The sequence below is a fragment of the Bufo bufo genome, chromosome 3 (genome assembly GCF_905171765.1).
Source record: "Bufo bufo chromosome 3, aBufBuf1.1, whole genome shotgun sequence".
Taxonomy (NCBI): Eukaryota; Metazoa; Chordata; class Amphibia; order Anura; family Bufonidae; genus Bufo; species Bufo bufo.
Window position 1 is genome coordinate 42,803,972 of NC_053391.1, and position 72,089 is coordinate 42,876,060.

Consider the following 72,089-nt stretch of genomic DNA (forward strand, 5'->3'; position numbering starts at 1 on the left):
GTCTGACCAATGCCCCTGCTGTCTTCCAACATTTCGTTAATGATATTTTTAGTCATCTCATCGGCAGGTTTGTAGTCATATACCTAGATGATATCTTAATTTATTCGGCTGATCTGAAAACACATGAGGTGCATGTCAGGCAAGTACTGCAGGTCCTACGGACGAATAAATTATATGCGAAAATTGAAAAATGTGTCTTCGCTGTTCAGGAATTACAGTTCCTGGGATATCTATTATCTGCTTCAGGTTTCCGCATGGATCCTGGGAAGGTCCAGGCAATTTTAGATTGGGATCTTCCTGAGAACCTTAAATCCCTACAACGGTTTTTGGGTTTCGCTAATTTCTATAGAAAGTTCATTAAAAATTATTCAGTGATCGTTAAACCCCATACCGACATGACTAGGAAGGGGACGGATTTTTCCAAATGGTCTGACGCCGCTAAAGATGTTCTAATCCAACCTGATGTCTCCCAGCCTTTTATTGTCGAGGTAGATGCGTCAGAGGTGGGAGTGGGAGCTGTATTGTCTCAGGGTCCGTCTCCTGGCAAATGGCGTCCTTGCGCTTTCTTTTCCAAAAAATTATCTTCTGCAGAGAAGAATTATGATATTGGAAATAGGGAACTGTTGGCGATTAAACTGGCGCTTGAAGAGTGGCGTCACTTCTTAGAGGGAGCAATCCACCCCGTCACGGTGATTACGGATCACAAGAACCTTCTGTACCTAGAATCGGCTAAACGTCTCACCCCTAGACAAGCTAGGTGGTCGCTATTCTTTACCAGATTTAACTTTGTAATCACCTATCGTCCTGGGGCAAAAAATACCAAGGCAGACGCATTATCTCGTAGTTTCCCTGGAGGGGGTAATGTTTGTGATCCGGTACCTATTTTACAAAGAGGAGTGGTTGTCTCTGCTGTACACTCTGTTCTAGAGGGAAAGGTGTTAGAGGCTCAGGGGGACGCCCCGGCCTCTTGCCCCTCAGAGAAATTGTTTGTACCGTTAAACCTGCGTCTTGAATTATTAAAAGAACATCATAATTCGGCACTTGCTAAACACCCGGGTAGTAAAGCAACCTTGGAGCTTTTATCTCGTCGTTTTTGGTGGCCAAGGTTGCGTCAGGATGTAATGGATTTCGTGTCTACTTGTTCTACTTGTGCACGCGCGAAAGTCTCTCATACACGTCCAGCAGGGTCTTTATTGCCACTTTTCATTCCCAATAGGCCATGGACACATCTGTCTATGGATTTCATCACTGACTTACCGTTGTCGGCGGGTAAAACAGTTATCTTGGTAGTAGTAGACAGGTTTAGCAAAATGGTACACTTTATTGCGCTACCCGCACTTCCTAATGCTAAAACTCTCGCTCAGGTGTTTATCAGTGAAATCGTGAAGCTTAACGGGGTCCCTTCCGATGTGGTTTCGGATCGGGGAACCCAGTTTATTTCTAAGTTTTGGAAAGCTTTTTGTTCCCGTCTGGGTGTTCACTTGTCCTTTTCCTCAGCTTTCCATCCTCAGTCGAATGGACAGACTGAGCGTACCAACCAAAACCTAGAAACATATTTAAGGTGTTTTGTGTCTGAAAACCAAGAGTTGTGGTCATCATACTTACCGTTAGCTGAGTTTGCCATAAATAATCATTATCAGGAGTCCACTGGCAAGTCACCATTCCTTGGTGCATACGGTTTTCATCCCCAATTTTGTACTTTCAAAGAGGAGGGGTCTTCTGGGGTTCCCGAAGAGGAAAGATTTTCTTCATCTCTTTCATCGGTATGGCAGAAGGTGCAAGTTAACTTGAAAAAGATGAGTGGTAAATATAAATGCATGGCCGATAAGAAACGGTCGCCAGGTCCGGACCTAGGAGTGAATGACTATGTGTGGTTGTCTACTAGGAATATTAAGTTGAAGGTTCCTTCTTGGAAACTGGGTCCTAGGTTCATTGGTCCCTATAAAATAGTAGCCGTCATTAACCCTGTGGCTTTTCACCTGGAGCTACCTCAGACTTTTAAGATCCATAACGTCTTCCATAAATCGTTACTCAAGAAGTATGTTCCACCTCTAGAACCATCGCCGCTGCCACCTCCTCCTGTTATTGTGGATGGTAATCTGGAGTTTCAAATAGCCAGAATTGTTGATTCTCGTCGGGTCCGCCGCTCTCTTCAGTATCTTGTGCATTGGAGGGGTTACGGTCCCGAGGAAAGAATGTGGGTTCCAGCGTCAGAGGTAAACGCCAACAGGTTAATTCAGACTTTCCATGCCTCTCATCCGGAGAGACCTGGTCCTGAGTGTCCGGAGGCCCCTCGTGAAAGGGGGGGTACTGTCACGAGGGTATCAAGAGCCACGTCTGACTCTGTTATACCCGGGGTCAGGAAGTCGCAGCGGGTGGCTGCGCGCTCTATATCTAAAGATCATGGTGTTTCTTAGTTATTGTTTTCTGTGTTTGCCTTGCTATCCTTTTTGTCTCTCTCAGGGATCCGTAGCTTCTCCTCCTCAGCTGTTTCGTGTCTGCCACTCCCTACCTCCTTATATTCTCCCCTCACACTTCTCTAGTTGCCAGTTATAGAGCTTCCTGCCTGGACATCTATACTGACCCACTGGAGTGGTTAATCCTGGTTGTTGTTCCTGTGTGCTACCCTCCGGATCCCTGTTTGGCTTATTGTTGTCTCCTGTTGTCGCCCACCTGGGAATATATGTTGAGTCTGTGTTGTCTGTCCTCCCCTTGGTGTTTTCCCTTAGAGTTAGTGGTGCGGACTAGTGTTCCCATCGCTCTGTTCACTACCTAGGGCACAGCTCAGGGAAAGCCAGGGCTTTAGGCACGTGATCGGCGTACGGGTGAGGAACCCGTCTAGGGACGTCAGGGCAGCCAGGTGCCAGCCGCCAGGTGAGTCAGGGGTCACCATCTTCCCTCTCACTTGGGCAGGGCCTTCCTCGTTCCCTTCCTCTGTGTCACGTAGAGAACCGCGGATAATGCGAGAATCCACAATCCTAGAGACCGGAAATTCAAGATTACCATCAACAACAATCGGAGGAGGAGGCAAAGAGGAGGGTACAGTGGGTTGGACATAAGGTTTTAATAGGGACCTGTGAAAAACATTATGGATCTTCCAAGTCTGAGGAAGATCAAGACGGAAGGCAACGGGATTGATGACGGACAAGATCTTGTAAGGCCTAATAAAGTTAGGACCCAACTTCCAGGAGGGAACCTTCAGTTTGATATTCTTTGTAGACAACCATACCAGATCACCCACATTCAGGTCCGGACCAGGCACACGTCTCTTATCCACCACACGCTTATATCTCTCACTCATCCTCTTCAGATTACCTTGAATCTTTTGCCAAATAAATGACAAAGACGAGGAAAATCTCTCCTCATCAGGTAAACCAGAAGACCCCTCTCCAGAGAATGTTCCAAACGGCGGATGAAACCCATATGCACCAAAAAATGGTGACTTATCAGAGGACTCCTGGCGATGGTTATTTAAAGCAAACTCAGCAAGGGACAAAAAAGAACACCAATCCTCCTGATTCTCTGCCACAAAACAGCGCAGATATGTCTCCAGATTCTGATTGACGCGTTCGGTCTGACCATTCGACTGCGGGTGAAAAGCAGAAGAGAACGACAACCGAACCCCCAAGCGAGAACAGAAGGCCTTCCAGAATCTGGAAACAAATTGCGTGCCCCTATCAGAAACGATGTCTGAAGGAATGCCATGCAATTTGACAATGTGATCAACAAATGCTTGCGCCAGCGTCTTAGCATTGGGTAACCCAGGAAAGAGAATGAAATGCGCCATTTTGCTAAAACGGTCCACTACTACCAGAATCACAGTCTTCCCCGAGGAAAGAGGCAGGTCCGTAATGAAGTCCATGGACAGATGCGTCCAAGGACGGGAAGGAATGGGTAACGGGAGGAGAGAACCCGATGGCCGTGAATGAGGGACCTTGGCACGAGCGCAGGTCTCGCAGGCTGCCACAAAACCCTCAACCGTCTTATGAAGAGCCAGCCACCAGAATCTCTGAGCAATGAGATCCACTGTGGCTCTACTCCCCGGGTGCCCAGCAAGGACAGTATCGTGGTGCTCCTTAAAAACCTTGTGTCGTAAAGCGAGAGGCACGAACAACCTCCCAGGAGGACAAAGATCAGGAGCCTCTGCCTGGGCTGCCTGAACCTCTGCCTCCAAATCAGGATAAAGAGCAGAGACGACCACCCCTTCAGCCAAAATGGGACCCGGGTCTTCAAAGTTTCCCCCTCCCGGAAAAACAACGTGACAGGGCAGCCTTCACATTTTTAACCCCAGGGTGGAACGTGACAACAAAATTAAACCTAGAAAAGAATAAAGACCATCTGGCCTATCTCGGTTTCAGACGCTTGGCTGATTCCAAGTAGGCCAGATTCTTATGGTCGGTAAACACGGTAATAGGGTGTCTGGCTCCCTCTAGCCAATGGCGCCATTCCTCAAAAGCTAATTTGATGGCCAACAACTCTCTATCTCCCACATCGTAATTTCTCTCTGCGGAGGAGAGTTTCCTTGAGAAAAAGGCACACGGTCACCATTTGGCAGGAGAGGGACCCTGAAATAAGACCGCACCCACACCCACCTCAGAAGCGTCCACCTCAACAATAAAAGGTAGAGAGACATCAGGTTGTACCAAAATGGGAGCGGAAGCAAAACTCTCTTTGATACTAGAAAAGGCCTTAAGCGCATCTACCGACCAGGAGGAAAAATCTACCCCCTTTTTAGTCACATCAGTGAGTGGCTTAACAACAGAGGAATAATTCAAAATTAACTTTCTGTAATAATTGGCAAAACCCAAAAACCGCATCAGCGCCTTCTGATTCTCAGGAAGCTCCCAATCAAGCACAGCGCGGACCTTCTCAGGGTCCATGCGAAAACCAGAAGCGGAGAGAAGAAAACCAAGAAATTGAATCTCCGGAACCGCAAACACACATTTTTCCAGTTTAGCGTACAATTTATTCTCCCGCAGAATGAGCAAGACCTGACGTAGGAGGTCCCTATGAGTTTTGAAATCAGGAGAAAAAATCTAAATGTCATCTAGATACACCAGTACAAATTTCCCCATTAAATGATAAAAAATGCTGTTCACAAAATGTTGGAAGACGGCCGGAGCATTCATCAAACCAAAGGGCATAACCAAATTCTCAAAATGACCCTCAGGGGTATTGAAGGCCGTCTTCCATTCGTCCCCTTCCCTGACCCTGACTAGGTTGTATGCCCCTCTTAAACTTAGAAAAAACTTTAGCCCCAACAATCTGGTTAAACAGGTCCGGGATCAGAGGAAGCGGATATGGGTCATGAATTGTGATACAGTTCAGCTCCCTGAAATCCAGACATGGTCTTAAAGAACCATCTTTTTTCTTAACAAAAAAAAAAAAACTGCGGCAACAGGTGACTTTGAGGGTCGGATGTGTCCCTTTCTCAGGCTCTCAGAGATATAAGTACGCATAGCGACTCTTTCAGGTTGGGAGAGATTGTATAAACGTGATTTTGGCAGCTTGGCGCCTGGGATGAGATTAATAGGGCAATCGTACTCCCGGTGAGGGGGCAGCTCCTGGACACCACTCTCGGAAAACACATCCGAAAATTCAGAGAGAAAAGATGGTACAGTCTTGGTAGAAACCTCTGAAAGAGACGCCGTGAGGCAATTCTCTCTGCAAAAGTCACTCCAACTATTTATTTGCCTTGCTTGCCAATCAATGGTGGGGTTATGTTTAGTGAGCCAGGGTAGCTCCAACACTAGAGGAGTAGGTAATCCGCTTAAAACGAAACATGACATATCCTCAACATGAGCATCACCCACAGTCAAACGGATATTGTGAACTATGCCCTTTAACGATTTTTGAGAAAGTGGAGCTGAATCGATAGCAAAAACAGGTATATCCTTTTCCAAAGTGCATACCTGGAAACCATGCGTTATAGCAAATTGATTATCAATGAGATTGACAGCTGCTCCACTATCTACAAAAATCTCACAATGTTCTTGCTATCTAGCGCCACCCTGGCAGGTAGGACAAAACGGGAACTACAAGCAAATGGCAAACCTTCAATTTCCGCATCCACCTTGCCAATAGTAGCAAATGGAAAGTTTTTAGAGGTTTTTTTTCTTTTTGTTTCTTTATTACCCTCAGAAAACTCCCTGAATCTCCTAGAGGGGCAAACATTAGCCAATGATTTATACCCCCACAACAGAAACAAACCCTCCTCTGAGAGCTGAATCCTCTACTATCAGAGGCAAGCAAACCCAGCTGCATGGCCTCCTCCTCAGAGGGGATTGAGAGAGACTGAGGCCCCGCCAGACTGAATGAGACTGCCCCACTGTCCTTGGACTGAATATGACAGGAAGGAGTAGTCTCTCCTCTCTCTCTAAGACGCCTGTCAATACGAACAGCTAGAGACATGGCAGACTCCAACTAGGCAGGTCTCTCATGAAAAGCAAATGCATCTTTCAATCCCTCTGAAAGACCATGGCAAAATTGACTTCGGAGTGCAGCATCGTTCCAACCAGTATCAGCTGCCCATCTCCGAAATTCAGAACAATATATCTCTGCGGACTGTTTACACTGGCATAAAATACGCAGTTTAGATTCAGCCAGAGCAATACGATCCGGGTCATCATATATCTGCGCCAGGGCTACAAAAAATTCATACACCGATCGGAGGAGCCGTGCCCCCACCGGCAGCGAAAAGGCCTAAGACTGAGCGCTATCCCTGAGCAGCGAGATGATGATCCCCACCCTCTGCTCCTCATCACCAGAGGAATGGGGAAGTAGGCGAAAATGGAGTTGCAAGCCTTTCTAAAGCGAACAAAATTCTCACTACCCCCGGAGAACGTATCCGGAAGCGAGATCTTAGGTTCGGAACAAACTCCATAAACGCAAGCAGAACCGGTCACCTGAAACTGAGACACAGTTTTACAGAGATCTGCTACCTCCAGTGAAAGACCTTCCATGCGGTCAATCAAGGCTGAAACCGGATCCATGCTTAAGACGGTAATGGCGGTTTATAATGTCACGGATGATGTTGCAGATAGCTGGAAGTTATGAATAAACATCCGACTGGCTTGATCCCAAACTGAGGAGCATAAAAGGTGACCCCTATAAAACCCTAAGAGCTCACCCTGACTGCTAAGCACATACAAGGGTCTCAGAGGTAGACGATTGCATGCCCTCGTACCTAGACTGTGTGACACCTGAAAACCCTATAATAGTGAGGGGAAACGACCACCGGCTCCCTGCACTTAATACGGAGGGAGTTAGGGTCACCTAGAATCAAGCCAGCAAGGAAACACAATACATGAAAGGACTTATCTGAACAAGCAGTAACAGAAGTCTCCAGCAGTGAACACTTCAATCCAGGAAGTAGTATAAACTGCAAAGTGAGGCAGTATGGGAGGGAATATAAAGGGAGGCAATTAGTGTAAATAGGTAACAGCTGGGAGAAGGAAAGGAGATGACAAAGTGAAACCAAAACAAAGAACATCATGCAAGAGGTATAGAAGAACGTCTGCCAGACCTTCTCAGAGAGCTGGCGGTGACAATAGTTAAGTATGTGGTGTTGGCTGCAGTTGCAGAAGACCATGTGACCTTCTCCTGTTTTTTGGTTGGGGGGACATTGCTTTATATGGACCGGCATTCCAGTGTATAGTTGTCATGAGTAAGGACCATTACGTTTTTTTTAGGTCCGAAACGCGTAGAACCTGTACGTTTTTTTTCCCCCTGTATGTGGAGATTTTAACGTTGGAATAAAGTGACACTTTTTTCAGAAGCTGGATTTCTTTATTTTCTGTCTACAATTCTTGAATGGCCGAACGCAGGTGAGCGCTGCTTCAATTATTCAACTTGTATGCACTACTTTTTTGTGAGAGAGAAATCTTGTGGAAGCACTCCGTAGTGCTTCTGTGGGTTTTATTAATTTATCTTATTTTTATTTATTTTATGCACCTATATAGCGCCACTATATTCTGCAGCGCTTTACAGACATTAGCATCCAACTGTCCCCAATGGGGCTCACAATGTAAGTTCCCTATCAGTATGTCTTTGGAGTGTGGGAGGAAACCCACGCAAACACAGGGAGAACATACAGACTCCAGGCAGATGTTGTCCTTGGTCGCATTTGAACCTAGGACCCCAGCGCTGCAAGGCACCAGTGCTAACCACTGAGCCACCGTGCTGCCCATATATTAATATGTTTATACGTGGTGAGATGCTGTCTGTTCCTACTATGTATATGGGTGGATTTGGACTTGGTTTGACCACCAGTAAGGTTTAACTAGTCCTATCCTCAAATCTGGTGAATATCATGCCAGGTGGCGTGACAGGAAGACAAATAAGAAGCCCTTTCAGGATCGGAATCTCAGAATTTGCATTTCTAAGCAGGAAAGAAATGACGCAGTGTTTTTATCATGTTATGAATGTTTTATTATCTCCAGAGAAAGGAAGTCTTAAGCAGAAATTCCACTATTGCATCTGATCCCGCCAGCTATGTGCACTAAAGACAGATTAGTTTGTTCTTAAACTTCGGACTCTAAATGGAATTTTTTTGATATGCACAAAGTGAGAGCTCTGTTACAAAAAAAATCTATGTCTGATATAAAAAAACATTGTCATAGAGCGTAAAACCATGAAGAATGTGACTGTGAATGACTGGAGAGTGTTTTTTTGGGACACAGATTATTTTTTTCTTCCATTTTTGGGGGCGTTGAGGTAGCCTAAAACAGCAATTCTGATATTGAGAATGTTTTTGTTGTGATAGAGGTGTGATAATGGACACAGTGCTGCCAATAATTTTTAAATTGCTTAGAATTTTTTTACACTTGCAGTTACCACTATATCAGCCGTAGAGGCTGCTATGGGGCCCACGATGTTAGGGGAGCCCTGCCTAGCACACGATCAATCAAGAGCAGCAGATGTGCAGCATTACATACAGTGCAGGCAGCACATCCTCTACAGTCCTCCTCTTCCTAAGCTGCCTGGAACTACCAGGTCAGTAAAAATTTTTGGTCTGTAATGGCAATGCTCAATGGTAGGGATAAGTGAACTTCTGTTTTAGAAGTTCGCGTTACCGCAGAACTGCGTTATGGATCCCATGACCACAGACCATAAGTTATGGTCCATGGTCACTGGATCCATAATGCAATTCCGCGGAAACCCAAACGTGAACTTCTAAAACAGAAGTTTGCCTACTCAATGGATGGGGCTGATTCAAAAGTTTGCTATGGGGCCCAGCCTTTCCTAGTTATGCCCCTGCTTAGCCAATTCCATACTTTCCTATCTGACATTCGCCATATATTTGACACTGATGATGGTCAGAGATGTTCATGCGATGACCATATGTCTTAGACTCTTCCTGTTGGGCTGGCGGGTTTTGGTATTTGGTGGTTGCACCGCCATGATCTGTCACAGTAGCTGACAGTAAAAATAGTTACGGTAATTTCTCTGCTGTTAGTTGGTTGGCGGTGCCAGCTTCAATGTAGACCAAGGAAGAACATTGGCATAAGCTTTGTGACACCAGAGCATTGTACCACAACAAAAGCAGAGAAAAACTTAAAAAAATGCGTTTGGTGCCAAGGGATGAAATCGGGATGGTTCACATGTGAAGTCAGGTTTATCTTCAATTGGTCTGAGAGATTACCCAGACCTGGGGCCTGTCCATGGGTGGAGCACTGGTGAACTGGAGGCCAGAGTGATCTTGTCACTGGGAAAGTGTGGGTGGACTAAGGGGCCTGAAACGACTTGTCCACTGTAGCAAAAGCGGTGGGCTGATGGCAGGATTGTGTGAACCAGGACCTGTGGAACCCTGCACAGTAGTTTGGCACTTATTTTGGAAACCAACAGTTGAGAGTTGTTAACCTGTCATTTGAGGCCTTGAGAGTTCCGGAGCAGACGGTGAGATGACTTGGAGAAATCGTTAGTGCCTTGTAGTAATGGGCTGAGATAGTCTTAGTATGAGAAGTTAGCAGCTTGTAGAACTGTGGACTGTCGCTGGGGAGCCAGACTGAGCAAATTTATCAGTGTGGCAATGGTAGTCTTCGTGGGAAGTGTGCTAGGATTGTGGGGACCCAGATAAGACTACAGCTGTCTGGTGGAGGGGAGGTGTGAGGGTGGACAGTAGGAGGTTGTCAGATCTGAGGCCTATAGTGTGGCCTGATCGGGAGCATAGTAGACTACAGGGAGTGCAGAATTATTAGGCAAGTTGTATTTTTGAGGATTAATTTTATTATTGAACAACAACCATGTTCTCAATGAACCCAAAAAACTCATTAATATCAAAGCTGAATATTTTTGGAAGTAGTTTTTAGTTTGTTTTTAGTTTTAGCTATTTTAGGGGGATATCTGTGTGTGCAGGTGACTATTACTGTGCATAATTATTAGGCAACTTAACAAAAAACAAATATATACCCATTTCAATTATTTATTTTTACCAGTGAAACCAATATAACATCTCAACATTCACAAATATACATTTCTGACATTAAAAAACAAAACAAAAACAAATCAGTGACCAATACAGCCACCTTTCTTTGCAAGGACATTCAAAAGCCTGCCATCCATGGATTCTGTCAGTGTTTTGATCTGTTCACCATCAACATTGCGTGCAGCAGCAACCACAGCCTCCCAGACACTGTTCAGAGAGGTGTACTGTTTTCCCTCCTTGTAAATCTCACATTTGATGATGGACCACAGGTTCTCAATGGGGTTCAGATCAGGTGAACAAGGAGGCCATGTCATTAGATTTTCTTCTTTTATACCCTTTCTTGCCAGCCACGCTGTGGAGTACTTGGACGCGTGTGATGGAGCATTGTCCTGCATGAAAATCATGTTTTTCTTGAAGGATGCAGACTTCTTCCTGTACCACTGCTTGAAGAAGGTGTCTTCCAGAGACTGGCAGTAGGACTGGGAGTTAAGCTTGACTCCATCCTCAACCCGAAAAGGCCCCACAAGCTCATCTTTGATGATACCAGCCCAAACCAGTACTCCACCTCCACATTGCTGGCGTCTAAGTCGGACTGGAGCTCTCTGCCCTTTACCAATCCAGCCACGGACCCATCCATCTGGCCCATCAAGACTCACTCTCATTTCATCAGTCCATAAAACCTTAGAAAAATCAGTCTTGAGATATTTCTTGGCCCAGTTTTGACGTTTCAGCTTGTGTGTCTTGTTCAGTGGTGGTCGTCTTTCAGCCTTTCTTACCTTGGCCATGTCTCTGAGTATTGCACACCTTGTGCTTTTGGGCACTCCAGTGATGTTGCAGCTCTGAAATATGGCCAAACTGGTGGCAAGTGGCATCTTGGCAGCTGCACGCTTGACTTTTCTCAGTTCATGGGCAGTTATTTTGCGCCTTGGTTTTTCCACACGCTTCTTGCGACCCTGTTGACTATTTTGAATGAAACGCTTGATTGTTCGATGATCACGCTTCAGAAGCTTTGCAATTTTAAGAGTGCTGCATCCCTCTGCAAGATATCTCACTATTTTTGACTTTTCTGAGCCTGTCAAGTCCTTCTTTTGACCCATTTTGCCAAAGGAAAGGAAGTTGCCTAATAATTATGCACACCTAATATAGGGTGTTGATGTCATTAGACCACACCCCTTCTCATTACAGAGATACACATCACCTAATATGCTTAATTGGTAGTAGGCTTTCGAGCCTATACAGCTTGGAGTAAGACAACATGCATAAAGAGGATGATGTGGTCAAAATACTCATTTGCCTAATAATTCTGCACGCAGTGTAAATAGTTGTGTGATAGTTGTTTGATCTGCAAGGGCTCCCAGATTTAGGGCCAGAATGGCCTGTCTCCTATATTCTCTGCAAATTTTGTTATACAGTTAAAGCTGAGATATTGATTCGTTGCATCAATTGCTGAGTAGCAGTGTCAACTCCATACTGTTTGTAAGTTGGTGTGAAGACAATACTAGCCTGAAGGTGTAGTGTCCCCTTCCAGGTGGATGGGAACACTCCAAAATTGTTTGTGCCCTCTTATGTCATTTTGCACTATTTATTGCATTTTCCTTTGTCACAGCTGCTAAATTCCCATTTCAGGCTGGTTCAATGCACTACACATATCCACCTCTAGGTGTCACTGTAACACCATTTATATAGGTCAGCACACAGGAAGTTAGAGGTGAGATTAGGAGTGGGAAGTTATGAGGAAGGAGAGGAGACAGGCTTTGCTCTGTTCTCCTGGGCCTTGCCCAGGAGGTAAGCTACTTGAACTTTTGGAATCCAGAAGCAGGATTTAGTAATCCTACATTGTAGAGTCAGGGCCAGGCACTACTTGGACTATAGTTCAGACAACTTTGTCAAAGAATGGAGCAGAGAGTTTGTCTGCCATGGGGAGACCGCCCTTGGGTTGTATACTGTTAGTTCCAGAGGATCCATATTAATTGCAAGACTACATAGCCAGAGCAAGATCAGGAACCAAGTACAAGTAAGATCATCACTTCTATACAGTTGAGCTGGAACCTACATACACCACCTCACTGAGCCTGTTATTGGGATTTACAGCTTTACCATATGTATTTATAACAAAGTGCTGCTATTGGATAATACTAATTGCAAGACTACAATTTACAAGTAAAGTTCCTGTTTCGTTCAACTACTTCCTCTCTCATCATTCTACTCCATCTCCTAATTGCACCTTACGGTGCTGGCATCACGAACACAGGGGCCCAGCCACCAAAGCACCCTAAGCGTACCATTACCATCAAGGGCACCTCAACTTCCATCTGGCTGGTGTTCCCTGCAATAGAGATTTCCCCGGAGGATTTAGTGCTGCCTTCCCCTCCACTGCAATCCAGCCCAGGGGACAACTGAACTGTGAGTACTACTACCTTCACTCGGCACATCATCACCACTCTCACTCACTCACTACACCCCTGTGGCCTGGTACGCTGCAAAGACTCCTGTTAACAGCCTTCATGCTAGTGTTTTCAAGAGTTACGTAAGAGAGAAAGCGTGTCATAGCAGTTAAAATCTAAGAACTGTTCGGGTATGTCCTGGAACGTTCAGGCAATAGCGCCAACTAGAATGTACTGCAGCCGCCAAGCTTTAGTGCCCTACATGAGAGCAGTAACCACCAAGCGCATTGTGCCTGTGTACTGTGAAAAAAGAAAATGTGAAGTTATGGGGCTGCTTTATAAAAACTTTTTGGAAAAAAACAAAACAATCAGTGCTCAGCTGAAAGCTGTGGTGTGATTAGTTGCTATGGGCTTCAAAAATAGATTTTCTTTTAGACAATTTTCATAATTCTCCCCTATTGTTAAAACCTATTTTTGTATGCGATTTAAAGGGGCATTCCAGAATTTTGGTTTTGATGGCCTATCCTCCGGATAGATCATTAATATCTGTTTGGCAGAGGTCCAAAACCCAGAGATCCCCTCCAATTCAGTGAAGCTTGTCAATGGGAGCAATGCTGCTGTAACCCGCTCCATCCTGACTTCTGGCACTTGAGCTACTGCAAAACAGCTGATCGGCAGGAATTTGGGGTGTCAGAATCCCGCTGTTCAGATATTGATGGCCTTTCCTAAAGATAGGCCATAAGTGACCAAATCCTAGAATACTTCTTTAAGGGAAACCACTCAACTACCACGGTACCGTCTTCAAGAACTGGCTGTTGACATGCGGCCTACTATATCCCACCCCTGGTGGGTGCCATAGTCATGAGATGTTCCATTTTATTCACTTCACCTGTTTCTTCTGTATGGTTGATCAGTGTAAGACCTTGTTCACATACTGTGACCTCATCATGGCTGTTGTGCGTTTTTGTTGCTGTTTTCTGAAACCGCACTATGGGAACCCTGCCTCAATATCAGCAAATGCTACAGTACCAGGTCTGGACCAATATATAGTTAACCTATAAATCCATGATCAGATTTCTTTGTATTGTGCATGGCGTGGGCAAGAATATCTAGAGAATCATTAGGCAACAGTTCTGCTGAAGTGTTCATTGTAAAGATAGAGGTGAAATCTATTTCAGATTTGGTAGACAAGAAATCAAATCTACTTTGAAGAGATTAACTTATGTAGAGTAAATCTGAGAGTGGAAATGTACTGAGGATAAAGCCGACTATTTCTGAGAGACCCCGGGGGAGAGTGACTAAGGGAACTTGTTCTTCAACATATGCCACAGTCATTTGGAATTCAGCTCAGAAGCCTCACCATTTGTCTGGACGGAGACAAGCAAAAGATTTGCTCATCACTTTTTTCTGACTTGGACGTGATGTCTTCAAGGACAATGAAGGCACTCGGCTTTCCAAAATTTCTGACTGTCAAATCTGCTTAGTGATTCAATGGCTCCGTAATGTGGGTTGTAGCACTGTGGAGGTAGCAAAAGAATAAGTCTCTTCATTGACTATTGTAGGCAACTTACTGATTATTAGGCAGGGGCAGAATGGCCATAGGCCCTTTAGGGAAATTTCCCAGTGGACCAATGCCCAGAGGGCCAGCCCGAGGCCCTGCTCACAGCCACCAGCCAGGTACATAGCGATCTAATGTTCTCAGCATTAATTAATATTAGGAGCATCAGGTACTTAAGATCAGGGCCATTTCTAGGGGCGGGCGGGACGGGCGGCCGCCCGGGGCGCTGTCAGAAGGGGGGCACCGGCAGGGGCGCCCTGTGTGGTGTAAAAAAATAAAAAATAAAAATTGGTTATATATAATTGCCGGCCGGCGGCGCCCGTCATGCTGCGCCTCCTGAGCGGCTAAGCGCTTGCCGCTCCTCTAAAGAATCTCCTGCCTGCTGTCTCTGCTCTGTGCTCATGTTAATGTAGCGTGGCCGAGCTCTGGTCGGTCCGCGGTACTGGAGCTTCTGTTTCCTGTACCCGGCCGGACTGACAGGAAGTGCTCACTTAGTGTGCACTTCCTTTCAGTCCGGCCGGGTACAGGAAACAAATGCTCCTGTACCGCGGACCGACCAGAGCTCGGCCACGCTACACTAGAGGTGACAATAGAATGGAAATTAGTGACAGGGGGGAGAATGGAAATTAGTGACGGGGGGGGGAGAATGGAAATTAGTTACAGGGGGGGGGGGGAGAATGGAAATTAGTGACAGGGGGGGGGGGGAGAATGGAAATTAGTGACGGGGGGGGGGGGGGAGAATGGAGATTAGTGACAGGGGGGGGGAGAATGAAAATTAGTGACAGGGGGGGGGGAATGGAAATTAGTGACGGGGGGGGAGAGAATGGAAATTAGTGACGGGGGGGGAATGGAAATGAGTGACAAGGGGGGGGGGAATGGAAATTAATGACAAGGGGGGGGAATGGAAATGAATGACAAGGGGGGGGGGTGGAAATGAGTGACAAGGGGGGGGATGGAAATGAGTGACAAGGGGGGGGATGGAAATGAATGACAAGGGGGGGGAATGGAAATGAATGACAAGGGGGGGGGATGGAAATGAGTGACAAGGGGGGGGGATGGAAATGAATGACAAGGGGGGGGATGGAAATGAATGACAAGGGGGGGGATGGAAATGAGTGACAAGGGGGGGGAATGGAAATGAGTGACAAGGGGGGGATGGAAATGAGTGACAAGGGGGGGGAATGGAAATGAGTGACAAGGGGGGGAAAATGTTAATGAGTGACAAGGGGGGGGGTAGAAGAGAGTGACAAGGGGGGGGATGGAAATGAGTGACAAGGGGGGGGGGAATGTTAATGAGTGACAAGGGGGGGGGTAGAAGAGAGTGACAAGGGGGGGAAAATGTTAATGAGTGACAAGGGGGGGGGGTAGAAGAGAGTGACAAGGGAGTCCCCAGAGCCAGACTGCAGCCAGAGACCAGATCATCTTATTGTCCTGGTGGTAAGTAGACAATGCAATATGTTTATTATGTAATTGTTTAGTTATTAAATTAAATTTACCTCACATTTAGGGTCCATTCACACGTCCGTATGTGTTTTGCGGATCCACAAAACACGGACAGCGGCAATGTGCGTTCCGCATTTTGCGGACCGCACATTGCCGGCACTAAGAGAATATGCCTATTCTTGTCCGCTATTGTGGACAAGAATAGGACATGTTCTATTTTTTTCAGGATCGGAATTGCGGCCCCATAGAAATGTATGGGTCCGCAATTCCATTCCGCAAAAAGACAGCTACAAGAAGCTGGATTAACCGTAAGGGAAGCATAGCAGTTATTTTAATTTAAAAGCTGAGAAAGGGGTGGAACATATGTGATGTCTGATAAGGGGGGGGGGCGGCAATTTTTATCTTGCCTAGGGCGGCAAAAATCCTCGCACCGGCCCTGCCTCCCTCTGACATCTCGCCTGACCTGTGCCCGAGTGCCGAGTCCTCTCACTCTTCAGACAGTGCGGGCGGCACTTACTGACGTCACGCGCCTGCTCCTCCCACTAGGCGGCGCAGGCGTGTGACATACAGTGAGTGAGTGAGCGCCGCACTGCCTGCCTGTTACCGCCCGCCCTGAGCCCCTGAGCAGTGCTGATGCCTGCTGTGAGGCGAGTGATGGTCTGGGGGGGCATTAATTACAATGGGGGGGGGGGCATTAATTGCAATGGGGGGGCATTAATTACAATGGGGGGGGACATTAATTACAATGGGGGGGGAGCACTGTGGGAGACATGAAAATGGGGGCCACTGTCACTGTGGGAGACATGAAAATGGGGGCCACTGTCACTGTGGGGGACATTAAGTTTAATAAGGATCACTATGGACATTATTTAGAATGGAGGCTGCTGTTGGTGTCATTACTCATTATAACTGTATAATGTCAGGCCTAGTCCTGAGCTGAGTTATATCACCCTGCCCATGCCCTGTATAATAATGTACCCATCCCTGATACCCCTTAGTTATATTACCCGGCTGGGGTAATATAACTAAGGGGTATCAGGGTACATTATTATACAGGGCAGGGTAATATAACTCAGGACTAGGCCTATCAGACATTATACAGTTATAATGACACCCACAGCAGCCTCCATTCTAAATAATGTCCATAGTGATCCTTATTAAAAATAATGTCCCCCCACAGGCAGGCAGTGCGGGCGGCGGCGCTCACTCACTGTACGTCACGCACCGCGTGACATACAGTAAGTGCGGTGAGCACCGCCGCCCGCACCGCCTGCCTGTTACCGCCCGCCCAGAGCAGTGCTGAGAAAGAAGCCTGCTGTGAGTGAGAGCCTGAGTCTGTGGGACAGTGGGTCACTGGGTGCTTCACTTTGACCGTCCGTGCAATGTGGTGACACATTTTTTACAATGGGGAGACACTTATTTCATCGAGCAGTTTTGAGGGGGGGGGGAGTTTTTTTGACACTCGCCCTGAGAGAAATTTTACCTAGAAACTGCACTGCTTAAGATACCTGGCCAGCAGCCGCAGGTGCCCTCCTGAACTCAGGACCATGATACAGTTGAATAATGTGGTGAGGGTGGCAATATTTTGTGCTGTACTGTGGTATTTGGTTCTGCTGTGAAAGTATTTTGTGCTGCACTGTGGTATTGGGTTCTGCTGGGGCAGTATTTTGTGCTGCACTGTGGTATTGGGTTCTCCTGAGGAAGCATTTTGTGGTGCACTGTGGTATTTGGTTCTGCTGGGGCAGTATTTTGTGGTGCATTGTGGTATTGGGTTCTCCTGAGGAAGCATTTTGTGGTGCACTGTGGTATTTGGTTCTGCTGGGGCAGTATTTTGTGGTGCATTGTGGTATTGGGTTCTGCTGGGGCAGTATTTCTTGCTGCACTGTGGTATTTGGTTCTCCTGAGGAAGTATTTTGTGCTGCACTGTGGTATTTGGTTCTGCTGAGGAAGTATTTTGTGCTGCACTGTGGTATTTGGTTCTGCTGAGGAAGTATTTGGTGCTCCACTGTGGTATTTGGTTCTGCTAGGGCAGTATTTTGTGCTGCACTGTGGTATTTGGTTCTGCTGGGGCAGTATTTTGTGCTGCACTGTGGTATTTGGTTCTGCTGGGGCAGTATTTTGTGCTGCTCTGTGGTATTTGGTTCATCTGGGGCGGTATTATGTGCTGCACTACGGTACTGCTGATCTCGCCTACTTCTGGTGTCCCTGCCTACTTGTGTTGCCCTGACCTTTGTTAATTTAGACCCACCTATAACATAGGGACACTTTTAGATTTTTTCCACGGCCACTTTAAGCTCACCGTCTGTCCCTGATTATAGACAACCTATTTTAACTTATAATACAATGCAGGGACTGGGGATCTTCATGCTGGTCATCAGACCAAACTCTGGACGTGGCATGAAGAAGTAATAATGACTTAACCACCACCTGCCATGTTCCCCAAGCGCTTCGATAAAAAGATAGCTGTGTTTGCATGCGGCCATGTCTCCACTGACATATGTAGTGATAGTGGTGGGCGAGAAGTGGTGGACTCTCATACACCTGATAGTTGAAGATCCCAGAAAACAGGAGTGGGAACTTAAAGTGGCCCTGAAAAAAATCTAAAAGTGACCTCATGTTGTAGGCGAGTCCAAATTGACAGAAGTCAGGGCAACACAAGTAGACAGCGACAACAGAAGTAGGCAGGATCAGCAATACCTTAGTGCAGCACGAAATACCGCCCTAGCAGAACCAAATACCACAGTGTAGCATAAAATACTTCCAACATCACCACAGTATTCAACTGAGGATGATGATACAGTTGAGTTCAGGAGAGCACCAGGAGCTGCATGTGCCTGTGCAGTTTGAGGTTTCCTGTAAGGATTCTCCATCTCTTTATGCTGAGGACACGTACCAAACATGTGCATACATTCCTATTATATCCAGTGACAGCTCCTCTAAAGATGTTCTCCTTCCTTACCTTCTCCATCCAAAGCAGACCACCATGATGACATCTTTAAGCCAAATCTTGTCTCTGCAGGGTTTTCCACAAAGACAAGTCTCACTTTTTCACCATAACCCCCCTCCTGCTGCTACCCCCAATATTGTGTCCGCTAGGAATCTGAATTAATTTAGTGGCCTGGTCTGGGGTCTAAACTATTTAGAGACCTGATCTGAGGTCTAAACTAATTTTGAGGTCTGGTCTGTGCCCTTTAAAGGGGTTAGGGTTGTCTCATCCGATACATTGGTGGCATATCACTAGGATAGGTGCTAGCATGGGTGGATAGGCCATAGACCCTACAGGGAAATTTCCTGGTGGGCCGATGCCCAGGGGGTCACTTGATCCCTCATCTTGGCCATCAGCAAAATACATAAGTAGTATAACCTCTCCAGCTCTCGTCAAACTCAAAGTGACAGGTGACCACGCCCCTTTTCCGCACATAACCCCTCCCGCTCCACCCATAATCTCGCCCCAAACCACGCCTAAAATACCACCCATTCAAATCCCCTTTTATTCTTTTAGATCCGATAAAGCGTCAGTAATTCAATTAAGTTTAATATGTTTTTTAAAAAAAATATTAAGCTTATATTAAACTCTTATTAAGCTATTATAAATATTGGCAATAGTTATTTGATCCGTCTATCTATCTATCTATCTATTGGACCTTTGATGATGTCACCGAAGGTCCTGCAAGGTATACGATGCCGTCCAACACGTCAGTCATTTAATTAAGCTTAATGTGTTTAAAAATAAAATTATATTAAGCTTGTATTAAGCTAATATTAACCTCTTACTAAGCTATTATTAATATTGGCAGCGGCTAATTGATCCTTCTATCTTCTTAAAAGCTAAAAGACCTTTGATGATGTCACCGAAACCCCCTTATTTTCCGCCTATAGCCCCAGCCCACTCCGAACACAACCCGCCCATCGTGATGTCATCAAAGGTCCCTCAAGGCAGCAGTCCCTTTGTTAGTGGACCTGCGATCTTTGAAATTTGCTTTTAATTATATACCATCGTGTTTAATAAATAGAAGGCTGCCGTGATTTAAGCAAAATATTTGATCACCACATCTAGCACAGATATGTGTCATTTACAAATATTAACAATAGCTAATTGCGGCACACAACATTTCCCGGGGCCGATTCTGTCTGCCCATTTTGTCCTATTTCATAGCCGCATCTATTACAGATATTCAACATATCTATATGAACAGCTGTTCACAGACATGTCAGGACCTGCTCTAATATATTTATATAACTATCTATCTGTTATCTATCTATAATCCAGCTTAACAAAATAATAATTCACGGAGAAGAGAGAAGGTGTGTGAAAGTATATAAAACTGCAACTTTTATTAATATACACTAAAAACTGGGGAAACAGGAGTGAAAACCTATTAAAAAATTCCCCATATGGAACAGTGCGACTAATTGACGCTCATGAGACTTGAACACACAGGTCGTGAGCGACAAGGGTTGGCTAGAGATAGGTATTGGACACATACCTTCGCCCCCCACTACTGCCAACAGGGAAATGTATTTGTGCTCAACTAGTGAACAATAACCTCCGCAGCGCTCCGGTGGGTGTGATATTGTTAGCCCACCACTGACGTTCACTGAGCTCAGGGGATGACAGCACTAGTGATGAACGTGTATATAATAACACTGCGGCCAAAACCACTCCCTCTGTGAAGGGGGGAGAGAAATGAAACTGGATCGGCACAGTGAAATATCGAATATCGAAGCTCAACGCGTTTCATCTACATTAGATTCATCAGGAGCAGGACTGACTGGCTGTGAGTATTGCTGTACATAAGCGCCGGAGGCTGTCACCACGCCGGTGTTACAGCTGATGCACAGCAATACTCAAATGTTTTACATCCGGTCAGTCCTGCTCCTGATGAATCTAATGTAGATGAAACGCGTTGAGCTTACCAACTGACATGACATGATGAGCTGTAATGTGCTGACAAGCGCTGCTTTAGATGAAGCTGAGCCTGATTAGCTCTCGAGTCCCTTAGATTGGGGGTTCGTATCCCTTCATCTGTGCTTAATATCAGCTACCAGGCAGTTGTTTATCCACATGTTAAGCTCCTAAAAACCAATAATTTGTGTGGGATACTTATGTGGATTTCATTAGTGGACTCGATATTTCACTTTGCCAATCCAGTTTAATTTCTCTCCACCTTCACAGAGGGAGTGGTTTTGGCCGCAGTGTTATTATGTACACGTTCATCACTAGAGCTATTTTGTCCAACAATTTGTCCACTCGGGGCATGGGGTAGGCGTCTGTCACAGTACAGTCATTCAGTCGCCCATAGTCCACACAAAATCGGGTCGTGCCATCCCGTTTTGGAACTATTACTAAGGGGAAAGCCCAGGGGCTTGCTGATGGTTCGATCACCCCTAACTCAAGCATCTCCCTAATCTCTGCTCTCATCCCTTCTTGCACAGCTCCGGGAATCCTATTGGCTGATTGTCTCAGGGGCTTCTGCCCGAGGGTCTCCACCTTGTGCACTGCCAAGTGAGTGTATCCAGGGAGTGTTGAGTGCTCGTTACATTCTGCTCTCACGACACTCCCTGATGTGACCACAATATCTGCTGGTTCCGCTATTGATGATCCGGCCTCAAACGACCGCTTGTGTCGTTTTAATTCTCACAGAACTAACACCCGTCAGGCTGTATGTGAGTTCAAACTGACAAAATTCTTTATTGAATGCCCCACATATATTTATATTGACAGTTGGAACACCTCTTTCAATTGGTAAATTGTAAAAAACCCTCTGATTGGCTATGCAAATGAGGTAAGCAGGGATTAGTTCAAGAGCTTGGCTGGGAGGCAGATGGGTGTGGCCATTGTCACAGAGAGATTCAAACCATGACATTACCTGTGTTGAGAACATCTCTTTCCGGTCCTGGAGTAATTCCCTGACCTGTTCTTGTTCCTGGTGTCCTAACCCATCTCCTAACTGAACATCTTCCACCCCCCCCAGAACGGTTACTGATTGCAGGAAGCTCTAGCATCGGCAGGTATTCAGAGTCCCCGGTGGCAGGAGCGCATATGGCGGCTACTGCCTCAGCCCTCTCGTGATAGGCCTTCATCATATTGATGTGGAATGTCCTCTTAATTCTTGTGTCTGCACAGCTGGCGATCATGTAGGTGGTGTCACACAGCTATTTTACCACCTGATAGGGCCCCTGCCAGGAGGCCTGTAATTTATTTTGCTTCAAGGGTTTTAGTACTAGGACCTTCTGTCCAACACAAAAAGTGCGATTCCGAGCAGATCGATCATACCAAACCTTCTGCTGACTCTGGGCTGATTGCATATTCTCATGGACTAGCTCGGTAAGTTCCCACAGTCGATCCCTGAGTTTCAAGACGTAACTAAGGATGGGGAGGCCTTCCGGATCCTCTCCCCCTTCTCACTGGAACCTCACTAAGTCTAAGGGTCCCCTAACCCTTCGCACATACAACAGCTCAAATGGTGAAAATCCTGTGGACTCTTGAGGTACATCCCTGTAGGCGAACAGAAGGTGGGGAAGATATTTCTCCCAATCCTTCCTACTCTCCACGAAGGCCGGAAGTAGCTGTTTTAGGGTCCCGTTAAATCTCTCGAGTCAGCTCGGCGGTGAACTGATTTCCTTGATCAGACAATATCTCCTGGGGAAATCCTACCCTAGTAAACACCCGCAGTAAGGCATCAGCTACCGTGTCAGCCTGAATATTGGATAGGGGAATAGCTTCCGGGTAGCGGGTGGCGTAATCCACCACTGTAAGAATATACTTCTTCCCAGTGGCACTGGGGCGGGCCAGTGGGCCAATAATGTCTACTGCTATCCAGCTAAAGGGTTCTTTAATTATCGGCATGGGGTGCAGAGAGGCTATTGGATGATCCCCCGCCTTTCCTACCCTCTGGCAAGTCTCACAGGTCCGGCAGTATTCTCGTACCTCTGCATGTAACCTAGGCCAGAAGAAAGCACGAGACAACCGACTCCGGGTCTCAGCTATCCCTAAATGTCCAGCCAAGGGGATATCGTGAGCCAGCCTCAATAGCTCCTGTCTGTACTTCTGGGCTACGACTAGCTGTTTGTGGGGGCCCTCACGCTTCCCGTTGCCCACCCCTTCAGTGTAACGATACAGAAGCCCTCCCTCCCACTCTATTCTGTCTTCCCCTAACCCCCCTGGATCCTTGCCCGCCCTGTCCCGATAGCACGCTAAAGTAGGGTCTCTCCAGGTTTCTTGCCTAACGTCGGAAGGAGAATCCCAGGACATGCGGTTGTCAAGTTGAGGTAACGTGAGAGGATTTGGTCTTACCTGGGTCCCCATAGGAGTGGAGTTGCCTTGTAGGTGGCTTTGTTGTCGGGTGGTCACGGCCATGGCGGTCTCTGGTGCAAATGAAGAAGTCAAATGCCCCAAGTCATTCCCCAAAAGTACTTCCGCGGGTAACTCACGGAGTATAAAAAGAATTGAGAGATCCGCTCACCTCTATTCCCCCAGGGTAGGTGCACCAACCAAAACTTGAGAACACCCCTCAAAAATGGTTTAAAATGTAAAGAAAATATGGATGGGCACTCATGGAGTATCCCTACTCGCACTTGTCGCTTCCCTGAGCCCCAATCCAGGTGAACTCTGGCGGAGGATAAACGCAGCACCTTGCCCCCTGCTACCCTGACTGCCACAGTCTGGCCGGTTCGGGCCGACTGTGGAACCATGTGAGGCTGAATAAGGGTAATCGTAGCCCCGGAATCACGAAGTCCCTGGGCCGGCTGCCCATTAACCCATACCGCCTGACAATGGTGCTGCCGATTATCTTCAGCTGCGGCCTGGACGGGATCAGCCTCGAACATCTCACCAAACTCTTCCTGAACATCTAGAGGGTTGGCCTCGTTCTGGAGGCAATAAGTCGCCGACCTGGATAACTGGGCAGTCTCTTGGTACCTCGGGGATAGGTTAGGGCAATAACGCTGCAGATGACCCGTCTGATTACATGTATAGCACTTAGGCCCGGTAGAAGGTTTTGATCGGGCTAAGGGTCTAGAGGCAGCCCACTGAGATACTGGAGTTGGGCTCGAGGTCGGTACACTGGGCCGCGGTAGTGGATAGCGCTGGCCTCGAATGGATCTCCGAGAGTCCAGATATTCATCGGCCAAAGTCGCTGCTTGCTGTACCGTCTGTGGCCGCTTATCTCGCACCCAATCCCGTACTATCGGAGGGGTGTGGTCAAAGAACTGCTCTAAGAGAACTAGCTGGGTGATGTCCTCTATGGTATGAGCATGGCTTTCCTGGAACCAGCCCTTGAGGTTCCGCTGCAGACGATGTGCCCACTCCACGTAGGTTAGGTTGCCTTGTTTCCGGGATTCTCGAAACTTAATCCGGCTGGCTTCAGGGGTAATGGCAAATCGGGCTAGCAGTGCTTCTTTTACCCAGTCACAATGCATGGCGTCCTCATCATTCATGGCTCGATATGCATCTGCAGCTTTGCCAGTTAGGTTACTCGCCAGTAAGGCGACCCGATCTTGGGATGGAACTTTATGTATCTGGCACAGTCTCTCAAAGTCCTGGAGGAACTCTTCTATTTCCTCCTCTCCTTCCTTGAATAATTTGAATGCGCGAAAGGGCAACTTACGGACAAGTGCTGTATCTCTAGGTGCTGTCTCTGATCGCCGTATTTCCGCCATTCTCCACTCATGTTGTCACTCCAATTCTCTCTCTTGTCGCTCTAGTTCTCTCTCTTGCCGCTCATCCTGCAGCTAGATGTCTCTGATGGCATTCTGTATGGCGGTCTCGGATGGGTTTGCACCATATAATGCCAACCGCTCTCTAACTCGTTGCTGAAACAAGTCTTCCACGGACCGAGGTCCAGCATCACCATCCCTCTGATCCATCTCAGCTAACTCACTGATCAAGGTGGCTTTGTTCTTTGTCCCAGCGATCCCTCCTCGGCTCTCAAGTAAATCTTTCAGCGTGTCTCTCCTGCAGGATACGTAGCTGGTCATTCCTAGTTGTGATTTGGAGTGTCCCAGTAACTGGAGAGCCAATCCCACCGCTGCCACCAATGTAACGAGCCCCTGCTCGCTCTATTCTGCTCTCACGGCACTCCCTAATGTGACCACAATATCTGCTGGTTCCGCTATTGATGATATGGCCTCAAACGACCGCTTGTGTCGTTTTAATTCTCACAGAACTAACACCCGTCAGGCTGTATGTGAGTTCAAACTGACAAAATTCTTTATTGAATGCCCCACATATATTTATATTGATAGTTGGAACACCTCTTTCAATTGGTAAATTGCAAAACCCCCTCTGATTGGCTATGCAAATTAGGTAAGCAGGGATTAGTTCAAGAGCTTGGCTGGGAGGCAGATGGGTGTGGCCATTGTCACAGAGAGATTCCAACCATGACACTGTTCAACAATGAATTACCTCCTTGGAAGCTACAAGACAGCAGGACCATACTGGTGGTCATGGATATGTGAAAAATTTTAATTTTTTTTTGTGTACACTGATGCATGCATGTAATCACATTGGGACATATGACGACACAGACAAGATCCGACCTTGCAACATTTTTTCTAATATTGCGGGACCTGTGGCACAGTGCAGATGGCCACCGGTTTCAGGCCATGTATCTATTTATATTGGATCCCTAGGGCACTATACAGTCTGCGTGTGATTGGATGGTTTTTCAGCATGGGGACAGGGATGCAGGATTCAATTTTACCACAGCGCTTGCGCTTGCCCAGAGGTCTGTTGCTCCTGATCTTGCGGTAAGCGGGAATGGTAGATACTCCCTCATCCTCTCGCGAGGAGCTAGCTTGTACCTAGATAATACCATGGCAACCTGTGTAAACAACTCCATACCCGCCACAAAATTCATGCGGGTCTACGTTAAAGGTAATAAAACCTCCAACTGGGGATCATATGACATACTATGGAGAGGATCCGTCAAACAGACGTTCATATTTCATCATGGAACTAAAGTCGAACCGCACAGAATACACACACTGTGTCAGGAGTTTAATAAGCTAGAGCGGGGCACAGTGAACCCATGGTCCCCCATGGAACCCACCGTCCCTCATTACGGGAGGGTCCATCACTCACACTGTCATGGAGGTGGAAGACCCCCCTTTTTCTGGGGGAGGAGGAATTGTCCAGGGGGCACGATGTCATCCCAGGGGACCTCCCACAGAAGGCACCGCGCCCTGTTAGGAAGGAGAATCAAGAATCACATTGTGTGACCAAGAGCCCCCAGCCAAGTCAAGGACATCTGAACTCCCGTGTGTGTAACCAATATGAAACCACAGTGTATGATAAGTAAAATTACCAATAGTCTCACTCCATAGTATGATGAGACAACCCCCCCAATTGTATTTGTAAAGAAACATTGAAGCCTAGGCCACTGATTATCTGTGGTAACCTAATACAAAAAGGAAAAGTTGTAAATAGGATGAAAAATATATTTAAAAAAATGGACTCGTCGGCATCCTGCTGTCCAAAGATTTGGCAGCCAATGTGACTGTTCATCCATATCATAGCTTGAATTTCTTCCGAAAAATAGGAAAAACTGAAAATGTCAATATCCAACACAAGTCAAAACCTACACATAGATAGGTAATCCAAACTTCCCAACCTAACATAGGAGGGGTACATCCCATCTAAACCACCTTAAACTCCACATTCACACCTCTAGGTTGTAAGGTTTGTAGTGTGAAAATCCAGTATAATTCCCTCTTCTTAAAGAGGACCTTTCACCAGGATACATGTATTGAAATAGTTATATTACTTTACAGTGCGGCCCCCAGTGATGTCTTTCCGCTTTTTTTATTTTTATTTTTCAAAGGAGCCCCCCCCCCCCCCCTTTCGTCCGCTGTGGTCCCAAGTAGTTTTGGCACCTCACATGCTAATGAGGCGATTCGGTTCAACTAGGCGGTGACTAGAATTTGTCCTGGGCGCGGTTATCTTCTCCCTGGCTGCGAGATCATCCAATCAGAGCGCCCCGCTCTTAGCCAGGGAGAAGGGGCTCAAGTTCTCGCAAGAATCGCAGCTCCTTCTCCCTGGCTAAGAGCGGGGCGCTCTGATTGGATGATCTCGCAGCCAGGGAGAAGATAACCGCGCCCAGGACAAATTCTAGTCACCGCCTAGTTGAACCGAATCTGAATGTGTGAACAGGGTCAAATGCATGACTACCATACTTACTATTAAGCGTAGTCATGTATCTGACCCTGTTCACACATTCACCTGTTTACCCACCCTCAGTGCATTTAGTGGTGTGCTGCTACTTATTTGTTTTTCTACATAGTTGCCATGGTAGCTTTTATCTGCAATTATCTCTGGAGGTGCTGTTCCTTTTTTCTGATTATGTATCAATTTATCTATTTATCTATCTATTTATCTATACATCACATATCTATTTATCAAGCTTCTAATATCTATCTATCTATCTACAGGGAGTGCAGAATTATTAGGCAAGTTGTATTTTTGAGGATTAATTTTATTATTGAACAACAACCATGTTCTCAATGAACCCAAAAAACTCATTAATATCAAAGCTGAATATTTTTGGAAGTAGTTTTTAGTTTGTTTTTAGTTTTAGCTATTTTAGGGGGATATCTGTGTGTGCAGGTGACTATTACTGTGCATAATTATTAGGCAACTTAACAAAAAACAAATATATACCCATTTCAATTATTTATCTTTACTAGTGAAACCAATATAACATCTCAACATTCACAAATATACATTTCTGACATTCAAAAACAAAACAAAAACAAATCAGTGACCAATATAGCCACCTTTCTTTGCAAGGACACTCAAAAGCCTGCCATCCATGGATTCTGTCAGTGTTTTGATCTGTTCACCATCAACATTGCGTGCAGCAGCAACCACAGCCTCCCAGACACTGTTCAGAGAGGTGTACTGTTTTCCCTCCTTGTAAATCTCACATTTGATGATGGACCACAGGTTCTCAATGGGGTTCAGATCAGATCAACAAGGAGGCCATGTCATTAGATTTTCTTCTTTTTTACCCTTTCTTGCCAGCCACGCTGTGGAGTACTTGGACGCGTGTGATGGAGCATTGTCCTGCATGAAAATCATATTTTTCTTGAAGGATGCAGAGTTCTTCCTGTACCACTGCTTGAAGAAGGTGTCTTCCAGAAACTGGCAGTAGGACTGGGAGTTGAGCTTGACTCCATCCTCAACCCGAAAAGGCCCCACAAGCTCATCTTTGATGATACCAGCCCAAACCAGTACTCCACCTCCACCTTGCTGGCGTCTGAGTCGGACTGGAGCTCTCTGCCCTTTACCAATCCAGCCACGGGCCCATCCATCTGGCCCATCAAGACTCACTCTCATTTCATCAGTCCATAAAACCTTAGAAAAATCAGTCTTGAGATATTTCTTGGCCCAGTCTTGACGTTTCAGCTTGTGTGTCTTGTTCAGTGGTGGTCGTCTTTCAGCCTTTCTTACCTTGGCCATGTCTCTGAGTATTGCACACCTTGTGCTTTTGGGCACTCCAGTGATGTTGCAGCTCTGAAATATGGCCAAACTGGTGGCAAGTGGCATCTTGGCAGCTGCACGCTTGACTTTTCTCAGTTCATGGGCAGTTATTTTGCGCCTTGGTTTTTCCACACGCTTCTTGCGACCCTGTTGACTATTTTGAATGAAAAGCTTGATTGTTCGATGATCACGCTTCAGAAGCTTTGCAATTTTAAGAGTGCTGCATCCCTCTGCAAGATATCTCACTATTTTTGACTTTTCTGAGCCTGTCAAGTCCTTCTCTTGACCCATTTTGCCAAAGGAAAGGAAGTTGCCTAATAATTATGCACACCTAATATAGGGTGTTGATGTCATTAGACCACACCCCTTCTCATTACAGAGATGCACATCACCTAATATGCTTAATTGGTAGTAGGCTTTCGAGCCTATACAGCTTGGAGTAAGACAACATGCATAAAGAGGATGATGTGGTCAAAATACTCATTTGCCTAATAATTCTGCACTCCCTGTATCTATCACATGGCTATCAAATATCTATCTATTTATCTTTCTATCTATCAAACATATATTTATCTTTCTATCTGTCTATATTTCTACTATCTTTCTATCTATCCATCTATCTAACAACCTATCTATCTATCACATATCTATTTATCTATTATCTATCTATCTCATATCTGTTTATCAAGCTTCTAATATCTATCTAACGACTTATCTTTCTATCTAGCTATCTTCTAATACACTGCCTGTCCAATAAAAAAAATCGCAACCTGGATTTAACTAAGCAAATAGTTATGAGCCTCCTATTGGATAATTACTACATGGGCGATTATCTTTCAGCTGGCGACAAGTTATTTAACCCCAACTGGTGCAATGAGTTGCTTCGAATTTCTTAAACAACCCTGTCGAAAGACACATCTCGTGGTCGTGGAAAAGATGTTAGTCTGTTTGAGAAGGGTCAAATCATTGGCATGCATCAAGCAGAGAAAACATCTAAGGAGATTACAGAGACTACTAAAATTGGGTTAAGAACTGTCCAGCGCATTATTAAGGAAGAAACGTGGCAGGAAAAAAATCCTCAATGATCGTGATCGGCGATCACTTAAACGTTTGATGAAATCAAATTGAAGAAAAACAACAGTAGATCTCAGGGCTATGTTTAATAGTGAAAGTAAGAGCATTTCCACACGCACAATGCGAAGGGAACTCAAGGGATTGGGTCTGAACAGCTGTGTAGCCAATTTGCTAGGGAGCATAAAGATTGGACTCTGGAGCAATGGAAGAAGGTGATGTGGTCTGATGAGTCCAGATTTACCCTGTTCCAGAGTGATGGGCACATCAGGGTAAGAAGAGAGGCAGATGAAGTGATGCACCCATCATGCCTAGTGCCTACTGTACCAGCCTGTGGGGGCAGTGCTATGATCTGGGGTTGCTGCAGTTGGTCAGGTCTAGGTTCAGCAACAGTATGTGCTCCAAGAATGAGGTCAGCTGACTACCTGAACATACTGAATGACAAGGTTATTCCATCAATGGATTTGTTTTTCCCTGATGGCACGGGCATATTCCAAGATGACAATGCCAGGATTCATCGGGCTCAAATTGTGAAAGAGTGGTTGAGGGAGCATGAGACATCATTTTCACACATGGATTGGCCACCGCAGAGTCCAGACCTTAACCCCATTGAGAATCTTTGGGATGTGCTGGAGAAGGCTTTGCGCAGCGATCAGACTCTACTATCATCAATGCAAGATCTTGGTGAAAAATGAATGCAACACTGGATGGAAATAAATCTTGTGACATTGCAGAAGCTTATCGAAACAACGCCACAGCGAATGTGTGCCGTAATCAAAGCTAAAGGTGGTCCAACTAAATATTAGAGTGTGTGACTTTTGTTTTTGGTGGCGACTTTTTTTTGGGACAGGCAGTGTCTCTATCTAGCTATCTATCTATACAATGGCTAACTAACAAACATCTATCTATTTATCTTTCTATCTATAACATATCTATTTATCTAAATGTCTATCTTTCCAGTATCTTTCGATCTATTTAACCATTTATCTAACAATCGATCTATCTTTCTATCTTTCATGTTTCTATCTCTCTATCTTTCCACTATCTTTCTATCTATCCATCTTTCTAACAATTTATCTATCTATCAAGCTATCTTTCTATCTATTATAAAGCAGGTTTCTTTGAAGTACCCAGCTTTCCCAAATCTATTAAATCCCATCAAGCTAATAAAAGCCTATGAAGCTATTAATAAAATCGCAAAAAACAATTAGAATCTTTAAAAGATCTATCTCTCTTCTAATAAGCCAGCTTGCCATCATTCTGTACAAACACCTGCCAAATTTGGAAGTCCACAATGTACAGTCAGCCTAATGCACGAGCAGCACCAATTTTTACAGCGTCTTTTCTTATTCCAAATTTTCGTACTTCCCTTCCATAAGAACTGATAGCTTGTGTCGTGTAGTACTGTTTTTCTCAATATTTCGGATATGTAAAACAAATAAAAACATTATCAGGCACTACATACAATTACATTTTTACATACATTCAAAGTAAACGTTAACCAAGACGTCTGTAACAAAGTTATGTAAAACATTATCAGACATTACATACAAATACATTTTTATAAACAGGCAAAGTAAAATTTACAACGTTAACCAAACTTTCTGTAACAAAGATATATAAAACAAATAAAAATGTAGGTCGGTTTACTTTTGACAATAAATACACCGCTAATTTGTGTAAAAGAGATCTTGTTACAGTGTCTCTCATGAAGGGCCTTTTTTTACTGAATACTTGTATTCCTCATGAAATACCAAGGCTGTTTCCTTTTTTTCTTAGAACTCTATATTGTTCCTCTGTTATTTCTTCCTAGAAATTAAGATATAAATGAATAACTGAGACATGGATATTTATGTCAGCTGTTTGTCCCTACAATTACATATTTATAAGTAACTAGACATTATGCCCGTTACAATAAATGGCGCTAGAATTAGCCAGCGCACAGAGCAATCATAACACCGCGCTCCAGCCAATCAACACCGCCCCCACATGCCGTCGGAACCGCTCACCGTCCGCACCCCGAGTGCCGGCCGCTCAATGCCGCCCCACACGCCGCCCACTCCCTCCATGAAACGCGGTGTGATGATTGCTCTGTGCGCCGGCCAATTCTAGCGCCAGTTATTGTAACGGAGGAACAATATAGAGTTCTAAGGCTACTTTTTACACTGGCGTTTTGGCTTTACGTTTGTGAAATCCATTCAGGGATCTCACAAGCGGTCCAAAACGGATCAGTTTTGCCCTAATACATTCTGAATAGAAAAGGATCCGCTCTGAATCCCTTTGTTTCCGCTACGTCACCATTCCCCTTTGGAGACGGACACCAAAACGCTGCCTGCAGTGTTTTGGTGTCCGTCTGACGAAACTGAGCCAAACGGATCCGTCCTGGCACAGAATGCAAGTCAATGGGGACGGATCCGTTTTCTATGACACAATCTGGCACAATAGAAAACGGATCTGTCCCCCATTGACTTTCAATAGTGTTCATGACGGATCCGTCTTGGCTATGTTAAAGATAATACAAACAGATCCGTTCTGAACGGATGCAGACGGTTGTATTATCTGAACGGATGCGTTTGTGCAGATCCATGACGGATCCACACCAAACGCAAGTGTGAAAGTAGACTAAGGAAAAAAGGAAAAAAGCCTTGGTATTTCATTAAGGAATACAAGTATTCAGTAAAAAAGGCCCTCATGAGAGACACTGTAACAAGATCTCTTTTACACAAATTAGTGGTGTGTTTATTGTCAAAAGTAAACTGACCTACATTTTTATTTGTTTTACATATCTTTGTTACAGACGTCTTGGTTAACGTTGTAAATTTTACTTTGCCTGTTTATAAAAATGTAATTGTATGTAATGTCTGATAATGTTTTTGTTTGTTTTACATATCCGAAATATTGAGAAAATCAGTACTACACGACACAAGCTATCAGTTCTTATGGAAGGGAAGTACGAAAATTTGGAATAAGAAAAGACGCTGTAAAAATTGGTGCTGCTCGTGCATTAGGCTGACTGTACATTGTGGACTTCCAAATTTGGCAGGTGTTTGTACAGAATGATGGCAAGCTGGCTTATTAGAAGAGAGATAGATATTTTAAAGATTCTAAGAGGTTTGTGCGATTCATACGCTTTTACTAATAGCTTCATAGGCTTTTATTAGCTTGATGGGATTTAATAGCTTTGGGAAAGCTGAGTACTTCAAAGAAACCTGCTAGATAATAGATAGATACATAGATAGATAGATAGTGGAAAGATAGATAGATAGATAGATAGATAGATAGATAGAAACATGAAAGATAGATATAAAGACAGATAAATTGCTAGATAGATGGATAGATAGAAAGATAGATAGATAGATAGATAGATAGATAGATAGATAAAAATAGATAGATAAATAGATAAATTGTTCGATAGATGGATAGATAGAAAGATAGGACATTAGATAGATATTAGAAGCTAGATAAATATATAGATAAAATAGATGAGTAGATAGATAGATAAATAAATAGATACATTGTTATATGGATAGATAGATAGATAGATAGATAGATAGATAAAATATTTATAGTATTATTTCATTAAAGAGGACCTTTCACTAGAATAAAACATCTAAACTAACTATACAGACATGTAGAGCGGCGCCCAGGGATCCCCCTGCACTTACTGTTATCCCCGGGGGCCGCTCCGTTCTCCCGGTATAGGCTCCGGTATCTTCACATGTTAGGCTCCACCCAGGGTATCCTGCCGGCGTCTCATTCTCCCAGGCTGTAGCGCTGGCCAATCACAGCGCTCAGCTCATAGCCTGAGAGAAAAAATTGCCTCTCAGGCTATGAGCTGAGCGCTGTGATTGGCCAGCGCTACAGCATGGGAGAAGGAGACGCCGGCAGGATCCCCTGGGTGGAGCCTAACTATGAAGATACCGGAGGCTATACCGGGAGAACGGAGCGGCGCCCAGGGATAACAGTAAGTGCAGGGGGATCCCTGGGCGCCGCTCTCCATGTCTGTATAGTTAGTTTAGATGTTTTATTCTAGTGAAAGGTCCTCTTTAAGCCTGATTATAGATAGATAGATAAATATATTAGAGCAGGTCCTGACATGTCTGTGAACAGCTGTTCATATAGATATGTTGAATATCTGTAATAGATGCGGCTATGAAATAGGACAAAATGGGCAGACAGAATCGGCCCCGGGAAATGTTGTGTGCCGCAATTAGCTATTGTTAATATTTGTAAATGATACATATCTGTGCTAGATGCGGTGATCAAAATTTTTGCTTAAATCACGGCAGCCTTCTATTTATTAAACACGATGGTATATAATTAAAAGCAAATTTCAAAGATCGCATGTCCACTAACAAAGGGACTGCTGCCTTGCGGGACTTTTGATGACATCACAATGGGCGGGTTGTGGTCGGAGTGGGCTGGGGTTATGGGCGGAAAATAAGGGCGTTTCGGTGACATCATCAAAGGTCTTTTATCTATTAGGAAGATAGAAGGATCAATTAGCCGCTGCCAATATTAAAAATAGCTTAGTAAAAGGTTAATATTAGCTTAATACAAGCTTAATATCATTTTATTTTTAAACATATTAAACCTAATTTAATGACTGACGTGTTGGACGGCATCGTATACCTTGCAGGACCTTCGGTGACATCATCAAAGGTCCTATAGATAGATAAATAGACGGATCAAATAACTATTGCCAATATTTATAATAGCTTAATAAGAGTTTAATATAAGCTTAATATTTTATTTTTAAACATATTAAACTTAATTGAATTACTGACGCTTTATTAGATCTAAAAGAATAAAAGGGGATTTGAATGAGCGGTATTTTAGGCGTGGTTTGGGGCAGTATTGTGGGCGGGGTTATTGGCAGAGCGGGCGGGGTTATGTGCGGGGAAAAGGGGCATGGTCACTTGGCACTTTGAGTTTGACGAGAGCTGGAGAGGTTATACTACTTACATAAATTAATTAACGTAGGAGCATCAGGCACTTATCCACCTGGCCAGTGGCCGCAGGTGCTCTCCTGAATTGAATGATATTGCTGTCCTCAGGACGATGATGCAGCTTCACATTGTGGTGCGGGCAGCAGTATTTTGTGCTGCACTGTGGTATGTGGCTCTGCACTGGGGTGGTATTTTGTCCTGCACTACAGTTTTGCTGACTTTGCCTACTTCTGTTACTCCACCTTCTGTCAATTTGGTCCTGCATACAACATGAGGCCACTTTTAGTTTTTTGACTCCTGGGATGGAAGATTCTCTGGCTCACTGATCCACTTAACCCCATATACCCCAATAAAGACAGGACCACATGATTTGGTATAAAAAGGGCGTAGCTTAATTTTATTATCCAAATAAATTACCAAGTATTGTACATACCAATAGTAAAATACAAAAACCAGGCCAATATTAACCAAACATTATTCCCACAACAATCCAACATTAATCCACCATCAAACCAACATGTAACTTTCTTTGAACTGAAGGGATCCTAGAAGGCAATCCAATTAACCAGATTCGCCCCTCGCGAACCTCATCACATGATCCAGGTTTAATCCAACTTTTTACCCTCGGCCGCACTCTCCGATCCAAGGGCACCAACTCTTGGAATTAAACCCCTGCCAGGCTATTAGCCCAAACAGGATCCCCCAGCTTGCCATTCACCACAACGTCCTAGATGCACGCCGCAAGAGATATAGCCATGCACCTGGTCCCAGTTTTGCCTCCCAGGATCCCTCTTTTAACCTGCCACCAGACGAACATAGGTGTCCCCTCACCTATGCTCGTCCCTCCACAACTTAAAGGCCATTTCCAAGCCGTCCTGCAACCCCAAGCTCCACATATCAATCCCAATGTCATTCAAATGAACCTCATCACGCCTCAAAAACATAGCAGATGCCCCTTCCAACTCCTTATGCCTCACCACAAAACCGCCTTGTCTCCTCACGAAATGGCCAACCTCTCGATTCACCTTAGCCCGTGCCCTGTTAACCTTGTCAACAGACCTCGCCAGTCTCCACACACGCCGAGCAACAATGTCCGACCAAACCACCAACAATCCCGAAAAATCCGCCCACAACCTCAACAAATCTAACTTGATGTCCCGAATGACATCCCGGGATCAACGGACGGCCAAGTCGTTCCCTCCAACGCGTAAAACCACTATATCCAGTGTACGATCCAACGACGTGTAATGACAAAATTCCGGGAGGACCCGCCCCCACAACAAACCCCGTATACCTATCCAACGAGCCTGCAAATCACCGACTTCAAAACCCAACTGCCGACCATTTGCACGCACGTCCGCTCTGTGAGCCCCCCAATACACGTACAAGTGACCAAAAATCCAGGCCAAACACGGAACGGGCCCAGGAAAGAAAACAGAAAAGAAAAACCAGTCAGCAACAAAACACGACCAAACCATTCCACCTAAACCCACCGAACAACAGCCCCATACGCCCCCCTATCAGCCCACTGGTGACAGTAAATGCTGACGGATAAATGACCAAAAGCTTGCGGACTCCCACCTACCAATACGTCGAATCACAGCCTCCCCCAGGCCCCACCTAGAGGCCTCAGTGGCTGCACCTATCCTGAACGAGTGGGATGCAAACTCACTAGCCACCAGACCTTCTGCTGCCAAACATTTCCGGAATACCGCCACAAACTGAAAACAAGACAAAGCCGCCCTGTTTTGATGCACTAACAACAGCCCCGGAATATCCGGCCTCACCGCCAAAAAGTCTTCAACACATCGAACTGGGAAAACTGCCGACTCCCCCAGCGATCGCAAAACAAAGTGAGTGCCCCTGCCCTCAGGATCCGTTTTAGATTTCCACAAGAAACACCGTAACCCATCCGCACACACTGCCACGTCTCTCCGCTGCAAACCACCTGCCCCAAGTTTATTCCGCGCTACCAACTCAAAAACCCTAACAGCGCCAAAAAACGCCAACGAAAAAGCCGCACTTCATAACCAGCTACACACAGTGCTCCCACCTGCCACCACAAACGCAGCAACAAGTTGTAAGATACCGGGCGTCGCTTGTCCCTGGTATGAGTAGACCGGCGAAAACCTTTCAACGCCTGACACGGAAACACTGCGACACGTCCCTCAAACCCCGCATGCGCAACCAAAAAGCTACCGCCGACACCCTCTTAGCCACCACCGAATAAGACAAACCGTCACTAAAAGCCAAACCCACCAAATAAATTAACAGCACCCGGAAATCATCTGACGTACAGCACCCCCCAACCCACTCTATCAACCGTTCCCACAAGGACCACACAGAAGAATAAGCAGACCACGTACCGGAACTCACTGATTGCCAAATCAATGTTACTGCGACCCCAACGCCACGCCCCAAATCCACCACGGACAAGGATGCCCCTGTTCCGCTGCCTCCGGCACCAATCAACGAAAACGATCCCACTGAAAACGAGAGAGAGAGTCAGCCACCGAATTGTCCACACCTGGCACATGAACGGCAACAAAGCACGGATTCAACCGCAAACCCTGCAAAACCAAATGCCTAAGCAAGCGGATCCCCGGCGGCGAACTAGCTGACTGAGAATTAATAGCCTGAACCACTCCCATGTTGTCACAGTAGAAACGCACCCGCCGCCGATTCCGCAACAAATCCCCCCACAAGTCGACTGCCACAATAATAGGAAACAACTCCGGCAACGCCAAGTTGGAAAGGAAACCCGCCCTGCGCCAATCTTCCGGCCAAGCCTCCACACACCATTCCCCTTGACAGTAGGCACCAAATCCACAGGATCCCGACGCGTCAGTGAATAGCTCCAAGTCATCACTAGAGATCTGCCCTCCCATCCACAACGACCTACCGTTATACTGGGCCAAGAATTGCTCGCAGACCTCCAAATCCGCCCTCACCTCTGCAGACACTCGCACGTAATGGGACGGGGCAACCACCCCCGCCGTCGCCATGGCCAAACGCCGACAGAAAACCCTGCCCGTAGGCAAAATCCGGCACGCAAAATTCAGCTTACCCAAGACCGACTGAATATTGCGCAACTGGACCTTCTTAACCCTCCGCAAACTCCCAACCTCCGCAACCAGATCAAGTAACTTATCTTCAGGCAAACGACACTCCATCCGCACCGTATCAATCACAATGCCCAAGAATTTCCCTGAAGTCGCATGGCCCTCCGTCTTCTCCAGGGCGAGCGGAACCCCGAACGCCGCCGCCACGCGTTCCATCGTGTGCAGCAAAATTGATCAAGTCCGACCGCCTGCCGGCCCCCTAAACAAAAAATCGTCCAGATAGTGCAACACCAACTGACTACCGGACTCCTACTTCACCACCCATTCCAAAAATGAACTAAACGTCTCAAACAATGAACAAGAAATAGCACAACCCATAGGCAAACAACAATCAACGTAAAACTGCCCTTCCCACTTGAAACCCAACAGATGAAAACTCTCTGGATGTATAGGCAGCAAACGAAATGTCGTCTCTATATCCGTCTTCGCCAATAGCGCACCACGACCCAAACGCTGCACCCAAGCGACCGTTTCATCAAAAGACGTATACGACACGGAACAAAGCTCCTGATCGATACCGTCGTTCACAGAACTCCCTGCCGGGTAAGACAGATGGTTAATGAGCCAAAACTTATTCGGTTCTTTCTTGGGTACCAGCCCCACCGGCGATATGCGCAATCCCGGCAACGGAATAACAGAAAAAGGCCCCACTACTCTGCCCGCCCTAACCTCCTTCTCGATCTTCTACCGCACAACATCCGGCCTCGCAAGTGCAGAAACTAAATTACGAACACTCCCCCCAGCCCCAAACGACGTACATGGAATCCGAAAACCGTCACGGAATCCGTCCTGCAACAAGTCCGCCGCAGCCCTCCTAGGATACCTATTTAAGAATGAAAGCATCTCTTCCACTCTCACCGGTGTCCGACCTCTTCGGAGCAGCATCCGGTCCCCTCCCCTTTCCACGTTTGAAACACCGGCTAAGACTGTGGGAACCACCGCATCCAGAGCACTCGTGTTTAAAACGGCAGTCGGACAGGAACTTACAGTGCCCCTCGTTGAACAGCCAACAGCAACCCTTTCTGCCGCCGGTGGGGGACTCTGCTGTTGAAGTACCCCCTGACGGCACGCGAAAGGACTGAGGCCCACCGGATACTCAGCCGTATGGCCCACCGCTGGTGGAACTGCTCGTCATTGCGCAGCCATGCCACCCCACCATACACCCTATGTGCCTCACCAATCGAGTCCATATAACCAAAAAGCGCAGAGCAATCCCGATCCAAACCACGCCAGCAAAACCGCCAAACCATCCAGAAAGTCCCTTACCGGCCCACCGCCCCCAGCAACCTGCGACACAACCGGCCCCCCAACATCCCCCCCAATCTCACCACACCGAGCCGCCCCTCTCACCTGGCTGTCCTTGGGGCGGGATCCCAACAGGCGCAGACCTCCTCCGTCCGTGTTCCTGCACGACCCTGGAACCGTCAGCCGCCGCAGTCCCGGCCGACGCCTCACGTCCGTCTTCCGACTCCTGAGACACTTCACTGTCCTCCACCGAACGCCGCGATGGCGACCCGTCTCTGCGTCCCTCTGGAGCAGGGTCACTTTCTTCATCCCTCTCTTCATCTGACCCACCTGAAGGCGGCCGCACCACACTGTCCTCCACTGCAGCTTCAGCACCTTTCAATTCTGCTCCAGCACCTCGTCTCCCCTGGAGGCTCCCTCCCCCCACCTCTGCCAGCCTTGGGGGAGGAGCCGCAGTAGCCCGCTCTCTGGCCCTGTGCAGCAGCTCTGTTCCCAGGTGAGTGCCCAGCCGGGCCCCTGACTACCGGCAACGGACCCGCCGCAACTGCATCCTCAGCTGCACCCGCCGCATGGGAGCGAGGACGAGGGCAGACCCGTCCCCCTCCCGCCGTGCCGGATTCCTACTAGCGCGGCTGCCGGCAGCACTAGCACCACTGCCCTGCAGACATGCTGGAGGGTCCCTGAGGGAGCTCCTAAGGCGCCGCCGGACACGCGGTGTGCATTCGGGGCTCTAACGCTCAGGGGGCCTGGACCTCCTAGCCCGCACCCTACCGACTGGGGCCAACTCCTCCTGCCTGCCACCCTGTAACGCCACCCGTAATGTCTCCTGCAGCCACTGCTCGCCATTGCTGGCCGCAGCAGCCCTAACCTGTTCGATTAACTGTTCGATGGAGAACATGATGTGCACAACTTCCTTCCCTCAGATCAACTGCCTGCTAACTCCTCCCCCCAAACCCTTAAATCTATGGTGTGAAAATGCTACTCCTCCCCCCACAAATCCCCTCCCATCGCCTACCTTGCCCTACCATTAACCCTGTGTGCCATCACCTCCCACCGTAGTCAAGCCGCACTTCGCTACGGCTGCGCCCCGCTCCATTGCTTTTCTTCCAGAGACATTTTAGGTTCCCAGTCCGCCCCTGGGTGCTAGTTCCACCTCTGGGACCCACACCTATCTCAAGATCGGGACCACCAAAGTGAGCAGAGAGCAGCTGCGCACGTGCCATCATATCTATGGGATTGCTGAAAATAGCCAAGCGCACGCTGACATTTTTGCCACAATTTGCTATTTGAGTATCTCAACTCTCCCAGGTTGACATCTCTAGTGGTCCTCACGACCTTGATCCAGCCCTGGTGGTGCATGATTCATGGATTCATTATTGTTCACGCCCCTAACAGCTTATGTTCTGCGCAGTTTTGCATTGAGGGTTTCTTAAAAAAATGCATGCTAATATCAAGTAATGAGAGCATTTTACAACTTATGTTATCGGTTCCAAGACAAATGTTATGAATCCCTTTCAGGGTAAGCCCACATAGTCAGTAAAAAATGAAAGGCTTTGTTCTTTGTTTCCGTTACTGATAACACCTACACTGTGAAAAAAAAAATCTCGTCATGCGGAGCTACTTCTACTGCTGCTGTAGGGTGGAAAATTACCAGTGGCTTATTGCTGCATTGAAGTCAACGTGATTATTCTATCAGAAGCTTCCAGCTGCGGTGAGATATGTGACTAGAATTCATGACTAAGTGGGAAATTCCTGTATAGAGAGCCTCCAACGTCTCACCATAAAAAATACAGCATTCCTTAGCAGCCAAACACGGGGTGCCTTATGATAACAGATTATGGAGTTCTATGGTGTATGTCAGAATCATGGATCTTTTTGGTCATCATTATACACCTTCTACATTGTCTATGTCCTTGCTGGAATCATGTTTGGGTTTAATTGAACCCAATGGAGAAAATGTTGTGTTTGCTCATGGTCTGGGCTGTTCATAAATGTTTGTGAATCTAGCAGCTGTGTCTCACTTGACTTCACACTGTTGGTCACCAGCAAATGATGTCCCCAAGAGAACAATGTGTCAAGAACCAGCGGGTGTGAACCCACTGTGCCACGTGTCCCACCTAAGTGTACCCCTTGATTCTTCACAGTACCCCTGATGATGGGGATAGACTTTCCCGAGGGGTACACCAGGTCGCTCGCTACCTCTTGAGGAGGGAAGGCACACAAGGCAGCTGGTCTAGGCAGACCAGGAGATACCTGGGTAGCTACCAGAAGTACAAGCGTAGTCAGGCAGGCGAGGTCTAACCAGGGTCATCAGAGCAAGACCGAAGGATGAGGCAGAGGCGTAGTCAGACAGGAAAATGGTCAGGGCAGGTGGCACAGGAACAGGTCAGAGGTCGGCAACAGGAGAGTCAAGACAAACAGGCAGGGATCAGACGAGTAGCAGAAACTTAGCAAACACAAGGACCTTGACACTGAGGCATCTGGAAAAGGGGCTGAGCACTTAAGTACCTGCAGGAGAGCCTGGGTTGGTCAGCGAGGTCACATGACCCAACTCATGCAGCCCAGGGAGTGATGCGCGCCGCCCCTAGGGCAGTGTAACACGAAACCAGCAGCAAGCATACTGTGGCCAGGGCTGAGTGGAACCTGTGGAGCGGAATCCTCAGCACCACAGCACTTACAGCGACAGAGCGCAGGACTGCAGCGGTGGATGGAAGGATCACTGCTGAGTGTGGCGCCCAGGACCATGGCGGTAAGCTGTTACAGTACCACCCTCCCTTACGCCCCCTCTTCTTGAGTCCACGATGGGACAAAAATCTCTTTATCAAGTCCGGCGCATGAATATTCTCCTCTGGCTCCCAAGACCTCTCCTCAGGACCGAAGCCCTTCCAGTCCACCAGATAGTGATCTTGCCCCGCTTTTTGAAGTCCAAGATGTCCTTGACCTTGAATGTCTCCTCCGAATCTTCAGATATCGGGGTAGGAGTAGATGGAGCTGTAGAGAAGCGGTTTAGGACTACAGTTTTAAGCAAGGAAACGTGCAAGGCATTGGGGATACATAGAGAGAGCGGTAGCCGTAACTTATAAGTCTCTTCATTGATCCTCCTCAAAACTACGAAGAGTCCAAGGAACCTAGGGGCAAACTTGAAACTAGGAACCCTTAAACGGATGTTTTTGGGGAATAGCCATACCTTGTCTCCAGACAAGAACTGAGGCGGTTTTCCTTATTTCTTGTCTGCATTCCTCTTCATGTGGGTCACCGCTTTACTGATGTAGACCTTGGTATCACGCCAAATCTTCAAAAAATCCCTAAAAGAAGAATCTGCCACTGGTACACCCGGAAGATATAGGAACAGGGAGATGTGTACGAGGATGTTGCCCAATACAACGACAAAGAAAGGAGAGGATCCAGTAGACTCACTAGTGTGATTATTATATGATGACTCTGCCCAGAGTAGCAATTGTGCCCAGAGTAGCAATTGTGCCCAGAGTAGCAATTGTACCCAGTTCTCCAATATCTGATTGATCCGCTCAACCTGCCCATTGGTCTGGGGACGGCAACCGGAAGAGAAGTCCAGGTCGATCTCTAACAGTCAGCTGTCACGGAGCGGTGTGGGTAGTAAACTCCACACTGAACACATAAGGGAAGGGAAAAGCTACTAGGCCTGGAAACTAGGGAAAATGGAAAGGTCACCACCTAGTGAATGTTCATACGCAGGAACCTAGAACCCTATCTGACCCTAAAGGGCCATGGAAATAGTGTCAGGACAAAAGATGACCTGTTCCTTCCCAGCTGAAGGAACAGGAGACTTTCTCAGGCCTAATACCAAAAGATAGGGGAATACAACAAACAAGAAATAGGGAAAAGACAATTAACTCCAAAGTACGCGAACAAACAGGAACTCAGAGAACAACCAAACACCAACACTTCCACAACCAGAAAGGAGAGCTCAACCATACAGTATGATGGGTGAGACCAGACTAAATAGAGGAGTTGGTATGACCACTTAAGCTACACCTGAGACAAGAGGTGTGGTCATAACCAGCAACAACACAGAAACAAGTGAAACCAAAGAGGCTGTCAGATCATATCACGTGCAGCCAGTCTCTTAGATCTTCTGACCCCTGTCACGGGAGAGACCGTGACATCGGCAGAGGGCTCTCCAGAGCTTAGAGGTAAACTGCACTCTGTGATCAGAAACAATATGTCTAGGTAAACCATGCAAACAGAATATATGTTTCACAAACTGTTTAGCAAGTTCTGTTGTACTGAGGCTCCTCCTGATGGTCGGAGAAGTCAAATGACCTAGACAGTGCATCCGCCTTGATGTTCTTCTCTGCCGGGCAAAAGTCCAGCTCAAAATAAAAATGAGAGAAGAAGAGAGCCCACCTGGCTTGACAAGGGTTTAGACGCTGGGCGGTCTGCAGATATGTGAGGTTCTTGTGATCAGTGAAGATTATCACTGGATGTTGGGCCCCCTCTAATAGATAACGCCACTCCTCCAAGGCAAGTTTTATGGCCAGAAGTTCTCTGTCTCCTATACGGTAATTCCTCTCAGCAGGTGAGAAGAGCTTGGAGAAGAATCCACATGTAAACATCTTGCTCTTGGAACCTTTTTGTAGCAAAAAAGCACCGGCTCCTATGGAGGAGGAGTCCACTCCTAAAAAGAATTGGCGGGAGACATTGGGATGCCGCAGAACAGGTGCAGAAGCTAAGGACCTTTTAAATTGGACGAAGGCGGCCTCTGCCTCAGGAGTCCAGTCTTTGGCATTCACCCCTTTCTTAGTAAGAGAGGAGATCGGAAAAGTAAGAAATGAAAATTTCGGGATGAACTGACGGTAGAAATTATCGAATCCAAGGAAGCGCTGCATAGCACGAAGTCCCTGTGGACGGGGCCAGTCCATTACTGCGTTAAATTTTTCAGTATCCATCTGCAACCCAGCATCTGAGATGATGTATCCGAGGAACGGTATGGTAGATCTTTCCAAGATGCATTTATTGAGTTTGGCATAAAGTCGATTCTCTCTCAACCACTGTAAAACTAAACGTACATGCTTCCTGTGAGTGGTCATATCTGGACAGTAGATCAGTATATCGTCCAGGTAGACTATCACGCAGACATAGAGCATATCCCGGAAGATATTGTTTACCAACTCCTGGAATACCGCGGGAGCATTGCACAGGCCAAAAGGCATGACGAGATACTCGTAGTGTCCATCACAAGTGTAGAAAGCAGTCTTCCATTCATTCCCCTTTTGGATGCGGATAAAGTTGTATGCGCCACGCAGGTCGAGTTTAGAGAAGACCTTAGCCCCCCGGATCCTATCAAAGAGTTCGGAGATGAGCGGTAGAGGGTATCGATTCCTGACTGTGACTTTATTCAGAACTCGATAGTCGATATAGGGCCGTAAGGATCTATCTTTTTTCTGTACAAAGAAAAACCCGGCATCGGCTGAAGAAGTAGATTTCCGAATAAACCCCCTCTCGAGATTCTCCTTGATGTACTCAGACATCGCTTGGGTCTCTGGAAGTGAGAGTGGGTAGACTCGACCACTAGGAGGAGTGGCACCAGGCAGAAGGTCGATCGGACAATCATACGGATGATAAGGAGGTAGGGTCTCGGCCTCTTTCTTACTGAAGACATCTTCAAAACTGGCATATTGCTGCAGGAGTCCAGGCAGGTCTACAGGTACAGTAGGCAAGGAAGCAGGTTGGACCTCTGATAAGCAGGTGGAGTGACAGGATGATCCCCAATGCAAAATCTGACCGGAGTGCCAGTCCACAACTGGAGTGTGCTGAAGCAGCCAGGGGAGACCAAGGATAACCGGATTCAGGCTGGCAGCACATAAAAGGAGATCATCTCAGAATGCAGAACCCCAATTTGCAGCTTAAGAGGCATAGTGACAGAAAGCACTGGTTCCGGGAGTGGTAATTCATTTATAGAAGCCACTGACAGAGGCCTCTCTAGACCGATGGTAGGAAGCCGGTACTGATGTACCAGAGCTTGCTGAATGAAGTTACCGACTGACCCAAAGTCCAGGAATGCAGGCACAGACAGTGTGACTCCCTGGTACGAGAGAGTCACCGGAACAGAACGTTTCGGAGAGGACTTCTGTGGGCACTTATGCACAAAGTGGCCCTGGCCTCCACAATATAGACATAGGTTCTCTGCTTTGCGGCGTAAACGTTCCTGGTCAGACAATCGAAGGTGCTCTATTTGCATGGGCTCTCCAGATGGGGTGGACGCTAGAGGAAGGACCGGCCTCTGGAAGGATGGAGCCAAACGAGGTGGTCTTCTGGTGTATGCGACCTCCCTAGAACGTTCTCTGAAAAGCATATCTATCCTTGTGGCCAAGGTGCTTAGGTCATTCAGAGTAGATGGACGGTCTTGGCCAGCAAGTTCATCTTTAATCCGGTCAGAAAGGCCCTCCCAGAACACCGCCAGTTGAGCCTCATTGTTCCATGCAAGTTCAGCAGCCAGGGTATGAAACTGGATAGTGTACTGACCCACAGACAAGGAACCCTGTCATAGACTTAGCAGAGCTGGTGCAGCAGAGGACGTGCGGCTGGGCTCTTCGAAGACCAGCCGGAAGTTAGCCAGGAAAGTCTGCAGATTGGTGGTCTCTGGACCTCCATGTTCCCATATAGGATTTCCTCAAGCAAGGGCCTCATCAGACAGCAGGGACACAATAAAGGCAATCTTGGACAGCTCAGAGGGAAACTTCTGCCCATGCAACTCAAAATGGATCAAGCACTGGTTCAGGAATCCACGACAGGTTTTAAGATCTCCACCATAGCGAGATGGCAGAGGGAGTTGCACACCAGTGGCACACAAACACGGATTCACCGGTGAGGGTATTGAAGGGGTAGCTGCGGCTGGCGACCCTGCAGTAGCTGGAGAAGAGATGGCATCCAGACGAGCAGCAACATTTTGCATGAACTGCATTATGACATCCTGCTGTTCGCTCTGACGCATCACTTCAAGTAACAACTCCTGAACGACAGGCTTGGGGTGACCAGCGGGGTCCATGGCCTCAGTGTACTGTCAAGCCCACTGTGCCACGTGTCCCACCTCCTCTAAAGGCATTTTCTAAGTGAACCCCTCGATTCTTCACAGTACCCCTGATGGTGGGGATAGACTTTCCCGAGGGGTACACCAGGTCCCTACCTCTTGAAGAGGGAAGGAAAACGAGGCAGCTGGTCCAGGCGGACCAGGAGATACCTGGGTAGGTACCAGAACTGCAAGCGTAGTCAGGCAGGCGAGGTCGTACCAGGAGCAACAGAGCAGGACCGAAGGGCAGGCGGCACAGAAACAGGTCAGGCAATCCAGATCGGCAACAGGAGAGTCAAGTGAAACAGGCAGGGATCAGACAAGTAGCAGAATCCAGGAACAAAATTTTAAGTCAGGAGCACACAAGAGTATCAGGAACTTAGCAAACACAAGGACCTTGACACTGAGGCATATAGGAAGGGGGCTGAGCCACTTAAGTACCTGCAGGAGAGCCTTGGTTGGTCAGCGAGGTCACATGACCCAAGCCATGCAGCCGTGTAGCTGGCCAGCTAGGTTGCTAATATAGCTTGTGTGTTTATAAAGCCAGACCTGCCAATAACCTTAATACAGTTCCTATGTTTGTGTGTTAAAGACAAAAGCAGAGGTATTTACAGTGACGTCATGTTTGTGTATGTGTTGTGTATATATTGTGTTCACAGAAACAGAAAAGATAATATGCCTTTAAGATTCACTATATAATATAAGGTAAGCTTAATGACACAGCAGAAACAACATAAAGCATAGAGTTAAACTGTTGTTGTTGGGCAGGATTCTTCACCAATCAAAGCCAGCTTCACACACAGCAAGAGTTTTGACAAATCACAGCCAGCCTCACACACAGCCTGTGTGGGAAATTCCCCTAGCAGGAGCTGCTAGAATCATTACACCAGAGGAGAGAAGCTGAACAGACATTCACTCCACTAAGAGCTGTGTTTTATAGAAGCAGAGAGGCCAAAATAGGTATTTAAAACAGTTATATAATGTTCCTACTGTTAATATAGTGATTAGAACTGTATACTGAACTGGTTATATGTATGTTTACTTACAGTTCCACCATACAAATGAACTACTGAGCCATAGAATCATACAATCCAAACAAATTGCATACAAATGTGAACTGCTCATACCAGATCATAAGCAATTGTATAGATCAAACTGCAAACCAAGTAGAGCAAGTGAACTATTGGTTAAGCTCAGATATACCTCTCAGAGAGATCATAAAGTGCTTAAATAACTTAAAGTGAGAGTACAGATACTCAAGAGAGAAATATATCCACCATTTTATGTTGAATGACAAGATTGAACAGTTGAAACACCATCTTATGCATACCGCCATTTTATGATACTTTATTCAACACGTGTTTTGTACATGGACTATCTGCTGCGGAGGCGGCAGTGTTATATGAAGAAAAGTTGAAGTTAATAAAGAAGTTATTTCAAGCATTTGGTGTGCTCTTTAAACCTACTGTTTTCATAGAACGGCGCTAGAGGAATTACAGAGTAACAGAAAGTCTGGTTAGACTAAGAGTCAGAGATATCAAAATTCTTCTAATGCCACATAGCAAAAGGCACTTCATAGTGCTGCGCCTGCCTCACAGGGAGTGATGCGTGCTGCTCCTAGGGCAGTATAACACGAAACCAGCAGCAAGCTTGCAGTGGCCAGGGCTGAGTGAAACCTGTGGAACGGAATCCTCAGCACCACAGCACGTATAGCGACAGAGCCCAGGACTGCAGCGGTGGATGAAAGGATCACGGCGGTAAGCGGGGGAACAGCGGTGTACCGCAGCCACTGTTACCCAATGATGGGATAGAAAATATCAGCTAGAATACATGGTGAATGGTCTGTCCATAGGATGGGCATCTCATCTCATACACTCGAGAAAGTGTTGTGGTTTTTTTTACGGTCTAGGACAGGGATGCTAAACCTGCGGCTCTCCAGCTCCCATCATGCCCGGCTGTAGGCTGATAGCTGTAGTCTGTCCGGGCATACTGGGAGTTGTAGTTTTGCAACATCTGGAGGGCCGCAGGTTGGGCATCCCTCCTCTATGTGAAATCTCACGCAGGCGCAGTACCGTGGACTGCCTGCGCAATGTAGAAGCTCCTGAGGGCAACAGGAGCAAATGTGTCATTGGGCATGCGCCCAGCCCAGTGACAAATTTAAAGCTATTGCCCTCAGGAGCTTCTACATCACGCAGGCAGTCCGCGGTACTGAGTTTGGGTGTGGGCAGTTACCTATGCTGGAAGAGGCTTGCTTGGGCCCTAAAGGAAGGCGGGCTGGGCACTGTACGGGGGAGTTACTGGGCTCCAGAGAAGGATAATAACGCCCCTCTGGGCACCTTGGACACTCATTTGCATAACATAAAAAGTGGAATTTATCGCTAATGAAACCATTAAACAAAAAATGAAGACTACAGCAAGAAATAAGGTATTTTATTGTACATGGCAGTAGTAACACCTTAATATGCTCAAACCAGGTGACAGATTCCCTTTAAGATATTTGAAGATGATTGTTGGGATCCTCAGGGGTCGGACCCCCTCAATCAAACAATGATAAACCATCTTTGTGTCTCTTTCACACTCACTTCATTCACCACATTAGGCCAGTTGAGCACTTGAGTCTTTGACAAAAAAATGCATGGTCACTTTGGATGAAACAAAAATGTATGCATCAGCTGACCGCCACATTAGGAATGCTCCAGAGTAGTACCTTCTTGGGAACTGAGGTTAAATCAGGTGCACGGAGGAAGTCTATAAGGCACCTGGGAGATAAAAGGAAATGAGTAGAAATGGCAATTTCTCCAGCACTATACTGGAACATCATCTAAAAATCAGATAAAATTAAAAAAAACGCTTACACGTTTCAAAACGGCTGCGATCATTATTCAACCAATCAGATCTCACCTTTTATTTTTGACAGCTCCTTTGGAAAATGAAAGGTGGAACATGATTGGTTGCCAGTTTTACTTTACACCAGTTTGATAAATGACCCCGTTATGTCTACTTTGGTCACTATTTTTTCAGCAGAATAGTACCTGGGGCATTGGGGGGCACAGTGGGCCCAGTATTGGGGGTGGCAGTGGGATGACATTGTTGGGACACCAGGATGGGGAAGTTGATGGAAAAATTGAGAAATCTAACGTGTCTGTGTAACAAACTCTGTAGAGACGAGATGCGGCTGAAAAAAATTGTCATGGTGGTCTGGGTCAGACGCAGGAGAAGAGGAAAGAGAAGGTCTACATGACAGGAGATGTCCCTGATTGTAAGAGGCATGTGGTGCTGTATTTTAAATTTGGCAAATTTGTAACAGCCCAGATAACAGTGATAACTTTCTGTGTACAGATAATGTAGTAGATGTTCCATGCAGTCCTATGTAACACCCCACATAACACAATAGTTCACTGTGTTATGTGGGGTGTTACATAGGACTGCAGGTAACATCTGTGACATCTGTACTCAGAGAGTTATGAGATGGTGGGGGTCTGACTCCTGCACCCCCGACAATCCGCTGTTTGAGGAGACCGCGATGTCCCAGTGAGCGCCGCAGCCTCTTTGCTCCTTACCAAGCTCAGCGCTGTCCATTTGATAGCACTGTGCTCGGTATTACAGCTCAGCCCCAATCACTCAGATGGGACAGAGCTGCACCAAGACCATGTGAACGATGAATGTTATGTCATATGGCCCAGAAAGAGCCTATGACGCTCACGAAGCACCGCAGCCTCTTCATACAGAATTTTTTTTGTTAATTGAGGAAGGGGCCCGAGTTGGGTAGACAGCCCTGGGCCTATCATGCACTTAATCCGCCCCTGCTGGGGCGGTATTATGTGCTGCACTGTGGTATTTGGTTCTGCTGGGGTTGTATTTTGTGCTGCACTATGGTATTTGGTTCTGCTGAAGCAGTATTTAGTGTGGCACTGTGATATATGGTTCTGCTGGGGCAGTATTTTGTTCTGCACTACGGTATTGCTGGTCCCGCCTACTTTTGTTGCCCCCCCCCCCTGTCAATTTGGACCCGCCTACAACATGGGGCCACTTTTATTTTATTTTTTCCGGGGCCACTTCAAGTTGCCAGTCTGCCCCTGATGCAGATGCTGTATTACAGTATTATTTTGGGTCTTTGCAGTGGGATACTATTATCTCAGCAATCGGCATTATTTAAGCTTGTGTTGTGCTATTATCGTATGCAGGTACTCTATGACAGTATTTATTTATTTTTTTGCAGTATGATGGTTTTTTTTACCATTTTGTAGCAGTATTATCTGGGTAAAGTAGGAAGATGCTGTATGACAGTATTATTTTGGGTCTTTGCAGTGTGATGGTATTATGTGAGCATTTGGCGTTATTTAAGCAATGTGCTGCGGTATTATCGTATTCAGGTACTGTATGACAGTATTTATTTATTTTTTAAGTAAGATGGAAATGTTTTTGAGCATCGTGTAGCAGTATTATCTGGGAAAGGTACGAAGATAATGTATGACAGTATTATTTTGGTATTATTTAAGCACTATGTTATTTATAGTGTTTGATATAAAAGATATTTGATGCTTAGGATTTGAAAACCGCCAAACTGAAGCTATGTCTATTTTGCACAATACCATGCATTCCTACAAAAAAAACTGACTGCTGTATGTTAGATTAATCTTGGAATCATGGAGAAAATGTAGAATTCTCATAGGAAATCCTGAGTGATAATTTGGTTCCAAATTAAATTAAATTGTAGTTCCAAATAAAACATGCTAATAGTGGAGGTTGGAAGACGGCGGCTCACAAATAAGTGATTTGGCTGTTTGGCTGGAAACAAATACCTAGCGGTTTGAATCATTGCCAAATGCATTTTTTGTTTTAATGGAGTAAAATTGTACCTTTTTTACTGTGCATAATTTATATTGTTTCGACTTACATTGAAATACATTATTAGATATGACCCCATCCTGTAAAAAATTCTACCCTTTTTTATCTTTTATTGTTGGAATTTATGTGACTTGAGGCATAACGTGTTTTTTTTTTTTGTTTGTTTGTTTTTGGGGGGTGGGGGCGGTTTGTTTATGCAAATATAGTAAAGTGAGAAGACATGGCAAGACCTCTGGTAGCCACAAGATGGCGCCCACATGCTGACATACCGCTACATGGTGACACACTTTGCACAGGCTAATATTGCAGTGTCGCGCAAGTCATGAAAGTGAATGGGGTCGCACTGTGACCTGCAAAATGGCGGGACTGCGATGCTACAGTCGCAAGAAATCCAAACCTGCTGGATTTCTTGCAACTGTTGCATCGCGCCAGCTTCCGCAGGTTGCAATGCGACATCAGTCACTTTCATTACTTGCGATCTTTAGCCACGTATCCCTAACTTTAGGCCTCATTTACATGGCAGCTTGGAGCACCATAGGAAGTGCAGCTCTGTGCACTGCTTCCATGAAAGGATACCTCTATTATTCACCATGCAACATATAGAATCGGAGGCATACGAATGTTATACTAAGCCTTGATACAACATTACCAATGTGGTGTCACATAGAAACAGAATATAGGTTATGCTTTTTGCAATACCAAACACACATCTGGGTTGTGCTTTGTATTGCAGACTGGTGCCATTCACTTCAAGGCTGCAATACCATAGACAGCCAATGGAAAAGAGAGGCACTGTTTCTAGAAAAAAATTCCCGGAAATGTTCGGGTTCGGGATCCGAACTCGACCCGAACTTCGCCCCGAACCCCATTGAAGTCAATGGGGACCCGAACTTTTCGGCACTAAAAAGGCTGTAAAACAGCCCAGGAAAGGTCTAGAGGGTTGCAAAAGGCAGCAAAATTTTGGTAAATCCCCTGCAAACAAATGTGGATAGGGAAATGAATTAAAATTAAAATAAAAATTAACCAATATCAATTGGAGAGAGGTCCCATAGCAGAGAATCAGGCTTCATGTCATAGCAGAGAATAAGGCTTCACATCACCCACCACTGGAACAAGCCATTGTCAGATATTTAGGCCCCGGCACCCAGGCAGAGGAGAGAGGTCCCACAGCAGAGATTCAGGCTTGGGTGTGTCTGGTGTCTGCAGCTGCTGTAAGAGGTTGTGTGATTCAGAGCTCTCCACAACTTCCAAGCACAGGCCTCTCTGGGGAGTTTCTTAACACCTGCTCCCCAGGAGGAGTTCCAGACTTGCGGGGAGTTCCTCAACATCTCTCCCCAGCCCAGGCCCTGCCTCTCCCTAGGGAGCTGGTGGGGTCCTGAGGCCATGGCTTCCCAGAGGAACACTCCTGCTCCCCGGCTTGGGTCGGAGGGGAGTAAGGAGCTACAGAGACCGGCCAGGAGTGATGGCAGCGAGGGGGCAACCACATCAGGACGCGGTAGTGGCAGCCGAGTCCCCCCTGAAGACCTGAAGTCACAAGCAGAGGATCAGGAGGTGTCGTCCCAGGTAGGTTGGGGGTCCCGGAGGGAGAAAGAGGCTACCCAAACCTACAGCTCCCGCGTGGCGTACCACCTCCATGAATTCAAGGAGCTGGGGCGGCACCTCAAGAGCCTGAGCCAGGAGCTGAAAATGCTTAGGGCAAAGGCTAATGTCACGAATAGTAAGAAAAGGGCTCCTATTTCTGAAAAAATTAAGGTGCTCAAGAAGGAGGTAAAAGAGGCACAGGAAAGAAGGGAAAGGCTTCTGAATGAAAGTGGACCTTTTAGGGAAAAACTCCTAAATGAGGAGAGATTCCTGGAGATGGAGGAGAAAAGGAGAGAGCAGAGCGCAAACAGCGACAGTGAAGACAAGGATAGCCGCATACCTGGCGTGGTGTCCGCGTCTGTCACTTGTCGGTCGGTCCGGCCGGAGCCCGCGCCAGCCCCTCCTGACTCGCAGTGGTCTGTGCCAGGTGATTGCAGTATCCCGGCGCAACAAGCAGGGTTGCCCTCGTCCGAGGGAGAATTATCGTCGGCCGCAGAGGCCTTCAGTGAAGAGGAGGGCGGAGGAGGAGGGCTGATGGAGGAGATTCGTCGGCTGGAATCCCCTGTCCAGTTGCAGAACTTTGTTTTCGGCGATGAGCTGTTGGAAGAAACCGGCAAGGAAAAAAAAAAAAAAGAAGAAAAACAAGAAGAAGGAAAAACAGCAGGCAGTGGAGACACATTTCATCTATGTTCCTGCGGAGCGCTTGGTGCAGGCTGAAAAGTCTGTGCCAGGTGCTCCGCAGGTTAGTGTCCCCAATTCACTGCCTGTAGCAAGTAACATCCATTCCAAGATGGCGCCGATTGCTGACATGGGTGATGGAGGAAGCGGCAAAATCTTAGCTCAAGTGGGAGCCTCCGGTACTGATGGCCACTCCCCAGTGGGAGGGGGGGTGGTCCGGCGCCGGAGTCAGCTCCTGTGAAAGAGGTGGCCCCGCCCACCGCTCTGGCTACTGCTCTGCCTGCCGTTCCGGTATGTGGGGTGGTGCTGGGGCGGTGTGACGGGATCGCCGTCCCTCCCACTCAAAGTGGTAATAGCCCTGAGTCTCCGCCTGCACCTGCAAAAGTGCGGCGGGGATCAGGGGATGCAGCGGAGAGCGCGGCTGGAGGCGTGGCCGGGGGTGTGTCCGGGGGTGTGTCTGGGCGTCCTCCTATCGGCGCGCATGTGGGCGTGGCTGGGGGGGTGCCCGGCCGGGCTTCCGGATGCACGCCCGGAGCTGTGAGTAATTGCGCAGGCGCAGTAAACAAGCGCCTGCGCATTGAGGAACCAGGGGCCGGAGCTGCTGGAAAGGATCAGCCTGCAGCGCTCCGGTCCTCTGTAAGGAAAGTGAAAGAGGGGTACATTGCGCCAGAGTATATGGCCATGTACATTGCCACTGGGCATGCCCCCCCTGTCTCTGCCTCCTCCTCCAGCGCTGAATTAAGTGCTGGGGAGGGGAGGAGTGCGGTTGCTCATGCCCAGATCCTAAGGGCAGCAGGGGAGGGGAGTGGCTTGGCCAGTGGCAGTGGCAGTGTAAATAATAATAGGGCTAATAAAGTTAATGATTCTAGAAGTGATATGGCGACACCAGTTGCACCAGCTGTCCCAGCAGGGAGACAGGGTGTGTGTAAGCAGGGTGCTGGTAGGGGTGTTGGTGGGGGTGCCGCATCGGGTCCCAAAGGTGGGGTGGATGCTGGGAGACAGCGGACTGTCGTTGAGAAAGCGGCGGCTGCGGCTCCTGGTGTCCGCCCTCCGGAGGGGTCCGGCGTGGCATCTGGTACTAGTGTAGTGGGGGGGGCCGGTTCGGTTGCCCCTCCTGCGGCCGTAACACCTGGCAGAAGTTATGCCAGTGTGGCTGCGGCAGTGGGGGGGGAGGGGCTATCCTCGTTGGCTTCCTCATTCCCAGGAGTCGCGGTTGGTGACTTACAGCGGCGGCTCCTGGAGGCCCTCAAAAAGGGGGAGAGCTCAATGACAGTAGAGGGTGAGAAGGTGGACCTATCCTTATGGATAAACAGGCATGGCCTGCGAGCTTTCCGAGAGGAAAGGGGGGGCGAGACCACCTGGTCCCTGCCCACAACCGGCCCTGGGACCAGACGGAATGTAGTCTGTCTCAAGTGGAGAAGCAATGATGCCTGCCCTACGAGAAAAAGGGTGGTGGAGCTCCTGCTTGAGATGGGTTTCAGGGTGGCTGACATCTTCGCCCTGATACATCCCTATGGTTCCAGGGAGTTCGACATCAGCTTTGCCCGGCCGGAGGGCCTAGAGCTTTTCTGGTCTGGATATGAGCTGGTGAAGAACTTACCGGATTGGAAGGGTTTTTTCGCTCAGGCGATAACCCGGCAGAACAACGTCAAGAAGGTGACCGTTTTAACCCGTAACGAATCACTTTCTTGCGTTGATATTCTGACGTGGCTAAGTAGGTATGGGGACGTCCAGGGTGTACCATCCAAAAACCTGGACGAATTTGGCATTTGGTCGGGAGCCTGGACTTTCAATGTGAAGTTGAAATGTCTAGGAAGCACGGTTTCCCACATTCCATCCTCTGCCTTCATCGGCCGGGATAGGATCCTCGTTTTCTACAGGGGGCAGCCTAAGCTCTGTCACAAGTGTGGCAGCCCTTCACACTTCAGCGCCAGCTTCCAAGTGCAGAAGTGCGCGTTGTGTGGAGGGACAGGTCACCTTGCCGCATCTTGTGTGGAGATTAGGTGCAACTTGTGTGGTGTGCTCGGACACCCATTTAGTCGCTGTCCCCTCTCAAAGGTCAATGCGGCCCGAGCTCACGCAGGAGTGGGCCGGGAGGTCTCTTCGGCTGAGGCGGGTGCTGGCGGAGACAGTCGAGTTAAGGGGTCGGTGAAGACCAAGAGCGGTCCGTCCCGGCAGAGGCGGAGGGAGAGGCGCCAGGCGGAGAGGGAACAGAAGGAGCCCCACCAAAATGGGGTGATGTCTGCCCCTCCCCAAGTGGCGGGCTCCCGTAGTTCGGAGACCCTAGAGGACAGGGAGCTAAGTGCGGAGATCAGGAGACTAGACCGGGCCGATGAGACCCAGTCTTCACACTACGAAAGTGCAGAGGGTAGTGAGACTGGGTCTAATATCAATAGACGGAAACGGTTCGCAAAAAAAAAGAGCCCGACCAAAGTAGCCAGGGAAGGCGTAACTGGCTCCCCTCTTGAGCTCTCCAACCGGTATCTCACTTTGGATGAGACCTCCGCCTCCTCTTCATCTGGGGAGGAGGTAAGAAGTGGGGTACCGGGGGCGAAGGTGGGAGGGCTTCCAGGAGGCCCCGTGCCCCTCTCTGGTGTGGATGTAAGGTCCCCAGAAGAGGAGGCAAATCTGATTCCTGGAACTGAGAAAGACAGGGGCGGTACGCAAGAGGGAGCGGTGGTGACAGATGGAATGGACACCACCGTCTCTCTCAAAAGAGGACGCGCCGCCTTAGAGGATAGCCCCGGGAGGGGTAAGAGGGTCGGGAAGGAAGGAGGACATTCAGCTTAAACACCAAGTATGGCGGTACCCACTCAGCTGACACTGGCGACCATTAATGTCGCCAGCGTTAAATCTGATGCGGCTCGCTACACAGCCTTTGATTTTTTCAGCCGAGTTGAAGCTGATGTTTTATTTTTGCAGGAGACCAGACTGTCAAACTTGGCAGAAGTCCACAAGGCGAAGAGGGAGTGGAGATCTGGGCCCTCCTTCTGGTCTCTTGCGGCTGAGTCGTATAGCGGAGTGGCGGTTCTTTTCACCGTACCGGTAGAATGCCGACGGGTGGTTGAGCTGGAAATGGGGAGGTGTTTGATCTTGGATATCCTCATGAGGGGACAGGAACTGCGCCTGATCAATATCTATGGGCCCCAGTCCAGGTGGGACAGGAAATGTCTCTTTATGAGGATCAAGCCTTTCCTTTTTACAAGCCGGCAAGTGGTCTTTGGTGGGGACTTTAACACCATCATAAGGTCCCAAGATAGGGGAGGCACCAGAAACCCGCTGGCTTATGATAGTATAGCTTTAAATAGCATAGCTAGTGAGGCTTGTCTGGTGGATGTCCACATTAGGCACACCCCAGACCACGGGGGTTTCACTTTCTATAGAGGAGATAGGATTAGGTCTAGAATAGACAGGTTTTTTTTGAAGGAGGAGGCTACTTTCTCGCCCTTAAGGGTTGTGGAGGTAGAATTCTCTGACCACTGTCTGATTATGTTCTCTCTGAATATTTCAAAATCCCCCCAAATGGGAAGAGGTTACTGGAAGCTGAATGCGGGAGTCCTGGAGGAAGCAGAGGTAAGACAATCCTTTGAGGACTTTCTTCAGAGTCAGGTAGCTTTGCTGGATCTCTGTGACACTAAGTCAGAGTGGTGGGAGGTATTCAAAGACCGGGCCGCAAAGTTCTTCCGCCAGCTCTCGAGCCTCAGGTCCCTGGACAGGTACCGCCTGTATCAGGGTCTGAGGAGGAAACTCGAAGATCTGGTCTCGACTGGAGGTAGCCGCGAGGATATCTCCAGGGTGAAATCTTTGCTCAAGAGGTGCCAGTATGATAGGCACACATCTTTAGTTTTTGAGAGGGACTTCGGGAAGTACCGCTCGCCCGACCCCTACCGAAACTGTAAGATGTCGGTGAAGAGTAAGTTAATAACAGGACTGGTTGATAGTACGGGATCTCTGAACAGGTCCAGATCAGGGATCCTGGAAGTCGTCAGATCCTTTTACTCGTGCCTCTTGGGAAAGAGGGATCTGGATCGGGACAAGATGTCGGCTTTCCTGGCTGAAATCACCCCTGAGTCAGAAGCTCACCTCTCTTTTGGCGTTTTGGTAGAAGAGATCAGGAAGGAGGAAGTTATCCTGGCGGTGGAAGGGTTAGCTCTGAAGAAGTCGCCAGGCCCGGATGGCTTAACATCCGAGTTTTATAAGACCTTTAAGGACTCTTTATGTCCCCTCTTGACTGAGGTATTCAATGAGTGTCTATCCTCGGGCACTCTGCCTCAGTCAATGAGGAGGTCAGCCCTGATCCTCCTATCAAAGGGTAACGATCCGAGCCGTATTGAGAACTGGCGTCCCATAGCACTTCTCAATACGGACAGAAAGATTCTGGCCAAGATACTGTTTAACAGGCTGGTGAAATTTGCGCCTCAACTCCTTTCGGTGGCTCAGCATTGCTCGGTTCCAGGCCGCAGCACTTTTAGTGCTGTGCTCGGTGTCCGAGAGGCAGTGGAACAGAGTAGAGCAGGCCACTGGAGGGGGTACATGCTGTCCTTAGATCAAGCAAAGGCATTTGATCGTGTGAACCATGAGTACCTCTGGTCGGTCCTTCTGAAGTATGGCCTGCCGGGGGGGTTTGTCGATTGGTTAAAGATCTTGTATGCGGGGGCGGAGAGTTTCCCGCTTGTGAACGGTTGGTCTGGCTGCCCTTTTGAGGTTGGGTCTGGCGTTCGCCAGGGTTGTCCTTTGAGCCCGCTTTTATATGTGTTCGCGATTGATCCCTTTCTTAAGAGGGTCAATCGTGGACCATTGGCGGGAGTCGGGATGGATCCGGCGGCGCCAGAAGCCACTCTGAGGTCAGTAGCGTACGCCGACGATGTCACCATTTTCGTGTCCTCGAAAGGGGAGGCGGAATATGTGATGTCTGAGGTGGATCGCTACTCGGAAGCATCCGGGTCCATGATCAACCGGGATAAGTGTGAGAGTCTCTGGCTGGGAGGGGGTGATCCAGCTTTTGATCTCCCGGACACCCTCCCAGGGCCCCAGTCGTCAGCCAAAGTCCTAGGCATCCATTTCGGTCATGGGGATTATCCCACTCAAAATTGGGACGACAGGCTTAAGATCGCCGCTCAGAAGGTCGACCAGTGGAAGGGCTGGTCTTTGACCCTCAGGGAAAGGGTGCACCTGATCAAGGCTTTCCTGCTCCCTCTGCTTATCTATTTGGGCAGTGTGTGTATCTTGCCAGAGCCTCTCTGGACTCGGGTATACAGTCTGTTCTTCCAGCTCTTATGGGGGAATAGACTGAACCTGATCAAGAGGGAGGTGACTTATCGCACGAGGAGACTAGGGGGGTTATCTATGGTCAACCCCGTGGTGTTTCTTGTAAACACATTTGTTAAAGTAAATCTGGCGAACCTCTGGATGGAGAGGGCTTCTCCGTGGGTAGTCTCCTGCCGGGGGTGGTTTCGGCCTTTCTTCCAGGAATGGGAGACAGGAGGGCAAGTGAAGGACTTGCGTACGCCTCACGGATATCTTCCGGCTTACGTCACCCCGATTCTGAAGGTAATCCGCCGGTGGGGTTTGGAGGTAGGGGAAATCAGGACTCTGTCAAGGAGGTCCCTTGACGAGAGGGTCTTGTTGTCCCACTTCCAGAAGCCCCTGGCCCTCAAGGATTGCCCAAGCCGGGATCTAGACAAGGGGTTACAGTTGCTAAATTCTGCAAGGATCCCCTTGAAGTTTTGGGACTTGGCTTGGCGCTGCTTTCACGGGAGGCTGTATGTAAGGGACAATCTGAAGTACAGGAACTCTGATGAAAGGGGTTGTCCCCGGGAGGAGTGCGGCTCCATACTGGAAAGTATGGAGCACTTCCTGCTCCAGTGTCCCTTTAATACAGAGGTGTACAAACGGGTGGGAGCTTCCATTGGCTGGCCTAGGCTAGCCAGCCTCTCCTATGCGGAGTGGGCCTATGGAGTGCTCAGAGACCTGGGCAGAAGGGACCTGTGCACATGTTTTTTAGTTAGCATAGTGGTTAGGTACTACACGTGGAACGCACGGTGTTTAGTTTCAACAAGGCAGAAAGTCCTCCCAGTGGATGAGGTGTGTAGGAACATTCTGGGAGACCTGGTGAAGGTACGTTCTCTCGAGTACGAAAGACTGGGTACCAGCAGGGCCTCTCTCCTCTGGAGAGGTTTTGCTTTTAGTGTACCATAGCCTAGTAGTACTCTTCCTGGTGGTGGGCTGATACTCTCACCCTAGATTTTTGTTTTGGATAAAGTGTATGGTTTTTGAAAGGCTTGCAAAGGCTGAACTTGGTCCTTCGGGAGTGGTTATGTGTGAAAAAGTTGTAGTAATGTTTATTGTATGGTATATTGTATATATTGTGTATATTATGTTGAAGGATAGGGTAAGCGGGGGTTAGTTAGTTAGGTTGGGTGGGTTAGGGTGAGGGGGGGGACACTTACAAAGTGTGGGGAGGCCTACATCCAGTCCTGGACTACGCGGACATGGGAGGACATGGGGCGAGGGCTGGGTGTGGGTGGTGGAGGTAGGGCTGGCCTCGGACTATGCGGACATGCAGAGGACATGAGGCGGAGGTCAGTCCTGGGGGTTTTAGTTTTAGTTTAGGATAGGGAATGGCTAGGGACAGGTTAGGTTAGGGTAAGTTTGTAGTTTGTAGTGTTGTTTATATATATAAAAAAAAAAATAAAAAATAATAATAATAATAATAATAATAATAAAAAAAAAATATAATATATATAATAATAATAAAAAAAATATATTTTCTTTGCTTAGGGGCAAGTTGCCTGGAGTTGACTTACGGCGAAGTAGCCATATTTTCGTTTGAGTTTGATTTTATTCTGTGTTTTATTTCAATTTCTTTGGGTTAGGTTATTTCGGCCGAACCGGCAAGGTAAGTTTTATTTATTTTAGGTTATTTATTGTAGGTTATTTATTGTAGATTGTAGGTTTGTAGTTTTATGTGTAGGTATGAATGTGTGTGTGAATGTGGCTGGGGCAGCTGGAATGCTGTCTATGTTTAAGTTTTGTATGTCTGTACTTGTAATTATTTATGTAACGTTTTGTAATTTTATAATAAAAAAGAGTTCCCATTGCAGAGAATCAGGCTTCATGTCATAGCAGAGAATCAGGCTTCATGTCACCCACCACTGGAACAGGACATTGTCAGATATTTAGGCCCCGGCACCAGGACAGAGGAGAGAGGTCCAATTGCAGAGAATCAGGCTTCATGTCACCCACCACTGGAACAGGCCATTGTCAGATATTTAGGCCCCGGCACCCAGACAGAGGCGAGAGGTTCCATTGCAGAGAATCAGGCTTCATGTCACCCACCACTGGAACAGGCCATTGTCAGATATTTAGGCCCCGGCACCCAGACAGAGGAGAGAGGTCCCATTGCAGAGATTCAGTCTTGGGTGTGTCTGGTGTCTGCAGCTGAGGTGAAAGGGTGTGTCTGCTGCAGCTCCTGAACCTCCACAGCACAGGCCTCTCCGGGGAGTTTCCTACCATCTGCTCCCCAGGAGGAGTTCCAGGCTTGCGGGGAGTTTTCAACACCTCTCCCCAGCCCAGGCCCTGCCTCTCCTTAGGGAGTTGGTGGAGGCCTGGAGCTATGTTTCCAGTTGGGACCCAGGATCCTGCTTCCCGGGGTAGGCCGGCGGGAGGTAGGGGAGGCGAATTACCGGCCTCTGCACCATCATCCGTCCCAGGGGTCAGAAGATCGAGCAGGGGTCATGCTGTGGCGTCCCCTGCAGCCCCTGGGAGCGGGGCTGTGAAGACCACCAGCAAGTCCGGGAGGGTGGACGGTAACCCTGCAGGTGAGCGGAGTGTTCCTTGGGGTGGGTCAGGGAGGATGGAGACTGACTGGGGCATCAAAAGGCCCCAGGAATCGGTCTCCATGTACAGCTCCCGTATTGCGGCCTACCTCAGGGAATATGAAGATGCCGGCAAAGCCTTAAAAAAGCTCAGAAGCGAGATAAAGCTGGAAAGAGTAAAGGCAGACAAGGCTTCAAGAAATAAAAGACCTGAGATATCAGAGAGGATAAAGGTCCTAAAAGAAAAGATAAAAGAAATGGAAGCAAGGAGGGCAATTATACTGAAAAGTAGTGGCCCCTTCCAAGAAAAACTTAAAAACGAAGAGAAATTTTTCATCATGGCCCAGGGAAGTCTGCAAATGGCCGACCCCTCAGACGATGAGGAAGAACCAGAGGCAGAGAAAAAGACAGAGAAAGAGGAGCAGGCCATGGACACTGGGATCACCGCTGAACAGGTGTGCCTGCCCCTCACAAGTTCAGAAGATGAAATTGAAAGTGGAAGTAGTGGAGTCGGGGGAGGGCTCATGGCTGAGATTAAACGCCTGGAGTCACCCCGGCTCCATGAAGGCAGTTTTTTGTTTGGAGAAGAGCTTCCAGATGAAGATGAAGATATTGAAAAGAAAAAAAGGAAGGAAAAAAAGAAGAAAGAAAAAAGCAGAGTGGAGGTGAGATATGTGTATGTTTCTCACCCCCAGCAATCCGGGCAGGCTGAAAAGTCTGCTTGGATTGCAACCCCCACCATCCTCCCAGCCCCGGTCTCTGCTGTGGGACCGGGCGGCGGGAGTGGGGAGAAAAAACACGAGGTGTCCAAGATGGCGGAGGATGCCGTCCTAACTTGCAGTAGTGGGGGCGGCCCGAGGGAAGGAGGGACTGAAAAGTCCAACACGCAGGCATTGAGGGCGGCGAGTTCGGAGGGTGGGGGGGGCTTTCCGGTGACGCGGCTAACCCCGTCCGTCCCCGCCGCGGTCCTAAACACGCTGAATGAGTGTGTGGTGGACCTGCGGCGGAGTGACGTGGTGGGGGCGGCTGCCATGGCCGGCGCTCCTCCCCTCTCTCCCATAAAGATGGCTCCAAGTTTCCCTGGTTTCTCCTCCGGTCCCGCTGCTCCGCCCTCCTGCGCCACAGTGTTGGTGACGGGGAGCGGTGCTGCGGGAGTGGTGGGCGGGCCGGGTGGCGTGTCTGTCGGTGTGTCCCTGGATGAGGCTGAGAGCGCTCCTAAAGGACAATTTAGGAGTGGAAAGCATCGGCTTGCTGAGCGCAGTGGTGCCACGGCACGGCGCTTCTCAAGAAGAAGAACTGTTAGGAGGAGGGGATGTGTCTCCCCCTCCTCCATGGCCGCCTATGTGGCCACCGGTGTCATTCCCTCCGCTTCTGCCTCTGCCCCCAGCGCTGAATCAAGCGCAGGGGAGGTGGGGGTAGTGACCACCAGTGCCCAGGTCCTGAGTGGGGCAGGTGGTAGCGGAGGGAAGGATAAAAAGGATAAAAGTGACGATATAAATAAAAGCAATGTAAATAAAAGCAATTTAAATGATGTAAATAAAGTGTCAGCTGGCCCAGCAGTGTGTATGGGGTCCGATGTGATTAAGGTAGTCCCTGTAAAGGTGACTACTGAAAAAGTGGTCACCCAAAAGGGTTGTGGAGGGGGTGTTAGTTTAGGGGTCGCTCCGGGTCCCGATGGGGGGGTGAATGCGGGGGGTTGCCCTGCTGCTGGAAAAGTGGCGGGGTCCCACCGTGTGGCCCCCTCAGAGGGATCCGGTGCGACAGTTGAGGCAGGTAGAAGGGGGGGAGCCGGTTCGGTTGCCCCTCCTGCATCCGTGGCGCCTGGCAGGAGTTATGCCAGTGTGGCCGCGGCCGTGGGGGGGGAGGGGCTGGCTTCGTTGGCTTCCTCGCTCTCAGGGTCTGGTAATGGTGACTTGCAGCGGCGACTGCTGGAGGCCCTCAAAAAGGGGGAGAGCTCCATTACCGTAGAGGGGAAGAAGGTGGACCTGTCTTTCTGGTTCAACAGACATGGCGTCCGGACCTTCCGAGAACAGAACGGGGGCGAGACCACCTGGTCTTCACCCACAACCGGCCCTGGAGCCAGACGGAATGTGGTCTGTCTCAGGTGGAGTAGCGATGAAGCTTGCCCTACTAGAAAGAGGGTAGTGGAGCTCCTGCTTGGGATGGGTTTCAAGGCAACCGACATCTTTGCCTTGATCCATCCGTTTGGTTCCAAGGAGTTTGACATCAGCTTTGTCCGGCCGGAGGGGCTTGAGCTCTTCTGGTCCGGATATGAGCTGGTGAAGAACATGCCGGACTGGCGTGGTTTCGCTGCAAAAGCAATAACCCGCCAGAGTGAGGTCAAGAGAGTGACCGTTTTGACCCGTAACGAGTCGCTCTCTTGTGTTGACATCATGACCTGGCTGGGTAGGTACGGAGAGGTCCAGGGAGTACCAGCTAAAAACTTGGACGAGTTTGGCATTTGGTCGGGTGCCTGGACGTTTGATATCAAACTCAAACGTCTGGGGAGTACAGTTTCCCACATTCCATCATCTGCCTTTATCGGCCGAGACAGGATCTTAGTCTTTTACAGAGGGCAGCCTAAGCTCTGTCACAAGTGCGGCAGCCCCACACACTTCAGCGCCAGCTGCCAAGTGCAGAAGTGCGCGTTGTGTGGGGGGACAGGTCATCTAGCCGCATCTTGTGAGGAGATTAGATGCAATCTGTGTGGTGAGCTCGGGCACCCCTTCAGTCGCTGCCCTCTCTCTGAGGCCAATGCGGCCCGAGCTCATGCAGGAGCGGGCCGGGAGGTCCCTTCGGCTGAGGCAGGTAGTGGCAAAGGCAGTGGAGTTAAGGGGTCAATGAGGAACCGGAACAACCCGTCCCGGCAGAGGCGGAGAGAGAGGCGTCAGGCGGAGAGGGAGGGGGAGGAACCCCATCCTGGGGTGATGCCCGCTCCCTCCCAAACGACTGCCCCTCCTGAATCCGAGACCCTAGGGGGCAGGGAGCTGGAGGAGGAGATTGAGAGACTGGATCGGACCGAAGAGACTCTGTCCTCGCACTACGAAAGTGCTGCAGAGGGTAGTGGGGCAGAGTCCCAAAGTAGACGGAAACGGCGTACTAAGAAAAGATCTAGCCCGACCAAGGTTGCCAGGGAAGGTGTAACCGGCTCCCCTCTGGAGCTCTCCAACCGGTACCTCACTTTGGATGAGACCTCTGCCTCCTCTGCTGAGGAGGGGGTTGAAGGTGAGGGGCCGGGGGCGAAGGAGGGAGGACCTTCAGGGGGCCCCGCGCCCCCCTCTGGTGGGGATGCAAGGTCCTCAGGAGGGGTGGTAAAACCGGGCCCTGAGACTGAGAAAGCCAGGAGTGGTGCGCAGAGGGAGGTGGTGGTGGCAGAGATGGATACCACTATCTCCCTCAAGAGAAGTCGCGCTGCTCTAGAAGACAGCCCCGGGAGGGGGGAGAAGGATGGGAAGAAGGCCATCTAATTTAACTACTCTTTATGGCGGTACCCGCTCTGCTGACTCTGGCGACCATTAATGTCGCCAGCATTAAGTCGGATGCGGCTCGTTTTACAGCCTTCGATTTTCTCAGCCATGTTGAAGCTGACATTTTGTTTTTGCAAGAGACCAGGCTGCCAGATTTGGCAGCGATTTATAAAGCCAAGAGGGAGTGGAGACCAGGGCCCTCCTACTGGTCTCTTGCGGCTGAGCCGTACAGCGGAGTGGCGGTCCTTTTTACCGCACCGGTAGAATGCCGACGAGTAATTGAATTAGAAATGGGGAGGTGTTTGATCTTGGATATCCTCATGAGGGGACAGGAACTGCGCCTGATCAATATATACGGGCCCCAGTCCAGGTGGGACAGGAAATGTCTCTTTATGAGGATTAAGCCTTTCCTTTTTACAAGTCGGCAGGTGGTTTTTGGTGGGGACTTTAATACTGTCACAAGGCCCCAAGACAGGGGAGGCACCGGAAACCGGCTGACTTATGATAGTATTTTTCTGAATAGAGTAGCTAGTGAGGCTCGTCTGGAGGATGTCCACATTAGGCATACCCCAGGCCACGGGGGTTTCACTTTCTATAGAGGTAGTCAGACCAGGTCTAGAATAGATAGGTTTTATTTGAAGGAGGAGGCTACCTTTTCGCCCTTAAGGGTTGTGGAGGTGGAATTCTCTGATCACTGTTTGATTATGTTTTCTCTGAATATTTCAGAATCCCCCCAAATGGGAAGAGGTTATTGGAAGCTGAATTCGGGTGTCTTGGAGGAAGCAGAGGTGAGACAATCCTTTGAGGACTTCCTTCAGAGTCAGGTACCTTTACTGGATCTCTGTGATACTAAGTCAGAGTGGTGGGAGATATTCAAAGATCGGGCTGCAAAGTTCTTCCGCCGGCTCTCGAGCCTCAGGTCCCTGGACAGGTACCGCCTGTATCAGGGTCTGAGGAGGAAACTCGAGCATCTGGTCTCGACTGGTGGTAGCCGCGAGGATATCTCCAGGGTGAAATCTTTGCTCAAGAGGTGCCAGTATGATAGACACACATCTTTAGTTTTTGAGAGGGACTTCGGGAGGTACCGCTCGCCCGACCCCTACAGAAATTGTAAGATGTCAGTGAAGAGTAAGTTAGTGACGGGACTGGTTGATAGTACGGGGTCTCTGAACAGGTCCAGATCAGGGATCCTGGAAGTCGTCAGATCCTTTTACTCGTGCCTCTTGGGGAGGAGGGATCTGGATCGGGACATGATGTCGGCTTTCCTGGCTGGAGTCACCCCTAAGTCAGGAGCTCACCTCTCTTTTGACGGTTTGGTAGAAGAGATCAGGAAGGAGGAAGTTATCCTGGCGGTGGAAGGGTTAGCTCTGAAGAAGTCGCCAGGCCCGGATGGCTTAACATCCGAGTTTTATAAGACCTTTAAGGACTCTTTATGTCCCCTCTTGACTGAGGTATTCAATGAGTGTTTATCCTCGGGCACTCTGCCTCGGTCAATGAGGAGGTCAGCTCTGATCCTTCTATCAAAGGGTAAGGATCCGAGCCGTATTGAGAACTGGCGTCCCATAGCACTTCTTAATACGGACAGAAAGATTCTGGCCAAGATACTTTTTAATAGGCTGGTGAAATTTGCACCCCAACTCCTTTCGGTGGCTCAGCATTGCTCGGTTCCAGGCCGCAGCACTTTGAGTGCTGTACTCGGTGTCCGAGAGGCAGTGGAGCAGAGTAGAGCAGGCTACTGGAGGGGGTACATGCTGTCCTTAGATCAAGCAAAGGCGTTTGATCGGGTGAACCATGAGTACCTCTGGTCGGTCCTTCTGAAGTATGGCCTGCCGGGGGAGTTTGTCGATTGGTTAAAGATCTTGTATGCAGGGGCAGAGAGTTTCCCGCTTGTGAACGGTTGGTCTGGCTGCTCTTTTGAGGTTGGGTCTGGAGTCCGCCAGGGTTGTCCTTTGAGCCCGCTTTTATACGTGTTTGCGATTGATCCCTTTCTTAAGCGGATCGATCGTGGACCGTTGGCGGGAGTCGGGATGGATCGGGCGGCGCCGGAAGCCACTCTGAGGGTAGTGGCGTACGCTGACGATGTCACCATTTTCGTATCCTCAAGAGGGGAGGCGGAGTACGTGATGTCTGAAGTGGATCGCTACTCGGAGGCATCCGGGTCCATGATCAATCGGGATAAGTGTGAGAGTCTCTGGCTGGGAGGGGGTGATCCAGCTTTTGATCTCCCGGACACCCTCCCAGGGCCCCAGTCGTCAGCCAAAGTCCTAGGCATCCATTTTGGCCATGGGGATTATCCCACTCAAAATTGGGACGACAGGCTTAAGATCGCCGCTCAGAAGGTCGACCAGTGGAAGGGTTGGTCTTTGACCCTCAGGGAAAGGGTAAACCTGACCAAGGCCTACTTACTCCCTTTGCTTATCTATTTGGGTAGCGTGTGTATCTTGCCAGAGCCTTTCTGGACTCGGGTTTATAGTCTGTTCTTCCAGCTCTTATGGGGGAATAGACTGAACCTCATCAAGAGAGAAGTGACTTACCGCACGAGGAGACTAGGGGGGTTATCTATGGTCAACCCCGTGGTTTTTCTTGTAAACACCTTTGTTAAAGCGAATCTGGCGAACCTCTGGATGGAGAGGGCTTCTCCGTGGGTAGTCTCCTGCCGGGGGTGGTTTCGGCCTTTCTTCCAGGAATGGGAGACAGGAGGGCAAGTGAAGGACTTACGTACGCCTCACGGATATCTTCCGACTTACGTCACCCCGATTCTGAAGGTGATCCGCCGGTGGGGTTTGGAGGTGAGGGAGATCAGGACTCTGTCAAGGAGGTCCCTTGACGAGAGGGTCTTGTTGTCCCACTTCCAGAAGCCCCTGGCCCTCAGGGATTGCCCAAGCCGGGATCTAGACAAGGGGTTACAGTTGCTAAATTCTGCAAGGATCCCCTTGAAGTTTTGGGACTTGGCTTGGCGCTGCTTTCACGGGAGGCTGTATGTGAGGGACAACTTGAAGTACAGGAACTCTGATGAAAGGGGTTGTCCCCGGGAGGAGTGTGGCACCATACTGGAAAGTATGGACCACTTCCTGCTTCAGTGTCCCTTTAATACAGAGGTATACCACCGGGTAGGAGCTTCCATTGGCTGGCCTAGGCTAGCCAGCCTCTCCTACGCGGAGTGGGCCTATGGAGTGCTCAGAGACATTGGTAGAAGGGACCTGTGCACATGTTTTTTAGTTAGTATAGTGGTTAGGTTCTACACGTGGAATGCACGGTGCTTAGTTTCAACGCAGCAGAAAGTCCTCCCAGTGGATGTGGTATGTAGGAACATTCTGGGTGACCTGGTGAAGGTGCGTTCTATGGAGTATGAGAGACTGGGTACCAGTAGGGCCTCTCTCCTCTGGAGAGGCTTTGCTTTTAGAGTACCCTAGCCTAGTCATACGTTTCCTGGTGGTGGGCTGATGCTTTCACCATAGATTTTTGTTTTGTGGGATGTTGAGCCTTGAAGAAAGGCTTACAGAGACCGAACTTGGGCCTTCGGGTAGTCTTGTATATTTTGCAGTGTGTGTTAAGTAGTTATGTTGTTTATTAAGATAGGATGAGTTGGGGCTAGGTAGGTTGGGTGGGCTAGGGAAGGGGTCTTTTATTTGTGCCTTTATGTGTTTTATGTGTGTTTTGAAGTGGGGAGGCCTGCATCTAGCCCTGGACTATGCAGACATGGGAGGACATGGGGCGAGGGGCTAGATGTGGGTGGTGGAGGTAGGGCTGGCCTCGGACTATGCGGACACGAAAGAGACGTGAGGCGGAGGTCAGCCTTGGGTGATGGGTGAGGGGTAATGGAATAGGTAGTGGGGGTTAGGGCTAGATTAGGGAAGTTAAAAGGTTGTCTTGTTTTGTGTGGAAAGAAGAGGAAAAAATAAAATAAAAAAAAGATTGGGTGATGGGAAAAAAAAAAAAAAAAAAAAAAATGGTTTTTGTGTTTGTTTGTTTTATTTTTATTATTATTATTGTTTTATAGGCAAGAATAGTATTTTTTGCGTTTTCGTTTTATTGACGAGTAGTCAAGTTTTTCTTTGGTTTGGGTTTTACAGCTGAACCGGCTAAGTAAGTTTCATTTCTTTTTAGCGTTTGTATATAATTTGTATATAGTTTTTATAGTTTTTTTTTTTATAGAGTGTGAGTGTGAGTGAGGCTGGGTCAGCTGGGAAGCTGTTCTGTTTGATGTTCTGTCTGCAAAGTTTTGTATTTTTGTAATAAAAAAGAGTTCCCATAGCAGAGAATCAGGCTTCATGTCATAGCAGAGAATCAGGCTTCATGTCACCCACCACTGGAACAGGCCACTGTCAGATATTTAGGCCCCGGCACCCAGACAGAGGAGAGAGGTCCCATTGCAGAGAATCAGGCTTCATGTCACCCACCACTGGAACAGGCCACTGTCAGATATTTAGGCCCCGGCACCCAGACAGAGGAGAGAGGTCCCAAAGCAGAGAATCAGGCTTCATGTCATAGCAGAGAATCAGGCTTCATGTCACCCACCACTGGAACAGGCCATTGTCAGATATTTAGGCCCCGGCACCCAGACAGAGGAGAGAGGTCCCATTGCAGAGAATCAGGCTTCATGTCACCCACCACTGGAACAGGCCACTGTCAGATATTTAGGCCCCGGCACCCAGACAGAGGAGAGAGGTCCCATTGCAGAGAATCAGGCTTCATGTCACCCACCACTGGAACAGGCCACTGTCAGATATTTAGGCCCCGGCACCCAGACAGAGGAGAGAGGTCCCATAGCAGAGAATCAGGCTTCATGTCATAGCAGAGAATCAAGCTTCACGTCACCCACCACTGGAACAGGCCATTGTCAGATATTTAGGCCCCGGCACCCAGACAGAGGAGAGAGGTCCCATTGCAGAGAATCAGGCTTCATGTCACCCACCACTGGAACAGGCCACTGTCAGATATTTAGGCCCCGGCACCCAGACAGAGGAGAGAGGTCCTATAGCAGAGAATCAGGCTTCATGTCATAGCAGACAATCAGGCTTCACGTCACCCACCACTGGAACAGGCCATTGTCAGATATTTAGGCCCCGGCACCCAGACAGAGGATAGAGGTTCCATTGCAGAGAATCAGGCTTCATGTCACCCACCACTGGAACAGGCCACTGCCAGATATTTAGGCCCCGGCACCCAGACAGAGGAGAGAGGTCCCATAGCAGAGAATCAGGCTTCATGTCATAGCAGAGAATCAGGCTTCACGTCACCCACCAATGGAACAGGCCGTTGTCAGATATTTAGGCCCAGAGAGAGGAGAGAGGTCCCATAGCAGAGAATCAGGCTTCATGTCATAGCAGAGAATCAGGCTTCACGTCACCCACCACTGGAACAGGCCATTGTCAGATATTTAGGCCCCGGCACCCAGACAGAGGAGAGAGGTCCCATTGCAGAGAATCAGGCTTCATGTCACCCACCACTGGAACAGGCCACTGTCAGATATTTAGGCCCCGGCACCCAGACAGAGGAGAGAGGTCCCATTGCAGAGAATCAGGCTTCATGTCACCCAACACTGGAACAGGCCACTGGCAGATATTTAGGCCCCGGCACCCAGACAGAGGAGAGAGGTCCCATAGCAGAGAATCAGGCTTCATGTCACCCACCACTGGAACAGGCCACTGTCAGATATTTAGGCCCCGGCACCCAGACAGAGGAGAGAGGTCCCATAGCAGAGAAACAGGCTTCATGTCATAGCAGAGAATCAGGCTTCATGTCACCCACCACTGGAACAGGCCATTGTCAGATATTTAGGCTCCGGCACCCAGACAGAGGAGAGAGGTCCCATTGCAGAGAATCAGGCTTCATGTCACCCACCACTGGAACAGGCCACTGTCAGATATTTAGGCCCCGGCACCCAGACAGAGGAGAGAGGTCCCATTGCAGAGAATCAGGCTTCATGTCACGCACCACTGGAACAGGCCACTGTCAGATATTTAGGCCCCGGCACCCAGACAGAGGAGAGAGGTCCCATTGCAGATAATCAGGCTGCATGTCACCCACCACTGGAACAGGCCACTGGCAGATATTTAGGCCCGGCACCCAGACAGAGGAGAGGTTCATTCAACTTTGGGTTGCCCCGCAATATAATGGTAAAATTAAAAAAAGAGGATTGAATGAAGTGTCCTGGAGTACAAGAATATATTGTTAAGGGAAGGTAGTTATAAATGTCTAATCTGCACAACGGATGGACAGGTCCTGTGGGATCCATGCCTGGTTCATTTTTATGAACGTCAGCTTGTCCACATTGGCTGTAGACAGGCGGCTGCGTTTGTCTGTAATGATGCCCCCTGCCGTGCTGAATACACGTTCAGACAAAACGCTGGCCGCCGGGCAGGCCAGCACCTCCAAGGCATAAAAGGCTAGCTCTGGCCACGTGGACAATTTGGAGACCCAGAAGTTGAATGGGGCCAAACCATCAGTCAGTACGTGGAGGGGTGTGCACACGTACTGTTCCACCATGTTAGTGAAATGCTGCCTCCTGCTAACACGTTCCGTATCAGGTGGTGGTGCAGTTAGCTGTGGCGTGGTAACAAAACTTTTCCACATCTCTGCCATGCTAACCCTGCCCTCAGAGGAGCTGGCCGTGACACAGCTGCATTGGCGACCTCTTGCTCCTCCTCTGCCTTCGCCTTGGGCTTCCACTTGTGACATTTGGGAATGCTCTCAGTAGCGCGTCTACCAACGTGCGCTTGTACTCACGCATCTTCCTATCACGCTCCAGTTTAGGAATTAAGGTGGGCACATTATCTTTGTACCGGGGATCCAGCAGGGTGGCAACCCAGTAGTCCGCACACGTTAAAATGTGGGCAACTCTGCAGTCGCTCATGTGTGCCAGGCTGCCAGGAGGTAAGGACAAGCTGTCCTCTGTGGGAGGCGTATCGTCATCGTCCTCCATTTCCCCCCAGCCACGCACCAGTGATGGGCCCGAGCTGCGTTGGGTGCCACCCCGCTGTGAACATGCTTCATCCTCATCCTCCTCCACCTCCTCCTCATCCTCATCCTCCAGTAGTGGGCCCTGTCTGGCCACATTTGTACCGGGCCTCTGCTGTTGCAAAAAAACTCCTTCTGAGTCACTTCTAAGAGACTGGCCTGAAAGTGATAAAAATGACCCCTCTTCCTCCTCCTTCTCCTCCTCCTCCTGGGCCACCTCCTCTTCCATCATCGCCCTAAGTGTTTTCTCAAGGAGACATAGAAGTGGTATTGTAACGCTGATAACGGCGTCATCGCCACTGGCCATGTTGGTGGAGTACTCGAAACAGCGCAACAGGGCACACAGGTCTCGCATGGAGGCCCAGTCATTGGTGGTGAAGTGGTTCTGTTCCGCAGTGCGACTGACCCGTGCGTGCTGCAGCTGAAACTCCACTATGGCCTGCTGCTGCTCGCACAGTCTGTCCAGCATGTGCAAGGTGGAATTCCACCTGGTGGGCACGTCGCATATGAGGCGGTGTGCGGGAAGGCCGAAGTGACGCTGTAGCGCAGACAGGCGAGCAGCGGCAGAATGTGAACGCCGGAAGCGCGCACAGACGCCCCACACTTTATGCAGCAGCTCTGACATGTCGGGGTAGTTGTGAATGAACTTCTGCACCACCAAATTCAGCACATGCGCCAGGCAAGGGATGTGCGTCAAACCGGCTAGTCCCAGAGCTGCGACGAGATTTCGTCCATTATCGCACACCACCAGGCCGGGCTTGAGGCTCACTGGCAGCAACCACTCGTCGGTCTGTTGTTCAATACCCCGCCACAACTCCTGTGCAGTGTGGGGCCTGTCCCCCAAACATATGAGTTTCAGAATGGCCTGCTGACGTTTACCCCGGGCTGTGCTGAAGTTGGTGGTGAAGGTGTGTGGCTGACTGGATGAGCAGGTGGAAGAAGAGGAGGAGGAAGCGGAGTAGGAGGAGGAGGCTACAGGAGGCAAAGACTGTTGCCCTGCGATCCTTGGCG